The sequence below is a fragment of the Coregonus lavaretus genome (genome assembly GCF_964263955.1).
Source record: "Coregonus lavaretus genome assembly, chromosome: 26".
NCBI lineage: Eukaryota > Metazoa > Chordata > Actinopteri > Salmoniformes > Salmonidae > Coregonus > Coregonus lavaretus.
Genome location: NC_140013.1, coordinates 43,789,003 through 43,861,091, shown reverse-complemented (window position 1 = coordinate 43,861,091; position 72,089 = coordinate 43,789,003). Strand labels below are relative to the sequence as shown.

General features: G+C 45.9%; 1 protein-coding gene across 1 annotated transcript; it reads left to right on the top strand.

Moving 5' to 3' along the window:
* Window positions 1–21,338: 21,338 nt before the first annotated feature.
* On the top strand, window positions 21,339–61,916 carry LOC311102053 (centrosomal protein of 126 kDa-like; the record flags this gene model as incomplete). The annotated part of the gene is made up of 12 exons (XM_084143271.1): window positions 21,339–21,370; window positions 21,894–22,007; window positions 25,211–25,356; window positions 38,516–38,615; window positions 40,885–41,254; window positions 46,309–48,595; window positions 51,528–51,665; window positions 53,900–54,009; window positions 56,607–56,664; window positions 61,229–61,501; window positions 61,627–61,691; window positions 61,830–61,916. 12 exons carry the CDS (start codon window positions 21,339–21,341, stop codon window positions 61,914–61,916), a joined length of 3,780 nt encoding a protein of 1,259 aa, XP_083999397.1.
* Between the last annotated feature and the right edge of the window lie 10,173 nt (window positions 61,917–72,089).

Here is a 72,089-nt window from a genome sequence, read left to right as displayed (position 1 = left end):
ATTGACTGGTCTGATTGGTCTGCTTCTCTCATCTCAAACCCCGGCCTGGTCTGATTGGCCTGCTTCTCTCATCTCAAACCCCGGCCTGGTCTGATTGGCCTGCTTCTCTCATCTCAAACCCCGGCCTGGTCTGATTGGCCTGCTTCTCTCATCTCAAACCCCGGCCTGGTCTGATTGGCCTGCTTCTCTCATCTCAAACCCCGGCCTGGTCTGATTGGCCTGCTTCTCTCATCTCAAACCCCGGCCTGGTCTGATTGGTCTGCTTCTCTCATCTCAAACCCCGGCCTGGTCTGATTGGTCTGCTTCTCTCATCTCAAACCCCGGCCTGGTCTGATTGGCCTGCTTCTCTCATCTCAAACCCCGGCCTGGTCTGATTGGTCTGCTTCTCTCATCTCAAACCCCGGCCTGGTCTGATTGGTCTGATTCTGCGTCTCGCGATGTTGCGCCTCTGGGTTTAGAAACTCTGTGCCTAAACTATACAGCTACATATACTGTAGGTAAAGCATAACCATGCATTAAATAATAGACACAGACAAATTACGTGGTGTAGCCTATAAATGGCAAAATTGTATCACAAATAGTGTAAAACATTGGCTCCGATGCATTGTATTGAATAACTGTTTCAACTGTTAATTTGTATCTGCCATAATTTCTTCAAATAAATTAATTTGAAGTGATCATATTGATCCATATTCAAGTTAGCTACAGTTCCCTCCAATGAATTTTTTTGAAAGTTGAAGCTGATTTACTGGATTTTTACACAATTTGAAAGCTCTAAAATGCTATTTGGAGAACAGCAAAAACAAGCCAAAATGACTCCAGCCATTATCCCTTTGGCTGCTGTAGCTTCATTCACCTCAGTCGATAAGGGCCGTACATAACATTCTAGAGCAAACACATGCCGTGTCAAACTCATTCCATGGAGGGCCGAGTGTCTGCGGGTTTTCGCTCCACCATTGTACTTGATTGATGAATTAAGGTCACTAATTAGTAAGAAACTCCCCTCACCTGGTTGTCTAGGTCTTAATTGAAAGGAAAAAACCAAAAACGTGCGTACACTCGGCCCTCCGTGGAATAAGTTTGACACCCTGGCCTATAGCAAAAAACTGCTACACACTAGCTCAGCACCGGGATTAAAAACTCTATTATTGTTTTTTAGGCGGTAGATCAGCTTTAATATTGCAGATAGATTGTGCCTTCCATCAATGTTATTGTCTGCATCATTTCCAGTTCCCCATATATTTTTTTGTAAACTTTTGTGAACCATCGCAGCACAGTTGAAAAATATATGGCAAATAGAAATCAAAACTGGATGATGTTCAGAGATACAGTGCATTCGGAAAGTATTCAGACCCCTTGACTTTTTCCACATTTTGTTACGTTACAGCCTTATTCTAAGATGGAGTAAACAAATAAATCCCTTCATCAATCTACACACAACACCCCATAATGACAAAGCAAAAACAGGTTTTTAGACATTTTTGAAAATGTAGGCCCTTCTCCCCTGATTGCTCAGTTTGGCCGGGCGGCCAGCTCTAGGAAGAGTCTTGGTGGTTCCAAACTTCTTCCATTTAAGAATGATGGAGGCCACTCTGTTCTTGGGGACCTTCAATGCTGCAGAAATGTTTTGGTACCCTTCCCCAGATCTGTGCCTCGACACAATCCTGTCTCGGAGCTCTACGGACAATCGCTTCGACCTCATGGCTTGGTTTTTGCTCTGACATGCACTGTGGGACCTTTTATAGACAGTTGTGTACCTTTCCAAATCATGTACAATCAATTGAATTTACCACAGGTGGACTCTAATCAAGTTGTAGAAACATCACAAGGATGATCAATGGAAACAGGACGCACCTGAGCTCAATTTCGAATCTCATAGCAAAGAGTCTGAATACTTATGTAAATAAGGTATTTCTGTTTTTATTTTGAATACATTTGCTAAATGTTCTAAAAACCTGTTTTTGCTTTGTCATTATGGGGTGTTGTGTGTAGATTGATGAGGATTTTTAGGATAAGGCTGTAACGTAAAACAAAATGTGAAAAAAGGGAAGGGGTCTGAATACTTTCCGAATGCACTGTAGATGGGAGGGGTTGAGTGGAGGTGAAGGATGGGACTAAAAACAAAGAAAATATAACTATTGTAAAATATACTTTGTCCGTAACATGTATATAGTATGGACAGTGGCTTGCGAAAGTATTCACCCCCCTTGGCATTTTTCCTATTTTGTAGCCTTACAACACAGAATTAACATTGATTTTTGGGGGGTTTGTATCATTTGATTTACACAACATGCCTACCACTTTGAAGATGCAAAATATTTTTTGGGTGAAACAAACAAGAAATAAGACCAAAAAAAACAGAAAACTTGAGCGTGCATAACTATTCTCCCCCCCAAAGTCAATACTTTGTAGAGCCACCTTTTGCAGCAATTACAGCTGCAAGTCTATTGGGGTGTGTTTATATAAGCTTGGCACATCTAGCCACTGGGATTTTTGCCCATCCTTCAAGGCAAAACTGCTCCAGCGCCTTCAAGTTAGATGGGTTCCGCTGGTGTACAGCAATCTTTAAGTCATACCACAGATTCTCAATTGGATTGAGGTCTGGGCATTGACTAGGCCATTCCAAGACATTTAAATGTTTCCCCTTAAACCATTCAAGTGTTGCTTTAGCAGTATGCTTAGGGTCATTGTCCTGCTGGAAGGTGAACCTCAAATCTCTGGAAGACTGAAACAGGTTTCCCTCAAGAATTTCCCTGTATTTAGTGCCATCCATCATTCCTTCAATTCTGACCAGTTTTTTCTTTAAGCAATGGCTTTTTTTCTAGCCACTCTTCCATAAAGCCCAGCTCTGTGGATTGTATGGCTTAAAGTGGTCCTATGGACAGAAACTCCAATCTCCGCTGTGGAGCTTTGCAGCTCCTTCAGGGTTATCTTTGGTCTCTTTGTTGCCTCTGATTAATGTGCTTCTTGCCTGGTCCGTGAGTTTTGGTGGGCGGCCCTCTCTTGGCAGGTTTGTTGTGGCGCCATATTCTTTCCATTCCTTAATAATGGATTTAATGGTGCTCCGTGGGATGTTCAAAGTTTTGGATATTTTTTTTATAACCATCACTGATCTGTACTTCTCCACAACTTCATCCCTGACCTGTTTGGAGAGCTCCTTGGTCTTCATGGTGCCGCTTGCTTGGTGGTGCCCCTTGCTTGGTGGTGTTGCAGACTCTGGGGCCTTTCAGAACAGGTGTATATATACTAAGATCATGTGACACTTACATTGCACACAGGTGGACTTTATTTAACTAATTATGTGACTTCTGAAGGTAATTGGTTGCACCAGATCTTATTTAGGGGCTTCATAGCAAAGGGGGTGAATACATATGCACGCACCACATTTCCGTTATTTATGTTTTAGAATTTTATGAAACAAGTTATTTTTTTAATTTCACTTCACCAATTTGGACTATTTTGTGTGTGTCCTGTGGTGTACAGCAGGTCAGCCACCAGGGGGAGACTCGTCGAGTCCTGGTAACAGATGGAGAATTCATCACGAAGCGGTGGCTCCATCTGCTGGACGTGCCAGGTCTCGGCGGGCTCCCCGGACAGGACTAACTGGGGCTGATTGGGAGCTGGGGAGTAATTAAGGGCGGATTGCTCACCAGCTGTGCAAGGCCCATAAAGCTGCCAGAAGGGCAGAGGACTGGGGGAACTAAGGTAACTGCCGTGTAGTTGGAGACAGTATCCTGGAGAGGGTCTCATGGGGGAGACCTTAACCTTTTCTTTTGATTATTTTATTAATAAACACCCTTGAAACCGAGCTAATCATACACTGTCCGTGTCTTATCTGTGTAAACGTCTTGACCCAAACCCCCTGATCTGCCACAGTCCATTACATGAAATCCAAATAAAAATCCATTTAAATTACAGGTTGTAATGCAACAAAATAGGAAAAACGCCAAGGGGGCTGAATACTTTTGCAAGGCACTGTATAAGCCGGAAGTAGAAGTCAAAGTGTTGTTGTTCATTTCTTTCGGGATATGAATACCGAGTATGTCCACATCACCATCAGACCATTTTATTGGTAAACTACACAGTAACGTAAAAGTTGTGATCCAATACGTATTATAGTACACCAGTGTAAGGCGTGCAGCTCCCATTTTGGGCTGGGCATCCCAGCTCAGGCCCAGGCGGTCGTTTGAGACCTGGGAGGATCCCAGGTCAAGGGATCAAAATTCTTTGCCGGCCGGAGCGGGGCTTGAACCAGCATTCTACCTGTTGACCCATCAAGCCATATGACTAGTGGAGGGTGCCGAGGGGAGCTACGATTCCCAGAATCCATCCATCCACCACGTGCGTACGCATGTCCCCGCCCAGGGACCAATTGGTCCCAGCTGGGGACTAATTATCGGCCCGCCAGCTGGGCTCATTAGCCCCGACTTAGTAGGACCACTGTATTTTATCCACCTGGCAGGACTACGGGATGGAAGCACCTGACTACTTAGCTATAGGGCACTAGGGACATCTGAGTGTCTGGTGAGTGAGGAGCTATTGACTAACAACTAATGGCAGGAAACTGACAAGTAAAGGCTGACTAAAGGTCCTACTAATGGTCCAACAGGTCTCCAGCAACTGACCATCACAGGCTGGTGTTACCAGCAGGGGCTCTGTAGTAGGGGAAGACTTGTCAGGGACTGACACAATCTGAGACTCAAAGGAGGGAGCGCTCTGTGCTCCGTTGGCAGGGGCCGGCTTGTCCCATGGAGCAGGGTCGGCTTGTCCCATAGAGCAGGGTTGCCTTGTCCCCTAGAGCAGGGTCGGCTTGTCCCCTAGAGCAGGGTCGGCTTGTCCCCTAGAGCAGGGTCGGCTTGTCCCCTAGAGCAGGGTCGCCTTGTCCCCTAGAGCAGGGTCGGCTTGTCCCCTAGAGCAGGGTCGGCTTGTCCCCTAGAGCAGGGTCGCCTTGTCCCGTAGAGCAGGGTTGGCTTGTCCACTAGAGCAGGGATGCCTTGTCCCATGGAGCAGGGTCGGCTTGTCCCCTAGAGCAGGGTTGCCTTGTCCCATGGAGCAGGGTCGGCTTGTCCACTAGAGCAGGGTCGGCTTGTCCCCTAGAGCAGGGTCGGCTTGTCCCCTAGAGCAGGGTCGGCTTGTCCACTAGAGCAGGGATGCCTTGTCCCCTAGAGCAGGGTTAGCTTGTCCCCTAGAGCAGGGTTGCCTTGTCCCATGGAGCAGGGTTGGCTTGTCCACTAGAGCAGGGATGCCTTGTCACATGGAGCAGGGTATTTCTTAATTCCATTCTTTAACTTTTAGGTTTGTGTGTGTTGTTGTGAATTGTTAGATATTAATTGTTAGATATTACTGCACTGTTGGAGCTAGGAACACAAGCATTTTGCTACACCCGCAATAACATCTGCTAAATATGTGTATGTGACCAATAAAATGTGATTTGATAACATCAAAGATCAAAGGATATTTACAAACAAGTAGGCTGTATAAGTGCCATTTCTTAATACAAATGTACATTTGAGTCATTTGGCAGACGCTCTTATCCAGAGCAATTAGGGTTAAGTGCCTTGCTCAAGGGCACATCTGAAGTTAAGTTTTTCCGTGTCTATGTCGTGTGTTTCATGATGAAATAACATACATTTATAGCTGACTATATGTGTCTTGCGAGGGATGGCTTTAGTTCATTTGGAACCACATACAAAACATTTACCTGTGTAGGCTCTTTACTTCCTGTTTACAACCTGGTGGTACGGCTTACTGCTGTCTGTGTGCACTTAGTACGATATGAAGCTATTGGATGGGCAGACAGGGGATCTGAAGCTGTTGGATGGGCAGACAGTGGATCTGAAGCTGTTGGATGGGCAGACAGTGGATCTGAAGCTGTTGGATGGGCAGACAGTGGATCTGAAGCTGTTGGATGGGCAGACAGTGGATCTGAAGCTATTGGATGGGCAGACGGTGGATCTGAAGCTGTTGGATGGGCAGACAGTGGATCTGAAGCTGTTAAAGGGGCTGACGGTGGATCTGGAGTTGTTAAAGGGGAAGACGGTGGATCTGGAGTTGTTAAAGGGGCAGACGGTGGATCTGAAGCTATTGGATGGGCAGACGGTGGATCTGGAGTTGTTAAAGGGGCTGACGGTGGATCTGGAGTTGTTAAAGGGGCTGACGGTGGATCTGGAGTTGTTAAAGGGGCAGACGGTGGATCTGGAGTTGTTAAAGGGGCTGACGGTGGATCTGGAGTTGTTAAAGGGGCTGACGGTGGATCTGGAGTTGTTAAAGGGGCTGACGGTGGATCTGGAGTTGTTAAAGGGGCTGACGGTGGATCTGGAGTTGTTAAAGGGGCTGACGGTGGATCTGGAGTTGTTGGAGGGGCTGACGGTGGATCTGGAGTTGTTGGAGGGGCTGACGGTGGATCTGGAGTTGTTGGAGGGGCTGACGGTGGATCTGGAGTTGTTGGAGGGGCTGACGGTGGATCTGGAGTTGTTGGAGGGGCAGACGGTGGATCTGGAGTTGTTGGAGGGGCAGACGGTGGATCTGGAGTTGTTGGAGGGGCAGACGGTGGATCTGGAGTTGTTGGAGGGGCAGACGGTGGATCTGGAGTTGTTGGAGGGGCTGACGGTGGATCTGGAGTTGTTGGAGGGGCAGACGGTGGATCTGGAGTTGTTGGAGGGGCAGACGGTGGATCTGGAGTTGTTAAAGGGGCAGACGGTGGATCTGGAGTTGTTAAAGGGGCAGACGGTGGATCTGATGAGCTACTGACGTCCACTTGGCTATAGTAAGCAGCCTGGCAAGGCTTAACGACTTATCAGGGGGTAGCTTCATGGCTAACGTCACTAGCTGAAAGGATAAACAACGTGCTCCACTCCACCTTAAACAACGTGCTCCACTCCACCTTAAACAACGTGCTCCACTCCACCTTATACAACGTGCTCCACTCCACCTTATATCAACTTAAATCGGGCGCTGGGTCCTTGTTTGGGGTATGAGCCCTTCTTCAGCGTGCAAGGCAATGGCAATCAATGTTACAACGACAATACTTCACAGGTTAATGTTGAGCCCCTCAGGTGGGCATAATTATACATTCTCAGTCAGTATTGGCAGGTGGGCATAATTATACATTCTCAGTCAGTATTGGCAGGTGGGCATAATTATACATTCTCAGTCAGTATTGGCAGGTGGGCATAATTATACATTCTCAGCCAGTATTGGCAGGTGGGCATAATTATACATTCTCAGCCAGTATTGGCCCAATCAAGAGATCCCAGCAGAGGGCGCTGTGGGGGAATCATTACATTTTACATTTACATTTACGTCATTTAGCAGACGCTCTTATCCAGAGCGACATACAAATTGGTGCATTCACCTTATAGACAGTGGGATAACCAGGAGGACACAATGGAGTTGTCAACCGTGATGGCGAGATCATGGAACAGGCAGTCCTTCCCTGGGAGGAAGAGCAGCTCCGTCTTGCCGAGATTCAGCTTGAGGTGGTGATCCGTCATCCACACTGATATGTCTGCCAGATATGCAGAGATGCGATTCGCCACCTGGTTATCAGAAGGGGGAAAGGAGAAGATTAGTTGTGTATCGTCAGCGTAGCAATGATAGGAGGCCATGTGAGGATATGACAGAGCCAAGTGACTTGGTGTATAGCGAGAATAGGAGAGGGCCTAGAACTGAGTCCTGGGGACACCAGTGGTGAGAGCACATGGTGCGGAGACAGATTCTCGCCACGCCACTTGGTAGGAGCGACCGGTCAGGTAGGACGCAATCCAAGAGTGAGCCGCGCCGGAGATGCCCAACTCGGAGAGGGTGGAGAGGAGGATCTGATGGTTCACAGTATCAAAGGCAGCAGACAGGTCTAGAAGGACAAGAGCAGAGGAGAGAGAGTTAGCTTTAGCAGTGCGGAGAGCCTCCGTGACACAGAGAAGAGCAGTATCAGTTGAATGACCAGTCTTGAAACCTGACTGGTTTGGATCAAGAAGGTCATTCTGAGAGAGATAGCAAGAGAGTTGGCTAAAGACGGCACGCTCAAGAGTTTTGGAGAGAAAAGAAAGAAGGGATACCTGTCTGTAGTTGTTGACATCAGAGGGATCGAGTGTTGGTTTTTTGAGAAGGGGATCAACTCTCGCTCTCTTGAAGACGGAAGGGACATAGCCAGCGGTCAAGGATGAGTTGATGAGCGAGGTGAGGTAAGGGAGAAGGTCACCGGAGATGGTCTGGAGAAGAGAGGAGGGGATAGGGTCAAGCGGGCAGGTTGTTGGGCGGCCGGCCGTCACAAGTCGCAAGATTTCATCTGGAGAGAGAGGGGAGAAATAAGTCAAAGCATAGGGTAGGGCAGCGTGAGCAGGACCAGCAGTGTCATTTGACTTAACAAACGAGGATCGGATGTCGTCAACCTTCTTTTCAAAATGGTTGACGAAGTCATCCACAGAGAGGGAGGAGGGGGGAGGGGGAGGAGGATTCAGCAGGGAGGAGAAGGTGGCAAAGAGCTTCCTAGGGTTAGAGGCAGATGCTTGGAATTTAGAGGGATAGAAAGTGGCTTTAGCAGCAGAAACAGATGAAGAAAATGTAGAGAGGAGGGAGTGAAAAGATGCCAGGTCCGCAGGGAGTCTAGTTTCCTCCATTTCCGCTCGGCTGCCCGGAGCCCTGTTCTGTGAGCTCGCAATGAGTCGTCAAGCCACAGAGCAGGAGGGGAGGACCGAGCCGGCCGGGAGGATAGGGGACATAGAGAGTCAAAGGATGCAGAAAGGGAGGAGAGGAGAGTTGAGGAGGCAGAATCAGGAGATTGGAGGGAGAAGGCTTGAGCAGAGGGAAGAGATGATAGGATGGAAGAGGAGAGAGTAGCGGGAGAGAGAGAGAGCGAAGGTTGCGACGGCGCATTACCATCTGAGTAGGGGCAGAGTGAGTAGTGTTGGAGGAGAGCGAGAGAGAAAAGGATACAAAGTAGTGGTCAGAGACTTTGAGGGGAGTTTTAGTGAGATTAGTAGAAGAACAGCATCTAGTAAAGATGAGGTCAAGCGTATTGCCTGCCTTGTGAGTAGGGGGGGACGGTGAGAGGGTGAGGTCAAAAGAGGAGAGGAGTGGAAAGAAGGAGGCAGAGAGAAATTAGTCAAAGGTAGATGTAGGGAGGTTGAAGTCACCCAGAACTGTGAGGGGTGAGCCATCCTCAGGAAAGGAATTTATCAAGGCGTCAAGCTCATCGATGAACTCTCCAAGGGAACCTGGAGGGCGATAAATGACAAGGATGTTAAGCTTGAATGGGCTAGTGACTCTGACAGCATGGAATTCAAATGAGGAGATAGACAGATGGGTCAGGGGAAAAAGAGAGAATGTCCACTTGGGAGAGATGAGGATTCCTGTGCCACTACCCCGCTGACCAGATGCTCTCGGGTATGCGAGAACACATGGTCAGACGAGGAGAGAGCAGTAGGAGTAGCAGTGTTTTCAGTGGTAATCCATGTTTCCGTCAGCGCCAAGAAGTCGAGGGACTGGAGGGTAGCATAGGCTGAGATGAACTCTGCCTTGTTGGCCGCAGAACGGCAGTTCCAGAGGCTGCCGGAGACCTGGAACTCCACGTGGGTCGTGCGTGCAGGGACCACCAGGTTAGAGAGAGAGCAGCCACGTGGTGTGAGGCATTTGTATAGCCTGTGCGGAGAGGAGAGAACAGGGATAGACAGAGGCATAGTTGACAGGCTACAGAAAATGGCTACAATAATGCAAAGGAGATCAGAATGAAATGAAGTAAACATCTGGGAAAGCGAGAGAGCGGGGCCTCCCTCACTTACGTTTCACTGAAACACCCAAATATAACTCTCCCAACTTCCACCTCAGAAACTATAGTTGTTGTAAACTACAGCGGTTCAATGTTTTCTAGGAATAGACTAATTTAGTTTATTCAGCTAGCTAACTTGGTACAGTGAAAACCGTCCAGGGCACCTAGTCATATGACGCCACAGCCAACTAGCATGCCGGCCTCCAACAACACGGTTTAGCACCAATACTCGGCCACAACAAACCACAAGTGTGTCAACACGCCAAGCAGATCATTCGTGTCCGTGTCTAACGTTGTGGGTTAGTCCCGACAGCTTGAGCGAGTCCGTCGTCAACTTATTCAGCCAGTTAGTTACTGTAGCTAGAATAGTTAGCACACTAGCTAGCCATTGCTTTCTGCCAACAAAGAAACCCGTCCTCCCACAGCACGAACACACAGAGAGAGCCAAGCTAACGTTAACTAGTCACCCATGTCCCGAATTCCCTTGAACAACTCTGGCTACCAGTATGTAAAAACAAAACACAAATGTAGGTTATAACTTACCCCTAGCAGCTACTGTTAGCTAGCCAAGTGCAAAGCTAGCCACTGAATCGATTCGGCCAGTTTGCGTCTGTTCGCTAGGTCGTTCCAGCTATTGTTTAGTAGCTATCCAGGTAGCAACTAGCTAGCTACATTTCGAGCACAGTAGCTACTTACTACCTAACGTTAACGCTTCAGACAATGAGGTTAGAAAAACGGCTGAATGGTAGGCATTATTGTATGTAATTATTGTAGGCAGCTAGCTGGCATAATTACAGGTACTCTCAGGCGTGAAACAACTATCCACAGTTGCTAATAGTTACCAGTAGCTACCCGCCAGCTAGTCCAGGTAGTGGGTTAGCTAGCTTCGTGCTTCACCGGGCTCAGCCGAATACAATACTCACCTACAATAATTACATACAACAACCCACGATAACTTCCTACAATACCTAACTACAATCTACAATCTAAATACATAGTTTAAGCTTTACTCGACAAAGCTTAAACTATGTATATAAGCCATATAAGCCAAGCTTACCTCCCGCCAGAGAGAGACACAACCTCACCCGACGACGACGACGTCGTATGTATGACAATCAAATAAAGGTAGACACACAATACAGTACATTATGATGTCATTCCCTAAATGTTTGGCCTATTTACTGCAAAAAACAACAATAAAAATACCATTCCTCATTAAGGCCTGCAGGTGCATGATTGACCAAGCGGTTTTAGTTCAGGATTACGGCTGTTACCTGGCAACAGGTGATTTTACATCATGATTATGGCTGTTGAAATGCCTGGCAACAGGTGATTTTACATCATGATTACGGCTGTTGAAATGCCTGGCAACAGGTGATTTTACATCATTGATTACGGCTGTTACCTGGCAACAGGTGATTTTACATCATTGATTACGGCTGTTGAAATGCCTGGCAACAGGTGATTTTACATCATGATTACGGCTGTTGAAATGCCTGGCAACAGGTGATTTTACATCATGATTATGGCTGTTGAAATGCCTGTCTTGGCTATAACCCATATTACATAGAGCACCACTTCCTCCTGTCTTGGCTATAACCCATATTACATAGAGCATCACTTCCTCCTGTCTTGGCTATAACCCATATTACATAGAGCACCACTTCCTCCTGTCTTGGCTATAACCCATATTACATAGAGCACCACTTCCTCCTGTCTTGGCTATAACCCATATTACATAGAGCACCACTTCCTCCTGTCTTGGCTATAACCCATATTACATAGAGCATCACTTCCTCCTGTCTTGGCTATAACCCATATTACATAGAGCACCACTTCCTCCTGTCTTGGCTATAACCCATATTACATAGAGCACCACTTCCTCCTGTCTTGGCTATAACCCATATTACATAGAGCACCACTTCCTCCTGTCTTGGCTATAACCCATATTACATAGAGCATCACTTCCTCCTGTCTTGGCTATAACCCATATTACATAGAGCACCACTTCCTCCTGTCTTGGCTATAACCCATATTACATAGAGCATCACTTCCTCCTGTCTTGGCTATAACCCATATTACATAGAGCATCACTTCCTCCTGTCTTGTCTATAACCCATACAGGAAAACTGGTGTTATTGTTCGGAGAATATAAGCTAACTAGTAATTCTGTACTCCAAACACATCAACAATATAATATCTGGATGAAGTTTGATAATACTTAGTAAATAATAAGGAACATGCAGTAGAATTACATTATAATTACACGATAATTACATAATTACACGAAAATTACATGATCATTTCATGATAATTACATATGTATATATTGCAAGTGCTGGTTAATCAATTATTTATTTTTTTGGGGGGGCGGGGGGTCGAGGTGAGGAGGAGGATTATTTAAGATACTCTTTGAAGAGGTAGGGTTTCAGATGTTTTGGGAAGACTGGCAGGGACTCTGCTGTCCTAGCTTCAGGGGGAAGCTGGTTCCACCATTGGGGTGCCAGGACAGAGAAGAGCTTCAGGGGGAAGCTGGTTCCACCATTGGGGTGCCAGGACAGAGAAGAGCTTGGACACCTACAGAACAGAAGCAGATTAACAGCCAAAAGCATTTCCAACGCCTTCGCCTTGGTTGTATCGTATATAGTTATTAAAAAATATATATATATGAAAAAATCTAGCAGATCTTAATTTATTTCCACAATTGACTAATAAGCCAAAAGCATTTCCAACGCCTTCGCCTTGGTTGTATCGTATATAGTTATTAAAAAATATATATATATGAAAAAATCTAGCAGATCTTAATTTATTTCCACAATTGACTAATAATATGAGTAATAATGTAGGCATTCCGTACGAAGGTTTGTATAACCAGGACTGGCAATTATTGGGATTCATCCTATACTGTCCCTAACATCATTACCCCATAGCAACAGATGTGGGATGCATACATGCATTCTCCACACCCCTCCCCCACAAACACATCTACCCCTCTCTCCCCTTCCACCTCTAGACTGACCTACACCCCCCCCCCCCCACACACACACACTCCCTCCCTCCCTCCCTCCCTCATTCACTCACTCACTCACTCACTCAACCACAAGCTCAGATGTTCAACAGTTGTTCCATCCCTGAGCACAACTCAAGAGAAGACTTGATGTGTGAATACTGGATACAGTTGTAGCTGTTTGAGAAGGCATGCCAAATTGAGCCGGAATGGGGAGATTTGATTAACCAAGCTGTTGTTAACAAAGAGACACACAACCCCGCCCTTGAGTTTACAAGACGCTGCTGTTCTGTCCTGCCGATGCATAGAAAAACCAGCTAGATTTATATTAACCATGTTCTCATTTAAGCCATGACCCCGCGAAGCATAGGATATCACAGTTCTTCAGGTCCCGTTGATAGAATAGTCTGGAACGGAGCTCATCCTGTTTGTTCTCCAGTGATTGTACATTCACCAGTAGAAGAAGAGGAGAGGGTTGGTTTACTCTCCTCTGTAGTTTCATCAGGCTGCCCCCACGTTGGCCTCTATATCTCTGTAGTTTCATCAGGCTGCCCCCACATTGACCTCTATATCTCTGTAGTTTCATCAGGCTGCCCCCACGTTGGCCTCTATATCTCTGTAGTTTCATCAGGCTGCCCCCACATTGACCTCTATATCTCTTTAGTTTCATCAGGCTGCCCCAACGTTGGCCTCTATATCTCTGTAGTTTCATCAGGCTGCCCCCACGTTGGCCTCTATATCTCTGTAGTTTCATCAGGCTGCCCCCACATTGACCTCTATATCTCTGTAGTTTCATCAGGCTGCCCCCACGTTGGCCGCTATATCTCTGTAGTTTCATCAGGCTGCCCCCACGTTGGCCTCTATATCTCTGTAGTTTCATCAGGCTGCCCCCACGTTGGCCTCTATATCTCTGTAGTTTCATCAGGCTGCCCCCACATTGACCTCTATATCTCTGTAGTTTCATCAGGCTGCCCCCACGTTGGCCGCTATATCTCTGTAGTTTCATCAGGCTGCCCCCACGTTGGCCTCTATATCTCTGTAGTTTCATCAGGCTGCCCCCACGTCAGCCACTATATCTCTGTAGTTTCATCAGGCTGCCCCCACGTTGGCCTCTATATCTCTGTAGTTTCATCAGGCTGCCCCCACGTTGGCCTCTATATCTCTGTAGTTTCATCAGGCTGCCCCCACGTTGGCCTCTATATCTCTGTAGTTTCATCAGGCTGCCCCCACGTTGGCCTCTATATCTCTGTAGTTTCATCAGGCTGCCCCCACGTTGGCCTCTATATCTCTGTAGTTTCATCAGGCTGCCCCCACGTTGACCTCTATATCTCTGTAGTTTCATCAGGCTGCCCCCACGTTGACCTCTATATCTCTGTAGTTTCATCAGGCTGCCCCCACTTCGGCCTCTATATCTCTGTAGTTTCATCAGGCTGCCCCCACGTTGGCCTCTATATCTCTGTAGTTTCATCAGGCTGCCCCCACGTTGACCTCTATATCTCTGTAGTTTCATCAGGCTGCCCCCACGTTGGCCTCTATATCTCTGTAGTTTCACCAGGCTGCCCCCACGTTGACCTCTATATCTCTGTAGTTTCATCAGGCTGCCCCCACGTTGACCTCTATATCTCTGTAGTTTCATCAGGCTGCCCCCACGTTGACCTCTATATCTCTGTAGTTTCACTAGGCTGCCCCCACGTTGGCCTCTATATCTCTGTAGTTTCATCAGGCTGCCCCCACTTCGGCCTCTATATCTCTGTAGTTTCATCAGGCTGCCCCCACGTTGACCTCTATATCTCTGTAGTTTCACCAGGCTGCCCCCACGTTGGCCTCTATATCTCTGTAGTTTCATCAGGCTGCCCCCACGTTGACCTCTATATCTCTGTAGTTTCATCAGGCTGCCCCCACGTTGACCTCTATATCTCTGTAGTTTCATCAGGCTGCCCCTACGTTGACCTCTATATCTCTGTAGTTTCATCAGGCTGCCCCCACGTTGACCTCTATATCTCTGTAGTTTCATCAGGCTGCCCCCACGTTGGCCTCTATATCTCTGTAGTTTCATCAGGCTGCCCCCACGTCAGCCTCTATATCTCTGTAGTTTCATCAGGCTGCCCCCACGTTGGCCTCTATATCTCTGTAGTTTCATCAGGCTGCCCCCACGTTGACCTCTATATCTCTGTAGTTTCATCAGGCTGCCCCCACGTTGACCTCTATATCTCTGTAGTTTCTTCAGGCTGCCCCCACGTTGACCTCTATATCTCTGTAGTTTCATCAGGCTGCCCCCACGTTGACCTCTATATCTCTGTAGTTTCATCAGGCTGCCCCCACGTTGACCTCTATATCTCTGTAGTTTCATCAGGCTGCCCCCACGTTGACCTCTATATCTCTGTAGTTTCATCAGGCTGCCCCTACGTTGACCTCTATATCTCTGTAGTTTCATCAGGCTGCCCCCACGTTGACCTCTATATCTCTGTAGTTTCATCAGGCTGCCCCCACGTTGACCTCTATATCTCTGTAGTTTCATCAGGCTGCCCCCACGTTGACCTCTATATCTCTGTAGTTTCATCAGGCTGCCCCCACGTTGGCCTCTATATCTCTGTAGTTTCATCAGGCTGCCCCCACGTTGGCCTCTATATCTCTGTAGTTTCATCAGGCTGCCCCCACGTTGGCCGCTATATCTCTGTAGTTTCATCAGGCTGCCCCCACGTTGACCTCTATATCTCTGTAGTTTCATCAGGCTGCCCCCACGTTGACCTCTATATCTCTGTAGTTTCATCAGGCTGCCCCCATGTTGGCCGCTATATCTCTGTAGTTTCATCAGGCTGCCCCCACGTTGACCTCTATATCTCTGTAGTTTCATCAGGCTGCCCCCACGTTGACCTCTATATCTCTGTAGTTTCATCAGGCTGCCCCCACGTTGACCTCTATATCTCTGTAGTTTCATCAGGCTGCCCCCACGTTGGCCTCTATATCTCTGTAGTTTCATCAGGCTGCCCCCACGTTGTCCTCTATATCTCTGTAGTTTCATCAGGCTGCCCCCACGTCAGCCTCTATATCTCTGTAGTTTCATCAGGCTGCCCCCACGTTGACCTCTATATCTCTGTAGTTTCACCAGGCTGCCCCCACGTTGGCCTCTATATCTCTGTAGTTTCATCAGGCTGCCCCCACGTTGACCTCTATATCTCTGTAGTTTCATCAGGCTGCCCCCAAGTTGACCTCTATATCTCTGTAGTTTCATCAGGCTGCCCCTACGTTGACCTCTATATCTCTGTAGTTTCATCAGGCTGCCCCCACGTTGACCTCTATATCTCTGTAGTTTCATCAGGCTGCCCCCACGTTGGCCTCTATATCTCTGTAGTTTCATCAGGCTGCCCCCACGTCAGCCTCTATATCTCTGTAGTTTCATCAGGCTGCCCCCACGTTGGCCTCTATATCTCTGTAGTTTCATCAGGCTGCCCCCACGTTGACCTCTATATCTCTGTAGTTTCATCAGGCTGCCCCCACGTTGACCTCTATATCTCTGTAGTTTCATCAGGCTGCCCCCACGTTGACCTCTATATCTATGTAGTTTCATCAGGCTGCCCCCACGTTGACCTCTATATCTCTGTAGTTTCATCAGGCTGCCCCCACGTTGACCTCTATATCTCTGTAGTTTCATCAGGCTGCCCCCACGTTGACCTCTATATCTCTGTAGTTTCATCAGGCTGCCCCCACGTTGACCTCTATATCTCTGTAGTTTCATCAGGCTGCCCCCACGTTGACCTCTATATCTCTGTAGTTTCATCAGGCTGCCCCCACGTTGACCTCTATATCTCTGTAGTTTCATCAGGCTGCCCCCACGTTGACCTCTATATCTCTGTAGTTTCATCAGGCTGCCCCCACGTTGGCCTCTATATCTCTGTAGTTTCATCAGGCTGCCCCCACGTTGGCCTCTATATCTCTGTAGTTTCATCAGGCTGCCCCCACGTTGGCCGCTATATCTCTGTAGTTTCATCAGGCTGCCCCCACGTTGACCTCTATATCTCTGTAGTTTCATCAGGCTGCCCCCACGTTGACCTCTATATCTCTGTAGTTTCATCAGGCTGCCCCCACGTTGACCTCTATATCTCTGTAGTTTCATCAGGCTGCCCCCACGTTGACCTCTATATCTCTGTAGTTTCATCAGGCTGCCCCCACGTTGGCCTCTATATCTCTGTAGTTTCATCAGGCTGCCCCCACGTTGGCCTCTATATCTCTGTAGTTTCATCAGGCTGCCCCCACGTTGGCCGCTATATCTCTGTAGTTTCATCAGGCTGCCCCCACGTTGACCTCTATATCTCTGTAGTTTCATCAGGCTGCCCCCACGTTGACCTCTATATCTCTGTAGTTTCATCAGGCTGCCCCCATGTTGGCCACTATATCTCTGTAGTTTCATCAGGCTGCCCCCACGTTGGCCTCTATATCTCTGTAGTTTCATCAGGCTGCCCCCACGTTGGCCTCTATATCTCTGTAGTTTCATCAGGCTGCCCCCACGTTGACCTCTATATCTCTGTAGTTTCATCAGGCTGCCCCCACGTTGACCTCTATATCTCTGTAGTTTCATCAGGCTGCCCCCACGTTGACCTCTATATCTCTGTAGTTTCATCAGGCTGCCCCCACGTTGGCCTCTATATCTCTGTAGTTTCATCAGGCTGCCCCCACGTTGGCCTCTATATCTCTGTAGTTTCATCAGGCTGCCCCCACGTTGGCCGCTATATCTCTGTAGTTTCATCAGGCTGCCCCCACGTTGACCTCTATATCTCTGTAGTTTCATCAGGCTGCCCCCACGTTGACCTCTATATCTCTGTAGTTTCATCAGGCTGCCCCCATGTTGGCCACTATATCTCTGTAGTTTCATCAGGCTGCCCCCACGTTGGCCTCTATATCTCTGTAGTTTCATCAGGCTGCCCCCACGTTGGCCTCTATATCTCTGTAGTTTCATCAGGCTGCCCCCACGTTGACCTCTATATCTCTGTAGTTTCATCAGGCTGCCCCTACGTTGACCTCTATATCTCTGTAGTTTCATCAGGCTGCCCCCACGTTGACCTCTATATCTCTGTAGTTTCATCAGGCTGCCCCCACGTTGGCCTCTATATCTCTGTAGTTTCATCAGGCTGCCCCCACGTCAGCCTCTATATCTCTGTAGTTTCATCAGGCTGCCCCCACGTTGGCCTCTATATCTCTGTAGTTTCATCAGGCTGCCCCCACGTTGACCTCTATATCTCTGTAGTTTCATCAGGCTGCCCCCACGTTGACCTCTATATCTCTGTAGTTTCATCAGGCTGCCCCCACGTTGACCTCTATATCTATGTAGTTTCATCAGGCTGCCCCCACGTTGACCTCTATATCTCTGTAGTTTCATCAGGCTGCCCCCACGTTGACCTCTATATCTCTGTAGTTTCATCAGGCTGCCCCCACGTTGACCTCTATATCTCTGTAGTTTCATCAGGCTGCCCCCACGTTGACCTCTATATCTCTGTAGTTTCATCAGGCTGCCCCCACGTTGACCTCTATATCTCTGTAGTTTCATCAGGCTGCCCCCACGTTGACCTCTATATCTCTGTAGTTTCATCAGGCTGCCCCCACGTTGACCTCTATATCTCTGTAGTTTCATCAGGCTGCCCCCACGTTGGCCTCTATATCTCTGTAGTTTCATCAGGCTGCCCCCACGTTGGCCTCTATATCTCTGTAGTTTCATCAGGCTGCCCCCACGTTGGCCGCTATATCTCTGTAGTTTCATCAGGCTGCCCCCACGTTGACCTCTATATCTCTGTAGTTTCATCAGGCTGCCCCCACGTTGACCTCTATATCTCTGTAGTTTCATCAGGCTGCCCCCACGTTGACCTCTATATCTCTGTAGTTTCATCAGGCTGCCCCCACGTTGACCTCTATATCTCTGTAGTTTCATCAGGCTGCCCCCACGTTGGCCTCTATATCTCTGTAGTTTCATCAGGCTGCCCCCACGTTGGCCTCTATATCTCTGTAGTTTCATCAGGCTGCCCCCACGTTGGCCGCTATATCTCTGTAGTTTCATCAGGCTGCCCCCACGTTGACCTCTATATCTCTGTAGTTTCATCAGGCTGCCCCCACGTTGACCTCTATATCTCTGTAGTTTCATCAGGCTGCCCCCATGTTGGCCACTATATCTCTGTAGTTTCATCAGGCTGCCCCCACGTTGGCCTCTATATCTCTGTAGTTTCATCAGGCTGCCCCCACGTTGGCCTCTATATCTCTGTAGTTTCATCAGGCTGCCCCCACGTTGACCTCTATATCTCTGTAGTTTCATCAGGCTGCCCCCACGTTGACCTCTATATCTCTGTAGTTTCATCAGGCTGCCCCCATGTCAGCCTCTATATCTAATAATGATATAATAATAATAATAATAACAACAATAATAATATAATAATATAATAATAATAATAATAATAATAATAATAATATAATAATAATAATAATAATAATAATAATAATAATATTCCATTTAGCAGACGCTTTTATCCAAAGCGACTTACAGTCATGCGTGCATAATTTTTTTTTGTGTGTATGGGTGGTCCCGGGGATCGAACCCACTACCCTTGGCGTTACAAGCGCCGTGCTCTACCAGCTGAGCTACGGAGGACCTGTTGAAGATGGAGTGACGCACAGCTCTCTGATGCCTGCCGTGTTTCGCTAACACCACCGGGACACTTAAACACCAGCTCCCTGCCCCACACACTTACTCACACACTCAGTGTCATGCATTTTTTTTTTTACTCTGCAGCCAGTGCACGTGGATATCAGAGTCTAGTTTTAACCTGATATTCCAATAAGCATGATTCAACCAATGTTGAACCCATATAATGGTTGATCCAACCTATGGACCTAATCAACTAAACTGCACATAAAAGATTTTATGCACATAATTGTCAAATGCACATACATCTCATCCATATTGCTATTGAAACCAGTTTGCTAATATTAAGGGTGGTTTTATTGTTATCCTACCATCAGCTAGAATGGCGCTGGCATGTATAGCAGCCGTTTTATGGGCTCATGACCAATTATGCTACTTTGTGTGTTTTTTTGCTCTGATCTTAAAGCTGCATTATGTCACTTTTTGGGTGACGACCAAATTCACATAGAAATATGTGTTATAGATCTGCCACTCATTCAAAGCAAGTCTAAGAAGCTGTAGATCTGTTCTATGTGTGCTATTTTTATGCTTTTCGTTCTTAAGTTTAGTTTTTTGTGTCTTTTACTTACGGTTTTGTAAACCAGCTTCAGACAGCTGTAAGGGGTTAAATACAATATTATTGGTTTAATTAAAATATATTTCACAGCGGTTTAGATGGTACAATGATTCTCCACACTATACATTGCTTGTTTTGTCACATAAACAGACATTTTACATTTTATAATAATAATAATATAATATAATAATATTTTTAATTAAATAGCAAACTATTCGAATTTTAGCAACCAGGAAATGGCGGAGCGATTTCTGCATATTGCACCTTTAACTGTTTTTGTACATAATGTTTCCGCCATCGTTTCCTATGACCGAAAAGAGCTTCTGGACATCAGAACAGCGATCACTAACCTCGATTTTTGATGAAGAATTATGGTTCAACGAGTCGGGACAAGGCCCTAATCCCCGACACCAGAAGAGGAAAAGCTGCGATATAGAGGTCAACGTGGGGGCAGCCTGATGAAACATTGACCTCTATATCTCTGTAGTTTCATCAGGCTGCCCCCACGTTGGCCGCTATATCTCTGTAGTTTCATCAGGCTGCCCCCACGTTGACCTCTATATCTCTGTAGTTTCATCAGGCTGCCCCCACGTTGGCCTCTATATCTCTGTAGTTTCATCAGGCTGCCCCCACGTTGGCCTCTATATCTCTGTAGTTTCATCAGGCTGCCTCCACGTTGACCTCTATATCTCTGTAAGGTCTGGCTAGACTACTGGAGTGGATATTATTTTTATATAATTTTTATTTTTTATTTTTTTATATCATTATTATTATTATTATTATTATATTATTATTATTATAACATTATTATTATTATTATTATTATTATTATTATTATTATTATTATTATTATTATTATTATTATTAAGTAGCCTGACTACAGTTGAACACTGTAAAAGAGGCGCCGCCTGCTGGCCAGCTCCTGTATGTGCGCAGAAACCCCAACCTTTTATATTCCTTTCCGTTGTCAAGGAAGCGCGTCCTCGGTTGCCAACGTGGCGTGGGCTGTTGTACACAGACTCAGACTCAGCTGTAGAAATACATTCAGCTACAAAAACGCTAACTTGCTTTATTGACTTGCTTAATTAAAAGCTCAGCTGTGGATCCTTGTTTCCTGGTGGGGGGATAACTGAAGAAGTTGCCATTCGGATTCGATATTGCATGCGGCGAAATGAACGGGAAAGCAGTGACTGGGACCTTAACGTTAAGATAGCTGGGTCACTGTTAGCTAGAATCTCTGTCTGTTTTTTGTCGGAGTCAAATCCTGAACTTGTCGGATGAAGACTGTGGGTGTTATTGGTAAGCTTGTCGGCAGCTTCCTAAAATGCAAGCTCTGAAGGACAACTTCTTCTACTCGTATACCTTGCACAACATTGGCGTTGCTAATATAGCCTAGCTTAGCTAACGTTAGATCAGTGGGAAACGTAACCTTAGGTAGTGTGTTTTGTAACCGTTACCTACAGCAAATAAGCTAGCTAGATGGCTAGTTTAGATCCTAATGGTTATATTTTTGGACAGACAGACTGCCAGGCAGACAGGTAGATTGATACTGTGTTCATGTTTTTTCTTTGTACACTAGCTAAATAGGCCTAATTGGGTTGGAATTAATTCACATGATTCTGACTATAAATATTCTACTTTGACATTTTTGTTCTGCAACTAGGCCTAGCCTACATAAAACATTGCGTTTAAGCTGAAGCTAGGCTTAACAGAAGAGGAGTTGGAATAGGTGCCGCTGTTGTTGCATGCCAAAAAGTAGGGCGGGTGCATTTTTTTGCATATGAAAGTAGGCATGTACATCTTAGTTCTATTGTATGAGTTGTACCTATAATGACACAATCAGCATAAACACCTTAACCGGGCCTGATGTCAGAACCAGCAGGATAGGAGCCGACGGGGTGTCTGAAGATGACCGACATGTCCTGGTGGAGGAGCAGAAGTCATGCAGGGCCCGGGCTCGCTGCTTCTCCCTGGAGACCAACCGAAGACGGAAGTAAGTTTCTATACCTACGTTTTTTTAAGCTTAAATCATAGCCTCTATGGTCATTGTCACGTGGCATGACAATGACCATATGAGTTGACAAGACAGCACAAACTGATCTGAGACCAGGCTATAACTTAACAACCGTAGGCCATATCTCAAAGCATAGTCTAACTAAAAGCCAACAAGGTAATGAGGTAGATGTCCCATGTTCTAAAGTGTCCCTTGGCTTGGACCACCTAATTAGCACCCTCCTTCTACTAGCGTATGCCTCCAGTCCATCTCTCTGTCCAAGTACAACTAATGTTTCTGCCCTATTTAGTGCACTACTAATGGATCTATATAATGGTGTAAATGTTGTTCTTTTTGGGTAAAGCTAACTAGAGGAGGACAGATCCAGTTATTCAACAATGTGCTGTCGTCGTTGTCAGCAGGATTTTATCCTGTCTTGAAATAGACCTCCTGGTAATGAGCCAACTGCAGGTCAGGGCTGGTCTGGCTAGACTACTGGAGTGGTGACGCTGTAAGGTCTGGCTAGACTACTGGAGTGGTGACGCTGTAAGGTCTGGCTAGACTACTGGAGTGGTGACGCTGTAAGGTCTGGCTAGACTACTGGAGTGGTGACGCTGTAAGGTCTGGCTAGACTACTGGAGTGGTGACGCTGTAAGGTCTGTATAGACTACTGGAGTGGTGACGCTGTAAGGTCTGGCTAGAGTGGTGACGCTGTAAGGTCTGGCTAGACTACTGGAGTGGTGACGCTGTAAGGTCTGGCTAGACTACTGGAGTGGTGACGCTGTAAGGTCTGGCTAGACTACTGGAGTGGTGACGCTGTAAGGTCTGGCTAGACTACTGGAGTGGTGACGCTGTAAGGTCTGGCTAGACTACTGGAGTGGTGACGCTGTAAGGTCTGTATAGACTACTGGAGTGGTGACGCTGTAAGGTCTGGCTAGAGTGGTGACGCTGTAAGGTCTGGCTAGACTACTGGAGTGGTGACGCTGTAAGGTCTGGCTTAGACTACTGGAGTGGTGACGCTGTAAGGTCTGGCTAGACTACTGGAGTGGTGACGCTGTAAGGTCTGGCTTAGACTACTGGAGTGGTGACGCTGTAAGGTCTGGCTAGACTACTGGAGTGGTGACGCTGTAAGGTCTGGCTAGACTACTGGAGTGGTGACGCTGTAAGGTCTGGCTAGACTACTGGAGTGGTGACACTGTAAGGTCTGGCTAGACTACTGGGGTGGTGACACTGTAAGGTCTGGCTAGACTACTGGAGTGGTGACGCTGTAAGGTCTGGCTAGACTACTGGAGTGGTGACGCTGTAAGGTCTGGCTAGAGTGGTGACGCTGTAAGGTCTGGCTAGACTACTGGAGTGGTGACGCTGTAAGGTCTGGCTAGACTACTGGAGTGGTGACGCTGTAAGGTCTGGCTAGACTACTGGAGTGGTGACGCTGTAAGGTCTGGCTAGACTACTGGAGTGGTGACGCTGTAAGGTCTGGCTAGACTACTGGAGTGGTGACGCTGTAAGGTCTGGCTAGACTACTGGAGTGGTGACACTGTAAGGTCTGGCTAGACTACTGGAGTGGTGACGCTGTAAGGTCTGGCTAGAGTGGTGACGCTGTAAGGTCTGGCTAGACTACTGGAGTGGTGACGCTGTAAGGTCTGGCTAGACTACTGGAGTGGTGACGCTGTAAGGTCTGGCTAGACTACTGGAGTGGTGACGCTGTAAGGTCTGGCTAGACTACTGGAGTGGTGACGCTGTAAGGTCTGGCTAGACTACTGGAGTGGTGACACTGTAAGGTCTGGCTAGACTACTGGAGTGGTGACGCTGTAAGGTCTGGCTAGACTACTGGAGTGGTGACGCTGTAAGGTCTGTATAGACTACTGGGGTGGTGACGCTGTAAGGTCTGGCTAGACTACTGGAGTGGTGACGCTGTAAGGTCTGTATAGACTACTGGAGTGGTGACACTGTAAGGTCTGTATAGACTACTGGAGTGGTGACGCTGTAAGGTCTGTATAGACTACTGGGGTGGTGACGCTGTAAGGTCTGGCTAGACTACTGGAGTGGTGACGCTGTAAGGTCTGGCTAGACTACTGGAGTGGTGACGCTGTAAGGTCTGTATAGACTACTGGAGTGGTGACGCTGTAAGGTCTGGCTAGACTACTGGAGTGGTGACGCTGTAAGGTCTGGCTAGACTACTGGAGTGGTGACGCTGGGAGTGTCAACCACAGGGCCAGAGGGGAGGTACAGTGACAACATGACAACACACATGCACACCGTACAAATCCCTGACTTCTACCCTTCCAGGCTAAATGTGGAGAGCTCCAGAAACCACTGACAGGACAGGAGGAGGATTGAGTCAGCGTCAGGGTTTCTAAGGACAACACTACCTGATGAGGTGTTATAGAGTCACTCCGCGTGCGTGTGTGCGTGTGCGTGTGTGTGTGTGTGAGAGAGAGATTAATGAACATTAACCTACTTCATTCGTTCTTTGACTTCTATAGAAGGAACATTTACAGACTAGCCAAGCGAAGTCTTCCTGGGAGAAATCATCATATTGTTTTTTTTTGTTGCCATAAACCAAGGTGCCCATGTGACCACTTTTGTTGTGATCCTGTGTGGCTCAGTCGGTAGAGCATGGCGCTCGCAACGCCAAAGGTTGTGGGTTCGATTCTCGCTGGGGCCACCCACACATATGCATCCACACATGACTGTCAGTCGCTTTAGATAAAAGTGTCTGTTGTGAGAAGCCTGATATGTTCTTCTCCTTTTCCATCTCTAAACCAACCAGTTGTCACAGGAGTGGTTCCTTTAACTATTTAATGACTGCTGAGAATGGACCTTAAAGGAATGGACTCAGTTTCCTGTGGGGCTTAAAAAGATCACTATAATCAATCTTGATGGAACTGGGACCAGGTTAAATCCTATTTGCTAATGCTAGTCAGAGGAGTTGGCTAAAGTACAGATCTGGGACCAGTCTATATATTCTCGTTATGACTATGATAATAAGAGAAGGGTTGATTAAACAGATCTGGGACCAGTCTGTAATGGATTCTCTGTGTTCCCCATGCAGGGTTCTGGAGGAGAGGAGTTGGTTAAACAGATCTGGGACCAGTCTGTAATGTATTCTCTGTGTTCTCCATGCAGGGTTCTGGAGGAGAGGAGTTGGTTAAACAGATCTGGGACCAGTCTGTAATGGATTCTCTGTGTTCTCCATGCAGGGTTCTGGAGGAGAGGAGGAAGCAGTGGGACGTCCAGGAACAGAGGCTGAGGGACAACATCCTACAACAACGTAAACAGAGAGTCCAGGATGCTACCGAACGCTTCCAGAGGGCACACCTGCCCCCCTCACAGAGACGCAGACAATGTCAGTCTCACAACCCACAGCTGTTTTTCACACAGAAAAACACAATTACTGGTCTCCACTTTAATCTTTGTGGTTTGTAACTGTAGTGCATACTTGAGAAAATATCTGAATAGAATAAGTCACACGCTACAGTGCATTCGGAAAGTATTCAGACCCCTTGACTTTTTCCACATTTTGTTACGTTACAGCCTTATTCTAAAATGGATTAAATAAAATGTTTTCCTCATCAATACCCCTGATGACAAAGCGAAAACAGGTTTTAAAAATGTTTGCTTATGTATTAAAAATTAAAAACAGAAATACCTTATTTACATAAGTATTCAGACCCTTTGCTATGAGACTCGAAATTGAGCTCAGGTGCATCCTGTTTCCATTGATCATCCTTGAGATGTTTCTAGAACTTGATTGGAGTCCACCTGTAGTAAATTCAATTGATTGGACATGATTTGGAAAGGCACACACCTGTCTATATACGGTCCCACAGTTGACAGTGCATGTCAGAGCAAAAACCAAGCTATGAGGTTGAAGGAATTGTCCGTAGAGCTCAGAGACAGGATTGTGTCGAGGCACTGATCTGGGGAAGGATACCAAAATATGTCTGCAGCATTGAAGGTCCCCAAGAACACAGTGGCTTCCATCATTCTTAAATGGAAGAAGTTTGGAACCACCAAGACTCTTCCTAGAGCTGGCCACCCGGCCAAACTGAGCAATCGGGGGAGAAGGGCCTTGGTCAGGGAGGTGTTGGTTAACCTGGCACCATCCCTACGGTGAAGCATGGTGGTGGCAGCATCATGCTGTGGGGATGTTTTTCAGCGGCAGGGACTGGGAGACTAGTCAGGATCGAGGGAAAGATGAACGGAGCAAAGTACAGAGAGATCCTTGATGACCTGCTCCAGAGCGCTCAGGACCTCAGGCTGGGGCAAAGGTTCACCTTCCATCAGGACAACGACCCTAAGCATACAGCCAAGACAACGCAGAAGTGGCTTCGGGACAAGTCTCAGAATGTCCTTGAGTGGCCCAGCCAGAGCCGGACTTGAACCAGATCGAACATCTCTGGAGAGACATGAAAATAGCTGTGCAGCGATGCTCCCCATCCAACCTGACAGAGCTTGAGAGGATCTGTAGAGAAGAATGCGAGAAATCCCCATACCCAAGAAGACTCAAGGCTGTAATCGCTGCCAAAGGTGCTTCAACAAAGTACTGAGGAAAGGGTCTGAATACTTATGTAAATGTGATATTTCAGTTTTTAATTTTGTATACATTTGAGAACATTTCTAAAAACCTGTTTTTGCTTTGTCAAATCAAATCAAATTTTATTTGCCACATGCGCCGAATACAGCAGGTGTAGACATTACAATGAAATGCTTACTTACAAGCCCTTAACAAACAATGCATATATATTTTTAAAGTGTTAAGTAAAAAAAGAGAAAAGCAGATAACTAAAGAGCAGCAGTAAAATAAAGTAACAGTAGGGAGGCTATATACAGGGGGGTACTGGTACAGAGGCTATATACAGGCTATATACAGGGGGGTACTGGTACAGAGTCAATGGGAAATAACAGTAGGGAGGCTATATATACAGGGGGTACCAGTACAGAGTCAATGGGAAATAACAGTAGGGAGGCTATATACAGGGGGTACCGGTACAGAGTCAATGGGAAATAACAGTAGGGAGGCTATATACAGGGGGGTACCAGTACAGAGTCAATGGGAAATAACAGTAGGGAGGCTATATACAGGGGGGTACTGGTACAGAGTCAATGGGAAATAACAGTAGGGAGGCTATATATACAGGGGGTACCAGTACAGAGTCAATGGGAAATAACAGTAGGGAGGCTATATACAGGGGGTACCGGTACAGAGTCAATGGGAAATAACAGTAGGGAGGCTATATACAGGGGGGTACCAGTACAGAGTCAATGGGAAATAACAGTAGGGAGGCTATATACAGGGGGTACCAGTACAGAGTCAATGGGAAATAACAGTAGGGAGGCTATATACAGGGGGTACCAGTACAGAGTCAATGGGAAATAACAGTAGGGAGGCTATATACAGGGGGTACCAGTACAGAGTCAATGGGAAATAACAGTAGGGAGGCTATATACAGGGGGTACCGGTACAGAGTCAATGGGATATAACAGTAGGGAGGCTATATACAGGGGGTACCGGTACAGAGTCAATGGGAAATAACAGTAGGGAGGCTATATACAGGGGGGTACTGGTACAGAGTCAATGGGAAATAACAGTAGGGAGGCTATATACAGGGGGTACCAGTACAGAGTCAATGGGAAATAACAGTAGGGAGGCTATATACAGGGGGGTACCAGTACAGAGTCAATGGGAAATAACAGTAGGGAGGCTATATACAGGGGGTACCGGTACAGAGTCAATGGGAAATAACAGTAGGGAGGCTATATACAGGGGGTACTGGTACAGAGTCAATGGGAAATAACAGTAGGGAGGCTATATATACAGGGGGTACCAGTACAGAGTCAATGGGAAATAACAGTAGGGAGGCTATATACAGGGGGTACCGGTACAGAATCAATGGGAAATAACAGTAGGGAGGCTATATACAGGGGGGTACCAGTACAGAGTCAATGGGAAATAACAGTAGGGAGGCTATATACAGGGGGTACCAGTACAGAGTCAATGGGAAATAACAGTAGGGAGGCTATATACAGGGGGTACCAGTACAGAGTCAATGGGAAATAACAGTAGGGAGGCTATATACAGGGGGTACCAGTACAGAGTCAATGGGAAATAACAGTAGGGAGGCTATATACAGGGGGTACCAGTACAGAGTCAATGGAAAATAACAGTAGGGAGGCTATATACAGGGGGGTACCAGTACAGAGTCAATGGGAAATAACAGTAGGGAGGCTATATACAGAGGGTACCAGTACAGAGTCAATGGGAAATAACAGTAGGGAGGCTATATACAGGGGGGTACCAGTACAGAGTCAATGGGAAATAACAGTAGGGAGGCTATATACAGGGGGTACCGGTACAGAGTCAATGGGAAATAACAGTAGGGAGGCTATATACAGGGGGGTACTGGTACAGAGGCTATATACAGGCTATATACAGGGGGGTACTGGTACAGAGTCAATGGGAAATAACAGTAGGGAGGCTATATATACAGGGGGTACCAGTACAGAGTCAATGGGAAATAACAGTAGGGAGGCTGTATACAGGGGGTACCGGTACAGAGTCAATGGGAAATAACAGTAGGGAGGCTATATACAGGGGGGTACCAGTACAGAGTCAATGGGAAATAACAGTAGGGAGGCTATATACAGGGGGTACCAGTACAGAGTCAATGGGAAATAACAGTAGGGAGGCTATATACAGGGGGTACCAGTACAGAGTCAATGGGAAATAACAGTAGGGAGGCTATATACAGGGGGTACCAGTACAGAGTCAATGGGAAATAACAGTAGGGAGGCTATATACAGGGGGTACCAGTACAGAGTCAATGGGAAATAACAGTAGGGAGGCTATATACAGGGGGTACCGGTACAGAGTCAATGGGAAATAACAGTAGGGAGGCTATATACAGGGGGGTACTGGTACAGAGGCTATATACAGGCTATATACAGGGGGGTACTGGTACAGAGTCAATGGGAAATAACAGTAGGGAGGCTATATATACAGGGGGTACCAGTACAGAGTCAATGGGAAATAACAGTAGGGAGGCTGTATACAGGGGGTACCGGTACAGAGTCAATGGGAAATAACAGTAGGGAGGCTATATACAGGGGGGTACCAGTACAGAGTCAATGGGAAATAACAGTAGGGAGGCTATATACAGGGGGTACCAGTACAGAGTCAATGGGAAATAACAGTAGGGAGGCTATATACAGGGGGTACCAGTACAGAGTCAATGGGAAATAACAGTAGGGAGGCTATATACAGGGGGTACCAGTACAGAGTCAATGGGAAATAACAGTAGGGAGGCTATATACAGGGGGTACCAGTACAGAGTCAATGGAAAATAACAGTAGGGAGGCTATATACAGGGGGGTACCAGTACAGAGTCAATGGGAAATAACAGTAGGGAGGCTATATACAGGGGGTACCAGTACAGAGTCAATGGGAAATAACAGTAGGGAGGCTATATACAGGGGGGTACCAGTACAGAGTCAATGGGAAATAACAGTAGGGAGGCTGGTAGAGCACGGCGCTTGTAACGCCAAGGTAGTGGGTTCGATCCCCGGGACCACCCATACACAAAAAAAAATGTATGCACGCATGACTGTAAGTCGCTTTGGATAAAAGCGTCTGCTAAATGGCATATTATTATTATGTTTTATATACAGGGGGTACCGGTACAGAGTCAATGGGAAATAACAGTAGGGAGGCTATATACAAGGGGGTACCGGTACAGAGTCAATGGGAAATAACAGTAGGGAGGCTATATACAGGGGGTACCGGTACAGAGTCAATGGGAAATAACAGTAGGGAGGCTATATACAGGGGGTACCGGTACAGAGTCAATGGGAAATAACAGTAGGGAGGCTATATACAAGGGGGTACTGGTACAGAGTCAATGGGAAATAACAGTAGGGAGGCTATATACAGGGGGTACCGGGACAGAGTCAATGGGAAATAACAGTAGGGAGGCTATATACAGGGGGGTACCGGTACAGAGTCAATGGGAAATAACAGTAGGGAAGCTATATACAGGGGGTACCGGGACAGAGTCAATATACAGGCTATATACAGGGGGGTACCGGTACAGAGTCAATGGGAAATAACAGTAGGGAGGCTATATACAGGGGGTACCGGTACAGAGTCAATGGGAAATAACAGTAGGGAGGCTATATACAGGGGGGTACCGGGACAGAGTCAATGGGAAATAACAGTAGGGAGGCTATATACAGGGGGTACCGGTACAGAGTCAATGGGAAATTACAGTAGGGAGGCTATATACAGGGGGTACCGGGACAGAGTCAATGGGAAATAACAGTAGGGAGGCTATATACAGGGGGGTACCGGTACAGAGTCAATGGGAAATAACAGTAGGGAAGCTATATACAGGGGGTACCGGGACAGAGTCAATATACAGGCTATATACAGGGGGGTACCGGTGCAGAGTCAATGGGAAATAACAGTAGGGAGGCTATATACAGGGGGTACCGGTACAGAGTCAATGGGAAATAACAGTAGGGAGGCTATATACAGGGGGTACCGGTACAGAGTCAATGGGAAATAACAGTAGGGAGGCTATACACAAGGGGGTACCGGTACAGAGTCAATGGGAAATAACAGTAGGGAGGCTATATACAGGGGGGTACCGGGACAGAGTCAATGGGAAATAACAGTAGGGAGGCTATATACAGGGGGTACCGGGACAGAGTCAATGGGAAATAACAGTAGGGAGGCTATACACAAGGGGGTACCGGTACAGAGTCAATGGGAAATAACAGTAGGGAGGCTATATACACAGGGGGGTACCGGTACAGAGTCAATGGGAAATAACAGTAGGGAGGCTATATACAGGGGGGTACCGGGACAGAGTCAATGGGAAATAACAGTAGGGAGGCTATATACAGGGGGTACCGGTACAGAGTCAATGGGAAATAACAGTAGGGAGGCTATATACAGGGGGTACCAGTACAGAGTCAATGGGAAATAACAGTAGGGAGGCTATATTCAGGGGGTACCGGTACAGAGTCAATGGGAAATAACAGTAGGGAGGCTATATACACAGGGGGGTACCGGGACAGAGTCAATGGGAAATAACAGTAGGGAGGCTATATACAGGGGGTACCGGTACAGAGTCAATGGGAAATAACAGTAGGGAGGCTATATACAGCGGGGTACCGGTACAGAGTCAATGGGAAATAACAGTAGGGAGGCTATATACAGGGGGGTACCGGGACAGAGTCAATGGGAAATAACAGTAGGGAGGCTATATACAGGGGGGTACCGGGACAGAGTCAATGGGAAATAACAGTAGGGAGGCTATATACAGGGGGTACCGGGACAGAGTCAATGGGAAATAACAGTAGGGAGGCTATACACAAGGGGGTACCGGTACAGAGTCAATGGGAAATAACAGTAGGGAGGCTATATACACAGGGGGGTACCGGTACAGAGTCAATGGGAAATAACAGTAGGGAGGCTATATACAGGGGGGTACCGGGACAGAGTCAATGGGAAATAACAGTAGGGAGGCTATATACAGGGGGGTACCGGTACAGAGTCAATGGGAAATAACAGTAGGGAGGCTATATACAGGGGGGTACCGGGACAGAGTCAATGGGAAATAACAGTAGGGAGGCTATATACAGGGGGGTACCGGGACAGAGTCAATGGGAAATAACAGTAGGGAGGCTATATACAGGGGGTACCGGGACAGAGTCAATGGGAAATAACAGTAGGGAGGCTATACACAAGGGGGTACCGGTACAGAGTCAATGGGAAATAACAGTAGGGAGGCTATATACACAGGGGGGTACCAGTACAGAGTCAATGGGAAATAACAGTAGGGAGGCTATATACAGGGGGGTACCGGGACAGAGTCAATGGGAAATAACAGTAGGGAGGCTATATACAGGGGGTACCGGTACAGAGTCAATGGGAAATAACAGTAGGGAGGCTATATACAGGGGGGTACCGGTACAGAGTCAATGGGAAATAACAGTAGGGAGGCTATATACAGGGGGTACCGGTACAGAGTCAATGGGAAATAACAGTAGGGAGGCTATATACAGGGGGTACCGGTACAGAGTCAATGGGAAATAACAGTAGGGAGGCTATATACAGGGGGTACCGGTACAGAGTCAATGGGAAATAACAGTAGGGAGGCTATATACAGGGGGTACCGGTACAGAGTCAATGGGAAATAACAGTAGGGAGGCTATATACAGGGGGGTACCGGTGCAGAGTCAATGGGAAATAACAGTAGGGAGGCTATATACAGGGGGGTACCGGTACAGAGTCAATGGGAAATAACAGTAGGGAGGCTATATACAGGGGGGTACCGGGACAGAGTCAATGGGAAATAACAGTAGGGAGGCTATATACAGGGGGTACCGGTACAGAGTCAATGGGAAATAACAGTAGGGAGGCTATACACAGGGGGGTACCGGTACAGAGTAAATGGGAAATAACAGTAGGGAGGCTATATACAGGGGGTACCGGGACAGAGTCAATGGGAAATAACAGTAGGGAGGCTATATACAGGGGGGTACTGGTACAGAGTCAATGGGAAATAACAGTAGGGAGGCTATATACAGGGGGTACCGGGACAGAGTCAATGGGAAATAACAGTAGGGAAGCTATATACAGGGGGGTACCGGTACAGAGTAAATGTGTAATAACAGTAGGGAGGCTATATACAGGGGGTACCGGGACAGAGTCAATGGGAAATAACAGTAGGGAGGCTATATACAGGGGGGTACCGGTACCGAGTCAATGGGAAATAACAGTAGGAAGGCTATATACAGGGGGGTACCAGGACAGAGTCAATGGGAAATAACAGTAGGGAGGCTATATACAGGGGGTACCGGGACAGAGTCAATGGGAAATAACAGTAGGGAGGCTATATACAGGGGGTACCGGTACAGAGGCTATAGGAAATAACAGTAGGGAGGCTATATACAGGGGGGTACCGGGACAGAGTCAATGGGAAATAACAGTAGGGAGGCTATACACAGGGGGGTACCGGTACAGAGTCAATGGGAAATAACAGTAGGGAGGCTATATACACAGGGGGGTACCGGTACAGAGTCAATGGGAAATAACAGTAGGGAGGCTATATACAGGGGGTACCAGTACAGAGTCAATGGGAAATAACAGTAGGGAGGCTATATACAGGGGGTACCGGTACAGAGTCAATGGGAAATAACAGTAGGGAGGCTATATACAGGGGGTACCAGTGCAGAGTCAATGGGAAATAACAGTAGGGAGGCTATATACAGGGGGGTACCGGTGCAGAGTCAATGGGAAATAACAGTAGGGAGGCTATATACAGGGGGGTACCGGGACAGAGTCAATGGGAAATAACAGTAGGGAGGCTATATACAGGGGGTACCGGTACAGAGTCAATGGGAAATAACAGTAGGGAGGCTATATACAGGGGGTACCGGGACAGAGTCAATGGGAAATAACAGTAGGGAGGCTATATACAGGGGGTACCGGTACAGAGTCAATGGGAAATAACAGTAGGGAGGCTATATACAGGGGGTACCGGTACAGAGTCAATGGGAAATAACAGTAGGGAGGCTATATACAGGGGGTACCGGTATAGAGTCAATGGGAAATAACAGTGGGGAGGCTATATACAGGGGGTACCAGTACAGAGTCAATGGGAAATAACAGTAGGGAGGCTATACACAGGGGGGTACCGGTACAGAGTCAATGGGAAATAACAGTAGGGAGGCTATATACACAGGGGGGTACCGGTACAGAGTCAATGGGAAATAACAGTAGGGAGGCTATATACAGTGGGTACCGGTACAGAGTCAATGGGAAATAACAGTAGGGAGGCTATATACAGGGGGTACCAGTGCAGAGTCAATGGGAAATAACAGTAGGGAGGCTATATACAGGGGGGTACCGGTGCAGAGTCAATGGGAAATAACAGTAGGGAGGCTATATACAGGGGGGTACCGGGACAGAGTCAATGGGAAATAACAGTAGGGAGGCTATATACAGGGGGTACCGGTACAGAGTCAATGGGAAATAACAGTAGGGAGGCTATATACAGGGGGTACCGGGACAGAGTCAATGGGAAATAACAGTAGGGAGGCTATATACAGGGGGTACCGGTACAGAGTCAATGGGAAATAACAGTAGGGAGGCTATATACAGGGGGTACCGGTACAGAGTCAATGGGAAATAACAGTAGGGAGGCTATATACAGGGGGTACCGGTATAGAGTCAATGGGAAATAACAGTAGGGAGGCTATATACACAGGGGGGTACCGGGACAGAGTCAATGGGAAATAACAGTAGGGAGGCTATATACAGGAGGTACCGGGACAGAGTCAATGGGAAATAACAGTAGGGAGGCTATATACAGGGGGGTACCGGGACAGAGTCAATGGGAAATAACAGTAGGGAGGCTATATACAGGGGGTACCGGGACAGAGTCAATGGGAAATAACAGTAGGGAGGCTATATACAGGGGGGTACCGGTACAGAGTCAATGGGAAATAACAGTAGGGAGGCTATATACAGGGGGTACCGGGACAGAGTCAATGGGAAATAACAGTAGGGAGGCTATATACAGGGGGGTACCGGTACAGAGTCAATGGGAAATAACAGTAGGGAGGCTATATACAGGGGGTACCGGGACAGAGTCAATGGGAAATAACAGTAGGGAGGCTATATACAGGGGGGTACCGGGACAGAGTCAATGGGAAATAACAGTAGGGAGGCTATATACAGGGGGGTACCGGTACAGAGTCAATGGGAAATAACAGTAGGGAGGCTATATACAGGGGGGTACCGGTGCAGAGTCAATGTGAAATAACAGTAGGGAGGCTATATACAGGGGGTACCGGGACAGAGTCAATGTGAAATAACAGTAGGGAGGCTATATACAGGGGGGTACTGGTACAGAGTCAATGGGAAATAACAGTAGGGAGGCTATATACAGGGGGTACCGGTACAGAGTCAATGGGAAATAACAGTAGGGAGGCTATATACAGGGGGTACCGGTACAGAGTCAATGTGAAATAACAGTAGGGAGGCTATATACAGGGGGGTACCGGTGCAGAGTCAATGGGAAATAACAGTAGGGAGGGTATATACAGGGGGGTACCGGTGCAGAGTCAATGTGCGGGGGGCACCGGCTAGTTGAGGTAGTTGAGGTAATATGTACATGTGGGTAGAGTTAAAGTGACTATGCATAGAAAATAAACAGAGTAGCAGCAGAGTAATAGAGGGGGGTGGGGGGGCAGTGCAAATAGTCCGGGTAGCCATGATTAGCTGTTCAGGAGTCTTATGGTTAAGGGGGTAGAAGCTGTTGAGAAGTATTTTGGACCTAGACTTGGCGCTCCGGTACCGCTTGCCGTGCGGTAGCAGAGAGAACAGTCTATGACTAGGGTGGCTGGAGTCTTTGACAATTTTGAGGGCCTTTCTATGACACCGCCTGGTATAGAGGTCCTGGCTGGCAGGAAGCTTGGCCCCAGTGATGTACTGGGCCGTATGCACTACCGTCTGTAGTGCCTTGCGGTCTGAGGCCGAGCAGTTGCCATACCAGGCTGTGATGCAACCAGTCAGGATGCTCTCGATGGTGCAGCTGTATAACTTTTTGAAGATCTGAGGACCCATGCCAAATCTTTTCAGTCTCCTGAGGGGGAATAGGCTTTGTCGTGCCCTCTTCACGACTGACTTGGTGTGTTTGGACAATGATAGTTTGTTGGTGATGTGGACACTACAGTCCTCTTTTTTCCACAATCATCTCCTTTGTCTTGATCACGTTGAGGAGAGGTTGTTGTCCTGGCACCACACGGCCAGGTCTCTGACCTCCTCCCTATAGGCTGTCTCATCGTTGTCGGTGATCAGGCCTACCACTGTTGTGTCGTCAGCAAACTTAATGATGGTGTTGGAGTCGTGCCTGGCCATGCAGTCATGGGTGAACAGGGAGTACAGGAGGGACTGAGCACGTACCCCTGAGGAGCCCCCGTGTTGAGGATCAGCGTGGCAGATGTGTTGTTACCTACCCTTACCACCTGTGGGCGGCCCGTCAGGAAGTCCAGGATCCAGTTGTAGAGGGAGGTGTTTAGTCCCAGGATGCTTAGCTTAGTGATGAGCTTTGAGGGCACTATGGTGTTGAACGCTGAGCTGTAGTCAATGAATAGCATTTTCACGTAGGTGTTCCTCTTGTCCAGGTGGGAAAGGGCAGTGTGGAGTGCAATAGAGATTGCATAATCTGTGGATCTGTTGGGGCGGTATGCAAATTGACGTGGGTCTAGGCCTAGGGTTTCTGGGATAATGGTGTTGATGTGAGCCATGACCAGCCTTTCATGACCAGCACTTCATAATAATAATAATATGCCATTTAGCAGACGCTTTTATCCAAAGCGACATAAAGTCATGTGTGCATACATTTTTACGTATGGGTGGTCCCGGAGATCGAACCCACTACCCTGGCGTTACAAGCGCCGTGCTCTACCAGCTGAGCTACAGAGGACCACATGGCTACAGACGTGAGTGCTATGGGTCGGTAGTCATTTAGGCAGGTTATCTTAGTGTCCTTGTGCACAGGGACTTTGGTGGTCTGCTTGAAACATGTTGGTATTATAGACTCAGTCAGGCACATGTTGAAAATGTCAGTGAAGACACTTGCCAGTTGGTCAGCACATGCTCGGAGTACACGTCCTGGTAATCCGTCTGGCCCTGCGGCCTTGTGAATGTTGACCTGCTTAAAAGTCTTACTCACATCGGCTACGGAGAGCGTGATCACATAGTCATCCGGAACAGCTGGGGCTCTCATGCATGCTTCAGTGTTGCTTGCCTCGAAGCGAGCATAGAAGTGATTTAGCTCGTCTGGTAGGCTCAAGTCACTGGGAAGCTTGCGGCTGTGCTTCCCTTTGTAGTCTGTAATAGTTTTCAAGCCCTGCCACATCCGACGAGTGTCAGAGCCGGTGTAGTACGATTCAATCTTAGTCCGGTATTGACTCTTTGCCTGTTTGATGGTTCGTCAGAGGGCATAGCGGGATTTCTTATAAGTGTCCGGGTTAGAGTCCCGCTCCTTGAAAGCGGCAGCTCTACCCTTTAGCTCAGTGCGGATGTTGCCTGTAATCCATGGCTCCTGGTTGGGGTATGTACGCACAGTCACTGTGGGGACGACATCATCGATGCACTTATTGATGAAGCCAGTGACTGATGTGGTGTACTTCTCAATGCCATCGGAAGAATCCCGGAACATGTTCCATTCTGTGCTAGCAAAACAGTCCTGTAGCTTAGCATCTGCGTCATCTGACCACTTTTTTATTAACCGAGTCACTGGTGCTTCCTGCTTTAGTTTTAGCTTATAAGCAGGAATCAGGAGGATAGAGTTATGGTCAGATTTGCCAAATGGAGGGCGAGGGAGAGCTTTGTATGCGTCTCTGTGTGTGGAGTAAAGGTGGTCTAGAGTTTTTTTTTCCTCTGGTTGCACATTTAACATGCTGGTAGAAATTAGGTAGAACGGATTTAAGTTTCCCTGCATTAAAGTCTCCGGCCACTAGGAGCGCTGCCTCTGGATGAGCATTTTCCTGTTTACCTATGGCCTTATACAGCTCGGTGAGTGCGGTCTTAATGCCAGCATTGGTTTGTGGTGGTAAATAGACAGCTACGAAAAATATAGATGAAAACTCTCTTGGTAAATAGTGTGGTCTACAGCTTATCATGAGATACTCTACCTCAGGCGAGCAAAACCTTGAGACTTCCCTAGTATTAGATTTTGTGCACCAGCTGTTGTTTACAAATATACACAGAGCGCCACCCCTTGTCTTACCGTGTAAAGGCCGTCAGCCGTTCTATCCTGCCGATGTAGCGTATATCCCGTCAGCTGTATGTTGTCCATGTCGTCGTTCAGCCACGACTCGGTGAAACATAAGATATTACAGTTTTTAATGTCCTGTTGGTAGGATAACCGTGATCTTAGGTCGTCCATTTTGTTTTCCAATGATTGAAGATTGGCTAATAGGATTGATGGAAGAGGCAGCTTACTCGCTCGCCGTCGGATCCTTACAAGGCACCCCGACCTACGTCCACAATATCTCTGTCTCTTTCTCCTGCGAATGACGGGGATTTGGGCCTTGTCGGGTGTCTGTAGGATATCCTTCGCGTCCGGTTCGTTGAAGAAAACATATTTGTCCAATACGAGGTGAGTAATCGCTGTCCTGATATCCAGAAGCTCTTTTTGGTCATAAGAGGCGGTGGCAGAAACATTATGTACAGAATAAATTACAAATAACGCGGAAAAACACGCACAATAGTACAATTGGTTAGAGGGCTGTAAAACGGCAGACATCTGCTCCGGCGCCATTCATCATTGTGGGGTGTTGTTGATGATTTATTTTAGTTTGAATCCGTTTTAGAATAAGGCTGTAACAAAATGTGGAAAAGGTCAAGGGGTCTGAATACTTTCCGAATGCACTGTAATTATACCAACAAGTTACTTTAACAGACATTTATCTTGGTTGTATTGCAGCTTTCAGGACGAGCACCCTTAATATCGAGGAGGCGCTGAATCACATACAAGGCACCTTGACCTTGAGTTCCTATACCAGACAATCTTCCACACCCAACAGGTCAGAATGGCTGCTATAATAGCATTCATACACTGTTTACAACTACTATGTGTACTAGTAGTGTACTTGAAACCCCACCTCTTTAAGGAATACCTGGGATAGGATAAAGTAATCCTTCTACCCCCCCTTACCCCACCCCCCCCCCCCAAAAAAATGTAAAAAAATACATATTGTAAAGTGGTTGTCCCACTGGCTATAAGGTGAATGCACCAATTTCTAAGTCGCTCTGGATAAGAGCGTCTGCTAAATGACGTAAATGTAAATGTAAATGTAGTAAGAAATGAATATTCCAGCATATATAAACATGTATAACCATTACCCTATGAACACATAAACGATTATAAAGGCTTTATAAACATTTAATGGCTTATTTATTAACGTTATTACACCAACTGCATGTCACCATCTGCATATTTCTCCAGGCTTTTTATATGTGGGGAAAAAAAGTATTTAGTCAGCCACCAATTGTGCAAGTTCTCCCACTTAAAAAGATGAGAGAGGCCTGTAATTTTCATCATAGGTACACGTCAACTATGACAGACAAAATTAGAAATAAAAATCCAGAAAATCACATTGTAGGATTTTTAATGAATTTATTTGCAAATTATGGTGGAAAATAAGTATTTGGTCAATAACAAAAGTTTCTCAATTGTGATATACCCTTTGTTGGCAATGACACAGGTCAAACGTTTTCTGTAAGTCTTCACAAGGTTTTCACACACTGTTGCTGGTATTTTGGCCCATTCCTCCATGCAGATCTCCTCTAGAGCAGTGAAGTTTTGGGACTGTCGCTGGGCAACACAGACTTTCAACTCCCTCCAAAGATTTTCTATGGGGTTGAGATCTGGAGACTGGCTAGGCCACTCCAGGACCTTGAAATGCTTCTTACGAAGCCACTCCTTCGTTGCCCGGGCGGTGTGTTTGGGATCATTGTCATGCTGAAAGACCCAGCCACGTTTCATCTTCAATGCCCTTGCTGATGGAAGGAGGTTTTCACTCAAAATCTCACGATACATGGCCCCATTCATTCTTTCCTTTACACGGATCAGTCGTCCTGGTCCCTTTGCAGAAAAACAGCCCCAAAGCATGATGTTTCCACCCCCATGCTTCACAGTAGGTATGGTGTTCTTTGGATGCAACTCAGCATTCTTTGTCCTCCAAACACAACGAGTTGAGTTTTTACCAAAAAGTTATATTTTGGTTTCATCTGACCATATGACATTCTCCCAATCCTCTTCTGGATCATCCAAATGCACTCTAGCAAACTTCAGACGGGCCTGGACATGTACTGGCTTAAGCAGGGGGACACGCCTGGCACTGCAGGATTTGAGTCCCTGGCGGCGTAGTGTGTTACTGATGGTAGGCTTTGTTACTTTGGTCCCAGCTCTCTGCAGGTCATTCACTAGATCCCCCCGTGTGGTTCTGGGATTTTTGCTCACCGTTCTTGTGATCATTTTGACCCCACGGGGTGAGATCTTGCGTGGAGCCCCAGATCGAGGGAGATTATCAGTGGTCTTGTATGTCTTCCATTTCCTAATAATTGCTCCCACAGTTGATTTCTTCAAACCAAGCTGCTTACCTATTGCAGATTCAGTCTTCCCAGCCTGGTGCAGGTCTACAATTTTGTTTCTGGTGTACTTTGACAGCTCTTTGGTCTTGGCCATAGTGGAGTTTGGAGTGTGACTGTTTGAGGTTGTGGACAGGTGTCTTTTATACTGATAACAAGTTCAAACGGGTGCCATTAATACAGGTAACAAGTGGAGGACAGAGGAGCCTCTTAAAGAAGAAGTTACAGGTCTGTGAGAGCCAGAAATCTTGCTTGTTTGTAGGTGACCAAATACTTATTTTCCACCATAATTTGCAAATAAATTCATTAAAAATCCTACAATGTGATTTTCTGGAATTTTTTTCTCATTCTGTCTGTCATAGTTGACGTGTACCTATGATGAAAATTACAGGCCTCTCTCATCTTTATAAGTGGGAGAACTTGCACAATTGGTGGCTGACTAAAAACTTTTTTCCCCCTGTATGTGTGATCTTCTAGCCTGAGTCCCTGTCTGTTTGTGCTATAATACCACAGACTCCTTGTCACTCATTGTCATGTTATGGCTTGACAATGGCAGCAATGGAGTTGGCAAGAGCACAAACTGATCTGGAATAAGCTTAACAACACTATAGTTTACAGACATTTATATGAATTAACGTTATTATACCAACTACATATCTCCATCAGCATGTTTCTCTGGTCAATCCTCTGGTTTAAAAACAGGAGCTGCACTTCATCCCCTAAGCCTCCCCCGACACCCAGCCCGTCGCTCCACCAGAGGACCCTTTCTGCCGTGGAGGCCTACAGCAAACTGATGCAGGACAGGACCCTCAGCAGCTTTAAGAACAGGCTACTTTTCCCCAACCAGCTGCAGGACGCACAGCTGAGGGACAGGGACCAGCTGCAGGACACACAGCTGAGGGACAGGGACAGGGACAGGGACCAGCTGCAGGACACACAGCTGAGGGACAGGGACAGGGAGAGGGACGAGCTGCAGGACACACAGCTGAGGGACAGGGAGATGGACAGGGTCTTCCTCAACCTGCTGCAGGACACACAGCTGAGGGACAGGGAGACCTGTAGCAGTCCACAGGTAGGCTTTGTCGGTCATCTAGGCCAGTGGTTTTCAAGCCTCTCCTCGGGAACCCCTCAGCTCTTCCATGTATTTATTATATTCCAAAGCTAGCACGCCTGATTCAGCTTGTCAACTGATCATCAAGCCCTTGACTAGTGAGTCCGGTGTGGTAGTTCAGGGCTACAACAACATGGTGAAACGTCTGGGGGTCTCAGACGAGAGGGCTGAGAACCACTAATCTAGGCCACACAGAGAGTCTGGTTCTGATGTGACGCATGGTGAAAATCTCATATCTGTTGTTTACCATCCTTATCTCAAATGTTGGACTACAGTGGCTTCGGGAAAGTATTCAGAACCCTTGACTTTTTCCACATTGACTTTTTCCACATTTTGTTACGTTACAGCCTTATTCCAAAATTGATTAAATCGTTTTTTTCCTCATCAATCTACACACAATACCCCATAATGACAAAGGAAAAACAGTGTTGTAGAAATGTTTGCTAATTTATTAAAAATAGAAAAATTAAAATATGACATTTACATAAGTATTCAGACCCTTTACTCAGTACTTTGTTGAAGCACCTTTGGCAGCGATTACAGCCTCGAGTCTTCTCGGGTATGACGCTACAAGCTTGGCACACCTGTATTTGGGGAGTTTTTTCCATTCTTCTCTGCAGATCCTCTCAAGCTCTGTCAGGTTGGATGGGGAGCGTTGCTGCACAGCTATTTTCAGGTCTCTCCAGAGATGTTAGATCGGATTCAATTCCGGGCTCTGGCTGGGCCACACAAGGACATTCAGAGACTTGTCCCGAAGCCACTCCTGCGTTGTCTTGGCTTTGTGCCCCAGTCGGAGGTCCTGAGCGCTCTGGAGCAGGTTTTCATCAAGGATCTCTCTGTATTTTGCTCCTTTCATCTTTCCCTCGACCCTGACTAGTCTCCCAGTCCCTGCCGCTGAAAAACATCCCCACAGCATGATGCTGCCACCACCATGCTTCACCATAGGGATGGTGCCAAGTTTCCTCCAGACGTGACGCTCGGCATTCAGGCCAAAACCGAATCTTGTTTCTCATGGTCTGAGAGTCCTTTAGGTGCCTTTTGGCAAACTCCAAGCGGGCTGTTATGTGCCTTTTACTGAGGAGTGGCTTCCGTCTGGCCACTACCATAAAGGCCTAATTGGTGGAGTGCTACAGAGATGATTGTCCTTCTGGAAGGTTCTCCCATCTCCACAGAGGAACTCTGGAGCTCTGTCAGAGTGACCATCGGGTTCTTGGTCAACTCCCTGGACAAGGCCCTACTCCCCCGATTGCTCAGTTTGGCCGGGCGGCCAGCTCTAGGAAGAGTCTTGGTGGTTCCAAACTTCTTCCATTTAAGAATGATGGAAGCCACTGTGTTCTTGGGGACCTTCAATGCTGCAGAATTTTTTTGGTACCTTTCACCAGATCTGTGCCTCGACACAATCCTGTCTCGGAGCGCTACGGACAATTCCTTCGACCTCATGGCTTTGTTTTTTGCTCTGACATGCACTGTCAACTGTGGGACCTTTTATAGACAGGTGTGTGCCTTTCCAAATCATGTCCAATCAATTGAATTTACCACATATGGACTCCAATCAAGTTGTAGAAACATCTCTGATCAATGGAAACAGGATGCACCTGAGCTCAATTTTGAGTCTCATAGCAAAGGGTGTGAATACTTATGTAAATAAGATATTTCAGTTTTTATTTTTAATACATTTGCAAAAATTTATAAAAACCTGTTTTCGCTTTGTCGTTATGGGGTATTGTGTGTAGATTGAAGAGAATTTAGAATAAGGCTGTAACGTAACTAAATGTGGAAAAATTCAAGGGGTCTGAGTACTTTCCGAATGCACTGTATATCTGGAGAAGCACATACGTTCGTATTAATGAACATTTAAATCATGCAAACTACCCATATGTATTCTAAAGCTTACAGTACATATCTCCATTACATTTGTAGCCTATATCAATGAGTTGTTTCAATTAAAAAAGCTAACCGCTACGTCTCTTCTCTCTGGCTGTGGATGTGTTGCTGTGGAGGTGAAAAAGGTCCTGTAGTGTAACGTTATCCCTGTAGTGTAACGTTAGCCCTTTAGTGTAACGTTAGCCCTGTAGTGTAACGTTAGCCCTGTAGTGTAACGTTAGCCCTGTAGTGTAACGTTAGCCCTTTAGTGTAACGTTAGCCCTGTAGTGTAACGTTAGCCCTGTAGTGTAACGTTAGCCTTTTAGTGCAACGTTAGCCCTGTAATGTAACGTTAGCCCTTTAGTGTAATGTTAGCCCTTTAGTGTAACGTTAGCCCTGTAGTGTAACGTTAGCCCTTTAGCGTAACGTTAGCCCTGTAGTGTAACGTTAGCCCTGTAGTGTAACGTTAGCCCTTTAGCGTAACGTTAGCCCTGTAGTGTAACGTTATCCCTGTAGTGTAACGTTAGCCCTTTAGTGTAACGTTAGCCCTTTAGTGTAACGTTAGCCCTTTAGCGTAACGTTAGCCCTGTAGTGTAACGTTATCCCTGTAGTGTAACGTTAGCCCTTTAGTGCAACGTTAGCCCTTTAGTGTAACGTTAGCCCTGTAGTGTAACGTTAGCCCTGTAGTGTAACGTTAGCCCTTTAGTGTAACGTTAGCCCTGTAGTGTAACGTTAGCCCTTTAGCGTAACGTTAGCCCTGTAGTGTAACGTTAGCCCTGTAGTGTAACGTTAGCCCTTTAGCGTAACGTTAGCCCTGTAGTGTAACGTTATCCCTGTAGTGTAACGTTAGCCCTTTAGTGTAACGTTAGCCCTGTAGTGTAACGTTAGCCCTGTAGTGTAACGTTAGCCCTGTAGTGTAATGTTAGCCCTTTAGCGTAACGTTAGCCCTTTAGTGTAACGTTAGCCCTGTAGTGTAACGTTAGCCCTTTAGTGTAACGTTAGCCCTGTAGTGTAACGTTAGCCCTTTAGTGTAACGTTAGCCCTGTAGTGTAACGTTAGCCCTTTAGCGTAACGTTAGCCCTGTAGTGTAACGTTAGCCCTGTAGTGTAACGTTAGCCCTTTAGCGTAACGTTAGCCCTTTAGCGTAACGTTAGCCCTGTAGTGTAACGTTAGCCCTTTAGCGTAACGTTAGCCCTGTAGTGTAACGTTAGCCCTTTAGCGTAACGTTAGCCCTGTAGTGTAACGTTAGCCCTTTAGCGTAACGTTAGCCCTTTAGCGTAACGTTAGCCCTTTAGCGTAACGTTAGCCCTGTAGCGTAACGTTATCCCTTTAGCGTAACGTTAGCCCTGTAGCGTAACGTTAGCCCTTTAGCGTAACGTTAGCCCTGTAGCTGCTACTGCCTGGACCTGCTTCAGCATCACAAGACTGAGCAAACAGACAGAGGCCCTTTTTAGATGGCAGACTGTCCCCTCTGAGCACTCACACACACACACACACACACACACACACACACACACACACACACACACTCACTCACTCACTCACTCACTCACTCACTCACTCACTCACTCACTCACTCACTCACTCACTCACTCACTCACTCACTCACTCACTCACTCACACACACACACACACACACTCTCACACACACACACACACACACACACACACACACACACACACACACACACACACACACACACTCTCTCACACACACACACACACTCACACACACACACACACACACACACACACACATGAATGTTACCGATGTCTGTGCGTGGGTCCAGGGGCACTAGATACTTGAGATGCACTACATGACCAAAAGTATGTGGACACCTGCTTGTCAAACATCTCCTTCCAAAATCATGGGCATTAGTATCCACTCTTCTGGGAAGGCTTTCCACTAGATGTTGGAACATTGCTTCGGGGGACTTTCTTCCATTCAGCCACAAGAGCATTAGTGAGGTCAGGCACTGATGTTGGGCGATTAGGCCTGGCTCGCAGTCGGTGTTCCCAATTCATCCCAAAGGTGTTCGATGGGGTTGAGGTCAGGGCTCTGTGCAGGCCAGTCCAGTTCTTCCATACCGATCTTGACAAACCATTTCTGTATGGACCTCGCTTTGTGCACGGGGGCATTGTCATGCTGAAATAGGAAAGGACCTTCCCCAAACTGTTGCCACAAAGTAAAAAAAAAAAAAAAATAGTATTTATTTTTTTGGGAAGTTGGAAGCACAGAATTGTCTAGAATGTCATTGTATGCTGTAGCGTTAAGATTTCCCGTCACTGGAACTAAGGGGCCTAGCCCGAACCATGAAAAACAGCCCCATACCATTATTCCTCCTCCACCAAACTTTACAGTTGGCACTATGCATTGGGGCAGGTAGCGTTCTCCTTCCTTCTGCCAAACCCAGATTCGTCCGTCGGACTGCCAGATGGTGAAGCGTGATTCATCACTCCAGAGAAAGCGTTTCCACTGCTCCAGAGTCCAATGGCGGTGAGCTTTACACCTCTCCAGCCGACACTTGGCATTGCACATGGTGATCTTAGGCTTGTGTGCGGCTGCTCAGCCATGGAAACCCATTTCATGAAGCTCCCGACTAACAGTTATTGTGCTGACGTTGCTTCCAGAGGCAGTTTGGAACTCGGTAGTGAGTGTTGCAACCGAGGACAGACGATTTTTAGGTGCTAAAAGTCACTGAGCTCTTCAGTAAGGCCATTCAACTGCCAATGTTTATCTATGGAGATTGCATGGCTGCGTGCTCGATTTTATACACCTGTCAGCAACGGGTGTGACTGAAATAGCCAAATCCACTAATTTGAAGTGGTGTCCACATACTTTCGTATATATGGTGTAGCTATGCACATTATTAATGATATCCTACCATCATGACATTCATCACTTGTTGAATTAATGCATCTCTTCTATTCCTGTTGAATTAATGCATCTCTTCTATTCCTGTTGAATTAATGCATCTCTTCTCTTGTTGAATTAATGCATCTCAGAGGAACACATTGAAAATAAGTGTTTTTATGCTTACATCAGTCATCCTCTGGGGTTCTTGATACTTTTAAATAGTTTTTATCTGTACGAATAGTTTTACCCAAATATCAATGAATCAACCAATAAAACTATCTCTTCTGTATTACAGCATCATAATGTGAACGAAGTCACTCAGTCAGAGAGCCTGTCCAGTCTGGATAGCTTGGAGATGGAGGACACAACACAGAGAGTCCAGAAACACCCCAATGGTCCATCCACTGACTTGTCCTTTTGTCCACCAACAAAGAGTTTCCTAAGTGGTAACCTTCTACTCCAACAGGGCAAAGCTGATGCTAGCCCTCAACCCCCCAGACCAAGGCAGACAGAGGAGTCTGTAGAAGACTGTAACAGTAGGCTGCACCAGCTCTCACAGGCCACTGGGTGGCAGAGTTGTACAGCCCATTCATCATCTCAGAGTAGCACTGTAACCCAGCCCCAGTCCCCACTCCTCAGTGTCAGTCACCACAGCCTGCTAACTCTGAGTGGGATTATAGATACGTCCTCAATACGTCCATATAACGGTGACCCTGACGAAAGGGAAAGTCATCAGAGGGGGGACCACAGAGTCTCAGCGGTCGCAGCGTGCTCCGAGGCTTCTACCCCAGACAAAACGCTGCCGGAGTTCACCTCTTGTCTGACCCCAGAGGGAAAGTTAGAATTTAGGCAGCAGGTGAGAAATCAGGAGGACAAGTATTCCAAACATCCGTCGGCGAACCAGGTCCTTCTGCCTGGGAAAACCTGCAGCCACAAAGACCTTCTGTGTGAAGCCCCCTCCTCAAACCCTGATCATATCCTCAGTTATAACACTAAGAGTAGCTCAGGGGCCCGAGAGGACTCCGCCACCGTTCAGCCAACAGGGAGCACACACCACCAGTCACACAGGAACAAACCCAGTGGAGAAGATGCCACGAACAACCTCAACAAAGGGTCCAACTCTGAGCCCAAAGCCGGGAGGTCTAAGAACACAGACCCACTCAGTCAGACATTGGGTCATTGTAATATCAGGTCTGACTTCCCTAAAGGCCTGAAGAGCCTGCAGGTGGAAGGAGCACCAACACACCGCACAGACACGCCTCCACCTCCTCCACCTGCAGCTGCTGTCAGCACAGCCACAGATCATCCTAAAGGCACTGTTGTCAGATTTATAAAGGGAATTCTTAAAAAGCAATCAAAATACGGAGTGTCGGGAGGAAACGCTAGCTCTAGTATGTACAACACCGGGCGTTTAATATTCACCAAGCAATTCACCATGTCCATCAGAGATAGTGTGGAACTGACCAGAACGAAAGTCAAGGACGCAGAGGGCAACAAGACGGTCAACAAGAAGATACGCTGGTTTGACGAGGTCAATCTGGAAGGAGAGGAGGAGATGAACAGAAATCTGATGGAACAGAATCCTATAACAAACAACAAGTGTGTTTCTGGGTGTCCACTACCTCCACATAAACAGCAGTCAGCATCATCAGACCACCAACAGGGTCAGGACCAGACAGTGGCCACCACCACCCCCCCTCTAGCCTCCACCGGCTATCACTTTACCAAGCAGGCCTGGGCAGATGTCAGGGTCCAGGAGAGCAGGCTGCAGGGGCACCAGGAGGCCATGGAGGTCAGGGTCCAGCGAGGGAGCAGCGGGAGGACCGGGTGCCCCAGGGTCCCCAGGAGAGTGAGATCTGCCAGGGCAGGGATGGATCCTGTTTCGTCCCGCTCCAGGAAAGGCACGGTCATCAGACCCCAGTCTGCTACCGAGGCCAGCAGCCACGTGGCCCGGGTGACCCACGGGAAGGTCATGGTGCCTCGCCCCCCTCCCCGCACTGAAACCATTGAGCCTAACACACACAAAGGAGAGGCTGCAGAGCCTTACAACATGGATCACTCTGACACCGCCAAGACTCCTTACAACATGGATCAGTCTAATGATACCACCAAGACTCCTTACAACATGGATCACTCTGACACCACCAAGACTCCTTACAACATGGATCACGCTGGCACCACCAAGACTCCTTACAACATGGATCACTCTAATGACACCACCAAGACTCCTTACAACATGGATCACTCTAATGACACCACCAAGACTCCTTACAACATGGATAAGTCTAACTCTGCTGCTACTAAAGCAGGTCTTCCTGTAGAGCAGGCTTTGTGTAATAAGGACACCCTGGACAGCTTCGCCCCGTCCCAGACCTGTGCGCATGTCATTAGGGCAGATAGCGGTGTTGTTTCCAACCCATCCAAGGCCATCCCCATGTCAGGCCAGCAGGACGCCCAGGGAGGGGCTGCCAGACGGGGGCTGCTGTACAATGAGAAAGGCCTCTGTCTGGACCGTACTCCCACAGACGAGGAGATCTCCCAGCTCTGGCATGGAGTCCGTAGTGCCTTAGCCACCAAGGACGGTAATGTACTATACTGTAGATTGATCAGAATGTCCGGTCCTCACATCTCTAATACATGTGTTGTTGTCACCAGTTGAGAAGGACGTATCGTGGAAATGACCACCTGAAGTCAATATTAAATGAATCATTCTTTATTATCAGCAAGCTGGTGAGGTTCCAACCAACCCAATGCACCATAGTACACGTCGGTCAGGAGCTCCGCCGGGGCAGTCCCGTTAGTTCTCTTATATACTGCTTACACAGACAAGTTAGATTTTCATGATTTAGCTTATTCATTATTCATATTTAATTCATCATTAACGTTTGGTTCATGCATGTGACCGACCAATACCTCACGAGGCTTCTTCTCTCCAAGCTGAGACCTTGAAACTGAGATACCCCTTTTGGTTCCCGAGCAATGTTCTGGGCGTACTGCCAAATTGCTTATACTGATAGTGAGGATTTCTCCCAGGCATGATCAATCAGTCACTTGCATGAACCCAGTCGAATTGGTTATTAGAAAAGCACGAACATAAAATGTTCCTTCACAGACATTAATGTTCATGTCATTCAAATTAGATTAACTTTATCACAGTGAGCTTGTTGTGTAGTTTGAGCTTTGAAGTTTTACGGCATAGTTAGTAGGGATGTGCATCTCTCCTTTCATGAACAATTCGATACGCATCTAGATACAGGGCTCTGATATGATACAGGAACAATACATTTTAGTTTGAAACGATTCGGTTTGATTAGGGGAACGAGTTGATTCGATACGATTCGATGCAATATTTTTTTTTGCATGAACACATTCATTTTCCATTTTAAATTCATATCTGCTACTGATGGGAGCTCAGGAGCTGAGCCTCTCTGAGATGAATTTGTCTGAAATGACTTCTGAGTGGCCCTCTGTGTGTGTGTGTCAGTGTCAATGGTGTGTGTGTAGGCACCTGAGCTGAGCCATAGGGCAGACTGAGCATGTACCACCCCACTATCAGATTAGGGGTGGAGGCAATTTCTGCTTTTTGTCACCCCCACTTTTTATCTGAAATCACCATCACCCACTGATTAACTGGTCATTTTATCTGAAATCACCATCACCCACTGATTAACTGGTCATTTTATCTGAAATCACCATCACCCACTGATGAACTGGTCATTTTTGCAGATTAAACATATTTTGAGCTAGTACTATGTCAATATTTATCTTTAGAAATTAGCATGGCATTTAAGACTATTAATATAATGCAGCTTTGAATTTTACCCCCGTCTCCGAAGAGAATGGTTTAGACTGGTTGGTAGATTATGGAGCATTTTACCCCCGTCTCCGAAGAGAATGGTTTAGACTGGTTGGTAGATTATGGAGCGCTTCTCCTGACCAATGAATGAATGAATGGACCTTTATATAATTACCCTGTCCGTGTAATGGCCCAATACACTGAGTGTTTAAAGTACAACGACCAAAACTATTCCTTATGGTGAACCTGAACAATCCAAATACAAATGGTATAATGGAAAATCCCAATCGGCAGTTGGGTGTGAACTGCATCCACTCTGTTAGGCTACAAACACAATTTTCTACAGCTTATTTGGTAACAATGACCCAGCAAATTACATTGGTTGTCACTCAACTAATAAAGCCTATGATTTGACATTGCGAAAGCCATTTTATAAGCATCTGAATGCAAATGTGCGAATAGCCTATTAGAACAGCAGACTGGTCCAAACAGAACATATCATACTAATTTGAGTGTCACAGATTTACTTTTACTATGTTACGTCTAGTCTGAGACCAGTCTGGAAGGAGAGGAAACATCAATTCAATCACAACAGATTTGTATTTATTAAGGATCCCCATTAGTTCCTGTCAAGGCAGCAGCTACTCTTCCTGGGGTTTATTATGGATCCCCATTAGTTCCTGCCAAGGCAGCAGCTACTCTTCCTGGGGTTTATTATGGATCCCCATTAGTTCCTGCCAAGGCAGCAGCTACTCTTCCTGGGGTTTATTATGGATCCCCATTAGTTCCTGCCAAGGCAGCAGCTACTCTTCCTGGGGTTTATTATGGATCCCAATTAGTTCCTGCCAAGGCAGCAGCTACTCTTCCTGGGGTTTATTATGGATCCCCATTAGTTCCTGCCAAGGCAGCAGCTACTCTTCCTGGGGTTTATTATGGATCCCCATTAGTTCCTGCCAAGACAGCAGCTACTCTTCCTGGGGTTTATTATGGATCCCCATTAGTTCCTGCCAAGGCAGCAGCTACTCTTCCTGGGGTTTATTATGGATCCCCATTAGTTCCTGCCAAGGCAGCAGCTACTCTTCCTGGGGTTTATTATGGATCCCCATTAGTTCCTGCCAAGGCAGCAGCTACTCTTCCTTGGGTTTATTATGTATCGCTGAATCATTCCATCCCTAACAGTTGGTTATTTTATATTGTATGTACTTTATGACTGATGTCATCCACCTGCTATTGGAAATATATTTCAAACTGCTAATGTTTTACATAGAAAGTACTGAGGACCCAGTGACCTAAAGCCTCCCCACCTTGTGCTGCAGGCTAGTTCAACAGAAACCCTTTGACGGGACTGTACTTTCTTTGTGTGCCTGCCAGTTTGTAACTTCGTTTGAGATTCTTTAGGTATAAACATTTTTCTTAGGAAAGCTACTTCTTAAGTTGAATCGATACGCTGTGTTTTCATTGCCCCCCCCCCCCCCCCCCCCCCCCCCGTACCACTCACCACCACCACACGGGATTACAACGCCGGTGAAATGGATCTATATAATGGGGGAAATGTCGTTCTTTTTGGGCCACATCATGTTTTTGTATTGAGAGGAACTTCAGGTTTTTCATAACAGAATCTGGAGCAGGGAAACTAGTAACCTCTGGAAATGAGGACTGTTGAAATGAATGACTGTTTTGTCTTTCTTTTGGGGGGGGGGTGTATGTAATCGACTTAGGTGACCGTAAAACTGTCCCGCCTCAAGCCCGTGCCAACCTATCTCGCGTTACTATCAACGGGGACAGCCTGATCAACGGAGTCAAAGCCGTCACTACGATGGGAGGCTTCTTCCTCTCCCCGCCCAATGGTAAGAAGGTCAAAGAAGATTTAGCTTAGGTTGCGTCTCAAATGGCACCCTATTCCCTACATTGTGCACTAGCTTTGACCAGGACCAATAGGGCCCTATATATAGTGCATTCGGAAAGTATTCAGACCCCCTTCCCTGTATTTTGGGAGAAATTGGGGGAGAAGGGCCTTGGTCAGGGAGGTGACCAAGAACCCGATGGTCACTCTGACAGAGCTCCAAAGTTCCTCTGTGGAGATGGGAGAACCTTCCAGAAGGACAACCATCTCTGCAGCACGCCACCATTTTTTTTACATTTTACATTTTAGTCATTTAGCAGACGCTCTTATCCAGAGCGACTTACATGAGCAATTAGGGTTAAGTGCCTTGCTTAAGGGCACATCGACAGATTTTTCACCTAGTCGGCTCGGGGATTAGAACCAGAGACCTTTCGGTTACTGGCACAGCGCTCTTACCCACTAAGCTACCTGCCGCCCCAATCAGGCCTTTATGTTAGAGTGGCCAGACGGAAGCCACTCCTCAGTAAAAGGCACATGACAGCCCGCTTGGAGTTTGCCAAAAGGCACCTAAAGGACTCTCAGACCATGAGAAACAAGATCCTCTGGTCTGATGAAACCAAGATTGAACTCTTTGGCCTGAATGCCAAGCGTCACGTCTGGAGGAAACCTGGCACCATCCCTAGGGTAAAGCATGGTGGTGGCAGCATCATGCTGTGGGGATGTTTTTCAGCGGCAGGGACTGGGAGACTAGTCAGGATCGAGGCAAAGATGAACGGAGCAAAGTATAGAGAAATTGTTGATGAAAACCTGCTCCAGAGCACTCAGGACCTCAGACTGGGGTGAAGGTTCACCTTCCAACAGGACAATGACCCTAAGCACACAGCCAGGACAACACAGGGGTGGCTTCGGGACAAGTCTCTGAATATCCTTGTGTGGCCCAGCCAGAGCCTGGACTTGAACCCGATCGAACATCTCTGGAGAGACCTGAAAATAGCTGTGCAGCGACGCTCCCCATCCAACCTGACAGAGCTTGAGAGGATCTGCAGAGAAGAATGGGAAAAACTACCCAAATACAGGTGTGCCAAGCTTGTAGCGTCATACCCAAGAAGACTCGAGGCTGTAGTCGCTGCCAAAGGTGCTTCAACAAAGTACTGATTAAAGTGTCTGAATACTTATGTAAATTTGATATTTCCGTTTTTTTATGTTTTATACATTTCAAAACATTTCTAAAAACCTGTTTTCGCTTTGTCATTATGGGATATTGTGGTAGATTGATGAGGGGGGAAAAAACGATTAAATCCATTTTAGAATAAGGCTGCAATGTAACAAAATGTGTAAAATGTCAAAGGGTCTGAATACTTTCCGAATGCACTGTACAGGGTCAGGGATGGGTAACTCCAGTCCTCAGGGGCCGGAGTGGTGTCACACCTTTCCCCATCCCTAGCAAACACAGCTGATTAAACTAATTGCATTCTAAAATGAAGATCATGATTAGTTGATTATTGGAGTCAGGTGTGTTAGCTGGGGCTGGGGTAAAATTGTGACACCAATCAGGCTGAGGACTGGAGTTGCCCCTGATATAGGGAATAGGGTGGCATGCAGACTCAACACCTCGCAATATTATTTGTCTGTGAAAGAACGCCATTTAGATGTAATCTTCTAAACGTTCCATAAAAGGGAAATCATTTTTTGGGCGGCATATCTTTTTAATAACGTAATGTCAGAGAGTAGACCATACATTAGGGAGAACCTTCTGTTGTCATACTAATTAAGGGGGTGCTGTACGTTTGTGTAATGTAATGCTGTACGAGTGTGTAATATCCCAACTCCCCCTGAGACGCCCGCAGGGAGTGGGGCCATGGCCAGGGTCACCATTGTCCAGCACCCCTGGAGCATTTGGGGTTAAGTGCCTTGCTCAAGGGCACAGCGAAAGATCTTTCAACGTGTCGGCTCTGTGATTCGAACCAGCAACCTTTCAGTTTCTGGCCCAACGCTCTAACCTCGAGGGCTACCTGCCGTCCCGTAGATCTTCCCTATGATTCTGAAGAAATGTGAATGACTTGACCTGTAGTTACCCAACATTGCACACATTTGACACTGATACCTGAAATTCTATTGTATTTATTTTTGCCTCTATGACAATGCAATTTTCTTAAAATAAACATCATTATGGAACATCTGATTATACCTCATTTGTAGTAAATGCACATGTATTTAGCATTATTCTATATATATTATTGTGATCAGGCAGGAGCGTGGTGAGGAGACAGCCCCATGAGAGCAGTGGTGGTGGGGCCAGGAGGAGAGGAACACCTGGCTCAGGGAACAGAAGGCTGCCTCTACCCTCCCAGTCTCAGGTACGTGAATACAGGCACATTGCAGCTGGAGTGCGAATAATCGCTGATCTACAAATCACCATCCCAACCCAAATAACTACTCATTATGTGACCAAGATTGCTCAAACTGATCCCCTCAAACACTCAGGCTGGTTGCTACCCTCCTAATCTCAGTCGCAGGTAGGCTACATGCTAGTTGTATTATGACAGTTCAGGTAGGCTACATGCTAGTTGTATATGACAGTTCAGGTAGGCTACATGCTAGTTGTATTATGACAGTTCAGGTAGGCTACATGCTAGTTGTATATGACAGTTCAGGTAGGCTACATGCTAGTTGTATATGACAGTTCAGGTAGGCTACATGCTAGTTGTATATGACAGTTCAGGTAGGCTACATGCTAGTTGTATATGACAGTTGAGGTAGGCTACATGCTAGTTGTATATGACAGTTCAGGTAGGCTACATGCTAGTTGTATATGACAGTTCAGGTAGGCTACATGCTAGTTGTATATGACAGTTCAGGTAGGCTACATGCTAGTTGTATATGACAGTTCAGGTAGGCTACATGCTAGTTGTATATGACAGTTGAGGTAGGCTACATGCTAGTTGTATATGACAGTTCAGGTAGGCTACATGCTAGTTGTATATGACAGTTGAGGTAGGCTACATGCTAGTTGTATATGACAGTTCAGATAGGCTACATGCTAGTTGTATATGACAGTTCAGGTAGGCTACATGCTAGTTGTATATGACAGTTCAGGTAGGCTACATGCTAGTTGTATATGACAGTTGAGGTAGGCTACATGCTAGTTGTATATGACAGTTCAGGTAGGCTACATGCTAGTTGTATATGACAGTTCAGGTAGGCTACATGCTAGTTGTATATGACAGTTGAGGTAGGCTACATGCTAGTTGTATATGACAGTTCAGGTAGGCTACATGCTAGTTGTATATGACAGTTCAGGTAGGCTACATGCTAGTTGTATATGACAGTTCAGGTAGGCTACATGCTAGTTGTATATGACAGTTCAGGTAGGCTACATGCTAGTTGTATATGACAGTTCAGGTAGGCTACATGCTAGTTGTATATGACAGTTCAGGTAGGCTACATGCTAGTTGTATATGACAGTTCAGGTAGGCTACATGCTAGTTGTATATGACAGTTCAGGTAGGCTACATGCTAGTTGTATATGACAGTTCAGGTAGCTACATGCTAGTTGTATATGACAGTTCAGGTAGGCTACATGCTAGTTGTATATGACAGTTCAGGTAGGCTACATGCTAGTTGTATATGACAGTTCAGGTAGGCTACATGCTAGTTGTATATGATAGTTCAGGTAGGCTACATGCTAGTTGTATATGACAGTTCAGGTAGGCTACATGCTAGTTGTATATGACAGTTCAGGTAGGCTACATGCTAGTTGTATATGACAGTTCAGGTAGGCTACATGCTAGTTGTATATGACAGTTGAGGTAGGCTACATGCTAGTTGTATATGACAGTTCAGGTAGGCTACATGCTAGTTGTATATGACAGTTCAGGTAGGCTACATGCTAGTTGTATATGACAGTTGAGGTAGGCTACATGCTAGTTGTATATGACAGTTCAGGTAGGCTACATGCTAGTTGTATATGACAGTTCAGGTAGGCTACATGCTAGTTGTATATGACAGTTCAGGTAGCTACATGCTAGTTGTATATGACAGTTCAGGTAGGCTACATGCTAGTTGTATATGACAGTTCAGGTAGGCTACATGCTAGTTGTATATGACAGTTCAGGTAGGCTACATGCTAGTTGTATATGATAGTTCAGGTAGGCTACATGCTAGTTGTATATGACAGTTCAGGTAGGCTACATGCTAGTTGTATATGACAGTTCAGGTAGGCTACATGCTAGTTGTATATGACAGTTCAGGTAGGCTACATGCTAGTTGTATATGACAGTTGAGGTAGGCTACATGCTAGTTGTATATGACAGTTCAGGTAGCTACATGCTAGTTGTATATGACAGTTGAGGTAGGCTACATGCTAGTTGTATATGACAGTTCAGGTAGCTACATGCTAGTTGTATATGACAGTTCAGGTAGCTACATGCTAGTTGTATATGACAGTTCAGGTAGCTACATGCTAGTTGTATATGACAGTTGAGGTAGGCTACATGCTAGTTGTATATGACAGTTCAGTGGGCAGGGCATTATGGGGTAGCTAAGATCCTACTGTGAACACAGGGTGTTTTAGAACCTGTTGCGTTTGTTTCGCAATTCATCTGAGTCCCGTCAATATGTCAATTGACTGGGAAGGCAGGGACTGTGAATGGGGGTCTGTATTGTCAGTTAGGCCTGTGTTTCTTGATAGACCAGAGTGACTGGTGTAGTGTGTGTTCTGCTGTATAGAAAAACCGGAGGTGAGTCATGTTTCTTAGTTACGACACTTAGTAGTTAATCCATTAGGTAGTGTATACAGTAGCCTATAAAACCGCTTGCAAGTGTCGTAAATGTGTCATTACAATGTTTCTCTTGTATGCATAGAATGAAATAGAATACAATCCCTTCATTATGCAGACAGAATCTGATGTAAGTGCAGATTGTCTTCATGTCTTGTTTGTTTTGTTTTCCACAGGCCACGGTGCTGATAACAGCATCACACAGCAAACATGACCTGGCACATCAACACCACGGTATAGGAGAATTTCTGGTTTTGTCTGTATGAGTAGTGTGAATCTATAGGTAATGTCTGTATGAGTAGTGTGAATCTATAGGTAATGTCTGTATGAGTAGTGTGAATCTATAGGTAATGTCTGTATGAGTAGTGTGAATCTATAGGTAATGTCTGTATGAGTAGTGTGTATCTATAGGTCATGTCTGTATGAGTAGTGTGTATCTATAGGTAATGTCTGTATGAGTAGTGTGAATCTATAGGTCATGTCTGTATGAGTAGTGTGTATCTATAGGTAATGTCTGTATGAGTAGTGTGTATCTATAGGTAATGTCTGTATGAGTAGTGTGAATATATAGGTCATGTCTGTATGAGTAGTGTGTATCTATAGGTAATGTCTGTATGAGTAGTGTGTATCTATAGGTCATGTCTGTATGAGTAGTGTGTATCTATAGGTAATGTCTGTATGAGTAGTGTGTATCTATAGGTAATGTCTGTATGAGTAGTGTGTATCTATAGGTAATGTCTGTATGAGTAGTGTGAATCTATAGGTCATGTCTGTATGAGTAGTGTGTATCTATAGGTAATGTCTGTATGAGTAGTGTGTATCTATAGGTAATGTCTGTATGAGTAGTGTGTATCTATAGGTAATGTCTGTATGAGTAGTGTGTATCTATAGGTAATGTATGTATGAGTAGTGTGTATCTATAGGTAATGTCTGTATGAGTAGTGTGTATCTATAGGTAATGTCTGTATGAGTAGTGTGTATCTATAGGTAATGTCTGTATGAGTAGTGTGTATCTATAGGTAATGTCTGTATGAGTAGTGTGTATCTATAGGTAATGTCTGTATGAGTAGTGTGTATCTATAGGTAATGTCTGTATGAGTAGTGTGAATCTATAGGTAATGTCTGTATGAGTAGTGTGTATCTATAGGTAATGTCTGTATGAGTAGTGTGTATCTATAGGTAATGTCTGTATGAGTAGTGTGTATCTATAGGTAATGTCTGTATGAGTAGTGTGTATCTATAGGTCATGTCTGTATGAGTAGTGTGTATCTATAGGTCATGTCTGTATGAGTAGTGTGAATCTATAGGTAATGTCTGTATGAGTAGTGTGTATCTATAGGTAATGTCTGTATGAGTAGTGTGTATCTATAGGTAATGTCTGTATGAGTAGTGTGTATCTATAGGTCATGTCTGTATGAGTAGTGTGTATCTATAGGTAATGTCTGTATGAGTAGTGTGTATCTATAGGTAATGTCTGTATGAGTAGTGTGTATCTATAGGTAATGTCTGTATGAGTAGTGTGTATCTATAGGTAATGGCTGTATGAGTAGTGTGTATCTATAGGTAATGTCTGTATGAGTAGTGTGTATCTATAGGTAATGTCTGTATGAGTAGTGTGTATCTATAGGTAATGTCTGTATGAGTAGTGTGTATCTATAGGTAATGTCTGTATGAGTAGTGTGTATCTATAGGTAATGTCTGTATGAGTAGTGTGTATCTAGAGGTAATGTCTGTATGAGTAGTGTGAATCTATAGGTCATGTCTGTATGAGTAGTGTGTATCTATAGGTAATGTCTGTATGAGTAGTGTGTATCTAGAGGTAATGTCTGTATGAGTAGTGTGTATCTATAGGTAATGTCTGTATGAGTAGTGTGTATCTATAGGTAATGTCTGTATGAGTAGTGTGTATCTAGAGGTAATGTCTGTATGAGTAGTGTGAATCTATAGGTAATGTCTGTATGAGTAGTGTGTATCTATAGGTAATGTCTGTATGAGTAGTGTGTATCTATAGGTAACCCGTGTGTTAATTCTTACTGTATACCTGCAGACATTGATATCAGTGCTAAATGTGCTCCTTTCTTCAGACTAACATCAGTGCTAAATGTGCTCCTTGGTTCAGAGAATCAGTGCTGACTGTGCTCCTTGGTTCAGAGAATCAGTGCTGATTGTGCTCCTTGGTTCAGAGAATCAGTGCTGACTGTGCTCCTTGGTTCAGAGAATCAGTGCTGACTGTGCTCCTTGGTTCAGAGCATCAGTGCTGACTGTGTTGTATGTGTAGACTGTGATGTTGACTGTGATGTACACTCACCGGACAGTTTATTAGGTACACCCCCATATTACCGGTTCACTCCCCTTTACCTCCAGAACAGCCTGAATTCTTAGGGGGATGGATTATACCTGTCGAAAACGTTCCACTGGGATGTTGGTCCATGCTGACACAATGGCATCATGCAGTTTCTGTACACCACCGCCACCAGCCTGTACCGTTGACACCAGGCAGAATGTGTCCATGGACTGCAATAGTGTATAACTGATTCCCGTGTAGCTCAGTTGGTAGAGCGTGGCGCTTGCAACGCCAGGGTTGTGGGTTCGTTTCCCACGGGGGGCCAGTATGAAAATGTATGCACTCACTAACTGTAATTCGCTCTGGATAAGAGCGTCTGCTAAATGACTAAAATGTAATGGCCCAAGGCAACTGCCCTGAGGGACACCGCACTGTACATAACTGATGTTAGAGAAGCTTCCATTGAAGAACACTCTCTGGGTTCTATTGGATAAATAACTCTCCAACCAGGTGATGTAAGCTGTAAGTTGATTTTTTTCAATAACAATTTATGATCAATAACATCAAAGGCTGCACTGAACTCTACCAATACAGCTCCAACTGTCATCTTATTATCCATTTATTTAAACCAATCATCAGTCGTCTGAGTCAGTGCAGTACAAGTTGGGTGCCCTTGTCTATATGAAGGCTGAAAGTCAGTAGTTAACTTGTTCTCTGAAAAATATCATTGTATACACCACCCTCTCCATCAGTTTACTAAGAGCAGGCAGCAAACTGATTGGGCGGCTGTTAGAGCCAGCAAAGGGTGCTTTACTATTTTTAGGCAGTGGAATTACGTTAGCTTCCTTCCAAGCTTGTGGACACACACACTCCATTAGGCTTTGGTTAAAGATATAGCAAATAGGGGTGGCAATACAGTCTGCTACCATTCTCAATAGTTTCCCATCAAGGTTGTCTGTACCTGGTGGCTTATCATTATTGATGGATAACAATCGGTTTTCCACCTCTCCTACACTAACTTGACCAAATTCAAAACAGCAATCCTTCTCTTTCATTATTAGATATTTTATACAAAAATATGATGGTTCACTGTTCAATGTTGTCATTTCACTTCTCAGTTTGTCCACTTTACTAGTGAAATAGTCATTGAAATGATTGGCAATATCGAAAGGTTTTGTTATAAATGATTTAAGGTACTCCTATTTGTAAGTCGCTCTGGATAAGAGCGTCTGCTAAATGACGTAAATGTAAATGTAAATGTACTCCAAATTATTTTCCAATTGTCTTTTATGTGATTCATCATTATTTGGTAATATAATTTCTTGTTCTTTTTGTGAACATTTTTGTGAACATTTCTCAATTTACAGTATGTCAACCAATCAGCTGAGCAGCCTAACTTGTTTGTCACCTCTTTTGCATAATTTATTTGAATGATACATTTTTTGAATCTTCCTCTTGAGAGGACAGCTAGTTGCTAATCAGTCAATGTTCAGGTCACCCAGAAAATACATTTACATTTACATTTTAGTCATTTAGCAGACGCTCTTATCCAGAGCGACTTACAGTTAGTGAATACATATTTTTTTTTTTATACTGGCCCCCCGTGGGAATCGAACCCACAACCCTGGCGTTGCAAACGCCATGCTCTATCAACTGAGCTACATCCCTGCCGGCCATTCCCTCCCCTACCCTGGACGACGCTGGGCCAATTGTGCGCCGCCCATGAGTCTCCCGGTCGCGGCCGGCGGCGACAGAGCCTGGATTCGAACCAGGATCTCTAGTGGCACAGTTAGCACTGCGATGCAGTGCCTTAGACCACTGCGCCACTCAGGAGACCATCTGTTAACATCACTTACATTAGCAAGCATTGCACACATATTATCCCAATACTGACTGTTACCGCTTGGTGGTCTATAGCAGCACCCCAAAAGAAGAGGCTTTAGATGAGGCAGGTGAACTTGCAACCACAACACTCCCAACAGCATTAGACATGAGATCCTCTCTAAGCTTTACAGGAATATGGCTCTAAACATCTACAGCAACACCTCCCCCATTGGCATTCCTGTCTTTTCTGTAGATGTTATATCCCTGTATTGCTACTGCTGTATAATCAAATGAATGATCTAAGTGAGTTTCAGACATGGATAGTATATGAATGTTATCCGATGTTGGCAAGTTATTGATTTCATGAACCTTATTTCTAAGGCTACACATATTAAAATGGGCTATTCTTAGCCCTTTCCTTGGTAGCTTATCGGCGATAGACATCACGTGGAGACAAAATACGTGTGTGTGTGTGTGTGTGTTGACTGTACTGACTGTGATTACTATGTTGACTGTAATGTCTATGTTGACTGTATTTACTGTGTTGTCTGTGTTGACAGTGTTGTCTGTGCTGACTGCTGACTGTGTTGACAGTGTGGACTGTGTTGACAGTGTGGACTGTAATGTCTGTGCTGACTGCGTTGTCTATGCTGACTGTGTTAACTGTATTGACTGTGCTTTTTGGTTCAGAGTATGCAGAAGCAGAGGCCCACAGTGAAGGCGTGATGGCCGACAGTGATATAGTGGCTGCCAAGGAGACGGCGCAAACACAGAGGCTCGAGCCAGGTGGAGGCCACAACCAACACCAGGGCCAATGGATCACTACCAGCCAGGGCCAGGGGTACCAACAGCAGGCCGCATGGGAGGGGCAGCACCAGGTCCAGGTCTCCACCATCACCACCATCTCCCTGGAGGAGCAGAAAGTGCTGCTGTCCCTGGATCGACTCAACCATCGGCTGCAATGTGAGTACAACCCTGCAATGACCAGGCTGATATTGCCAGTGTCTAGGGACCCTAAATAGAGCTCAAGAGTTTTTCAGTGGTCACATCTCCACCCCCTACTCACTCTCTGACATTATACATTGCAGATGTGCAAGCGTTTGTTGGAGGCAACCCTGCTGCTAAAGCTTTCTTACATGGTGAAGCGCCCTTTGTGAGTATCTCAGTGGTTTCTGAAAGAATAACGTTTTTACCATACTCGATTGATTGAATAAATTTGTACATGATCGTTGATTTGAGTGTTGTTGAACATGACTATTTCCTGTCATGACCGTTTCCTGACTCCTCCCAGACAGAGGAAGGGACGGCTGCTGCCCCACACCGCAAGCACCGCCCAGTTTCCACCAGCAACCGCTCTAGAACCCAGAGAAGATTCTGACACAACGGTCCAACAACGTTCCAATATGGCCGCCTGATTGTCACGTTGTCTGCTTGTGCATTACTCTAACCTTATACACTGCTGTATAACACATCACTTTACAATAACACTCCCCGGGTTTCAGCACCACCACTAACTGTCTCTGCTGGGATGAAGACTTCCAAAACCAGGGCTGTGAATAATTATATTATCAAATTACAGTACTTATATTGACTTATTGACACATTATAGCTTCTGTCTTATATACAGTCAGGCTTTGCTATTTGGTTTGGCCTTTCATTGATAGAGATTATTTTTGTATGAAATAAATATATTTATTTTCTGAAAATTGTGCAGTGTATATAATGTATTATACACAATGATACCAATACGATTGTATACAGATGTGTGGCAGTGTGTAAGCTAATCTTGATCATGATGAATAAAATCACCCTGTCCTCAAGTTTGTTTTGTTTCTGAAGGTGATGTAGATGCTGTTTGGTGGGAATTGTAGATTGTCCTCTAGGGGTCACAAGTTAACTCTGTGAAAAGGATGTTCATAAGATGTGAAACCGTTCATATGATGCAATGTCAAAGGTGTATTCAATTCAATTCAACTTTATCACAGGTGTGTTAACTGTTGTTGGATGGCAGCTGAGTGAGATTAAATGTGTAACTTGTGAAGCAGACTCACTCCACTGACCCAACAAGGTCAACAAGGGGTCCAACAGTAACAACAGCTCCTATTGGTCACTGACCCAACAAGGTCAACAAGCGGTTCAACAGTAACAACAGCTCCTATTGGTCACTGACCCAACAAGGTCAACAAGCGGTTCAACAGTAACAACAGCTCCTATTGGTCACTGACCCAACAAGGTCAACAAGCGGTTCAACAGTAACAACAGCTCCTATTGGTCACTGACCCAACAAGGTCAACAAGCGGTTCAACAGTAACAACAGCTCCTATTGGTCACTGACCCAACAAGGTCAACAAGCGGTTCAACAGTAACAACAGCTCCTATTGGTCTTTGGTCAATAGAAAAAGCGCTCAACTCTGTTACTATAAAATGTAAATGCTGTTTCTAAACTATTACGACTACTGTAACATGTTTAAACAATTTCAACCAATGGTTTATTACCGTTTTATTAATGATATCTAAACACATTTTAACTTGTAACGAACTGTCTATAAACTTCTTAATGTAAAGAATTATCAAACACTCTGTATTAAGGGGAATGGCAATCAGTGATTTAAGTGTGCCTCCCTGTGTCTCCAGTCAGATTGCTGTGAACACTTCTCCCTGTGTCTCCAGTCAGATTGCTGTGAACACTTCTCCCTGTGTCTCCAGTCAGATTGCTGTGAACACTTCTCCCTGTGTCTCCAGTCAGCTTGCAGTGAACACTTCTCCCTGTGTCTCCAGTCAGCTTGCAGTGAACACTTCTCCCTGTGTCTCCAGTCAGATTGCTGTGAACACTTCTCCCTGTGTCTCCAGTCAGATTGCTGTGAACACTTCTCCCTGTGTCTCCAGTCAGATTGCTGTGAACACTTCTCCCTGTGTCTCCAGTCAGATTGCTGTGAACACTTCTCCCTGTGTCTCCAGTCAGATTGCTGTGAACACTTCTCCCTGTGTCTCCAGTCAGATTGCTGTGAACACTTCTCCCTGTGTCTCCAGTCAGATTGCTGTGAACACTTCTCCCTGTGTCTCCAGTCAGATTGCTGTGAACACTTCTCCCTGTGTCTCCAGTCAGATTGCTGTGAACACTTCTCCCTGTGTCTCCAGTCAGATTGCTGTGAACACTTCTCCCTGTGTCTCCAGTCAGCTTGCTGTGACTTGTCTGAGGAGGAGACAGAAGCAGCACGCATCAGGCAAGAATTTCTCTCTTTCAGATGTGACGAAACGTTTTTGTGCTGCACACCCACCAAACAGGTTTCTAGAACTTTGAGGGCAGGGCTACTACATGTTTTTCTCCCTTAAAATCTTCTCAGAGAGGCCTGATTTAAGATGCTCAAGTATTATATATTTAACAAATGTAAGTAAATCACCTAATGCATCTTTTTTGTTTGATATTAGTTGGGTTTGTTTAGTTTGTTTTGCAGTCCTCTACATGGACTGTACAGCATTTTCACCCTTTGACCTCCTCATGACAGGCTTTTTGAGGTACTAATATGTCAGGTGGTCGTGTCCGTTGTGGTGGAGTAGAGTCCGATCAATGTATTCTCAAACCAATCAGCTGCTGCACATCAAAGCAGTGAACAGATCAGAGAAAGTTCTGGTCCACTGGGGTTACTGGAGGAAGGGGATAGTAGTCCTGTATACATGTCAGTTCTGAGTGTGGACCTTCCTCGTTATCCTACACACACAGACACACACAACATACACACAGACACACCTCTCACACACACAACATACACACAGACACACCTCCCACACACACAACATACACACAGACACACCTCCCACACCTCCCACACACACAACATACACACAGACACACCTCCCACACACACAACATACACACAGACACACCTCCCACACACACAACATACACACAGACACACCTCCCACACACACAACATACACACAGACACACCTCCCACACACACAACATACACACAGACACACCTCCCACACACACAACATACACACAGACACACCTCCCACACACACAACATACACAGTGTCCAGACAGAATAGCCGTCAGGTGTAGCCACTTGTAGAGTCCTTTCCATAGTTACATCTGACACACTATGTCCTTCGGGCTGACAACTCCTGGCCTTGACTGAGTTGACCTGACATCACCTGGCCTTGACTGAGTTGACCTGACACCACCTGGCCTTGACTGAGTTGACCTGACACCACCTGGCCTTGACTGAGTTGACCTGACACCACCTGGCCTTGACTGAGTTGATTGAATCCTGAATGGCAGCATATTCCCTACATTGTGCACTACGGAGGGAATAGGGTGCCATTTGGAACCATTCATTGCCTAACCACACTCTCTAGGAACAGGAAGTGCTGCAGATCCAGTTTCTGGTGTCCTGCCTGCAGCTATGGAACCCTGACCTGTTCACCGGGCGTGTTACCTTGTCCCAGACCGGCTGTTCTCTCTCTCTCTCTCTCTCTCTCTCTCTCTCTCTCTCTCTCTCTCTCTCTCTCGCTCTCTCTCTCTCTCTCTCTCTCTCTCTCTCTCTCTCTCTCTCTCTCTCTCTCTCTCTCTCTCTCTCTCTCTCTCTCTCTCTCTCTCTCTCTCTCTCTCTCTCTCTCTCTCTCTCTCTCTCTCCCCACCCACACACACCTGCTGTCTTGACCTCTGAATGCTCAACTATGAAAAGCCAAGTGACATTTACTCTTGATGTACTGACCTGTTGCAACCTCTACAACCACTGGGATTATTATTTGACCCTGCTGGTCATCTATGAACGTTTGAACATCTTGGAGAAAAATCTGGCCTTAATGGCCATGTACTGTTATAATCTCCACCCGGCACAGCCAGAAGAGGACTGGCCACCCCTCAGAGCCTGGTTCCTCTCTAGGTTTCTTCCTAGGTTCCTGCCTTTCTAGGGAGTTTTTCCTAGCCACCGTGCTTCTACATCTGCATTGCTGCTGTTTGGGGTTTTAGGCTGGGTTTCTGTATAAGCACTTTGTGACATCTGCTGATGTAAAAAGGGCTTTATAAGTAAATGTGATTGATTGGTCCCCGATCTGTTTCTGTTTGCTGTGACAATGGCCATAGGAGTTGGCAAGACAGTACAAACAGATCTGGGACCAGGCTAACAGACAGTACAAACAGATCTGGGACCAGGCTAACAGACAGTACAAACAGATCTGGGACCAGGCTAACAGACAGTACAAACAGATCTGGGACTAGGCTAACAGACAGTACAAACAGATCTGGGACCAGGCTAACAGACAGTACAAACAGATCTGGGACCAGGCTAACAGACAGTACAAACAGATCTGGGACCAGGCTAACAGACAGTACAAACAGATCTGGGACCAGGCTAACAGACAGTACAAACAGATCTGGGACCAGGCTAACAGACAGTACAAACAGATCTGGGACCAGGCTAACAGACAGTACAAACAGATCTGGGACCAGGCTAGGACTTTGAGGTTTGAATGCAACACGTTCGCTATTACTATTATGAATGAATCATGTAACAACAATGTAGTAGTATTTAAAGTGTTACTGCACAGGTATAAGAGCCAATATCATCAGTTGATAACTTAAAGAAGTTCATTTTAATTGAACATTTTTTGGGGGGGGGGGAATGATACAACAAGATTGGATCCATAGAGGATAGCACTTAAAAAACGTGGTGCACACACACGGATAGGGTAAAAACCCATGGCTTATCATAACAAAACCCATGGCTACTGTAACAAAACCCATGGCTTACTGTAACAAAACCCATGGCTTACTGTAACAAAACCCATGGCTACTGTAACAAAACCCATGGCTACTGTAACAAAACCCATGGTTACTGTAACAAAACCCATGGCTTACTGTAACAAAACCCATGGTTACTGTAACAAAACCCATGGCTTACTGTAACAAAACCCATGGCTTACTGTAACAAAACCCATGGTTACTGTAACAAAACCCATGGCTTATCGTAACAAAACCCATGGCTTATCGTAACAAAACCCATGGTTACTGTAACAAAACCCATGGTTACTGTAACAAAACCCATGGCTTATCGTAACAAAACCCATGGCTTATCGTAACAAAACCCATGGTTACTGTAACAAAACCCATGGCTTATCGTAACAAAACCCATGGCTTACTGTAACAAAACCCATGGCTTACTGTAACAAAACCCATGGCTTACTGTAACAAAACCCATGGTTACTGTAACACAACCCATGGTTACTGTAACAAAACCCATGGCTACTGTAACAAAACCCATGGTTACTGTAACAAAACCCATGGTTACTGTAACAAAACCCATGGCTTACTGTAACAAAACCCATGGTTACTGTAACAAAACCCATGGCTTATCGTAACAAAACCCATGGCTTATCGTAACAAAACCCATGGTTACTGTAACAAAACCCATGGCTTATCGTAACAAAACCCATGGCTTATCGTAACAAAACCCATGGTTACTGTAACAAAACCCATGGCTTATCGTAACAAAACCCATGGCTTACTGTAACAAAACCCATGGTTACTGTAACAAAACCCATGGCTACTGTAACAAAACCCATGGCTTACTGTAACAAAACCCATGGCTACTGTAACAAAACCCATGGCTGATTCTGGTTGGTTGAGCTGTAGAAACTGTGATGCAACAGGTACTTCACCAACCTTCTTCTTCTTCTTGTTGAATTGACTCCCAGAAACCAAACTCTGACGGACAAGAAAGGTCATGCTAAAATATACCATGTAATGTGAGCCTTCTAGAGCGGTGCAAGTCAGAGCTTGTGTGATGTGTTCTTCCTTTCATTCCCACACGCTTTGTTATGTCACGCCTCATTATGTAGCGAGTTCAGTGCCCACAAAAAAATACAAAAAAAATAACACATTAACATTTTATAGCTTTACATTTTTGTGGATGCTCTTATCCAGAGGAACTTAGTGAGTGCATACATTTTCATACTAGTCCCCTGTGGGAATCGAACCTACAACCCTGGCGTTGCAAGCGCCATGCTCTACCAACTGAGCATTTTTTTTTAGGTTAGGGTTAAGTTAACTCTAAACCTAACCCTAATCCTGCTTTTGTTAAAACAAGAGAAGGAGAGCAATTTATTATTAAATGGGGGTGGGGTGTGTGTGTGTGTTCATTGTTTACATGACCTACTTACTGTAGGGGGCACACAGACTCTCCCATGGTAAACTCTCCCATGGTAAACTCTCCCATGGTAAACTACCCCATGGTAAACTCTCCCATGGTAAACTCCCCCATGGTAAACTACCCCATGGTAAACTACCCCATGGTAAACTACCCCATGGTAAACTACCCCATGGTAAACTCTCCCATGGTAAACTACCCCATGGTAAACTACCCCATGGTAAACTACCCCATGGTAAACTACCCCATGGTAAACTCTCCCATGGTAAACTCTCCCATGGTAAACTACCCCATGGTAAACTACCCCATGGTAAACTCCCCCATGGTAAACTACCCCATGGTAAACTCTCCCATGGTAAACTACCCCATGGTAAACTACCCCATGGTAAACTACCCCATGGTAAACTCCCCCATGGTAAACTACCCCATGGTAAACTACCCCATGGTAAACTACCCCATGGTAAACTCTCCCATGGTAAACTCTCCCATGGTAAACTACCCCATGGTAAACTCTCCCATGGTAAACTCCCCCATGGTAAACTACCCCATGGTAAACTACCCCATGGTAAACTACCCCATGGTAAACTCTCCCATGGTAAACTCTCCCATGGTAAACTACCCCATGGTAAACTACCCCATGGTAAACTACCCCATGGTAAACTACCCCATGGTAAACTACCCCATGGTAAACTCCCCCATGGTAAACTACCCCATGGTAAACTCTCCCATGGTAAACTACCCCATGGTAAACTACCCCATGGTAAACTACCCCATGGTAAACTCCCCCATGGTAAACTACCCCATGGTAAACTACCCCATGGTAAACTACCCCATGGTAAACTACCCCATGGTAAACTCTCCCATGGTAAACTCTCCCATGGTAAACTACCCCATGGTAAACTCTCCCATGGTAAACTCCCCCATGGTAAACTACCCCATGGTAAACTACCCCATGGTAAACTACCCCATGGTAAACTCCCCCATGGTAAACTACCCCATGGTAAACTCTCCCATGGTAAACTCCCCCATGGTAAACTACCCCATGGTAAACTACCCCATGGTAAACTACCCCATGGTAAACTCTCCCATGGTAAACTCTCCCATGGTAAACTCTCCCATGGTAAACTACCCCATGGTAAACTACCCCATGGTAAACTCTCCCATGGTAAACTCTCCCATGGTAAACTCTCCCATGGTAAACTACCCCATGGTAAACTACCCCATGGTAAACTCTCCCATGGTAAACTCTCCCATGGTAAACTCCCCCATGGTAAACTACCCCATGGTAAACTACCCCATGGTAAACTACCCCATGGTAAACTCTCCCATGGTAAACTCCCCCATGGTAAACTACCCCATGGTAAACTACCCCATGGTAAACTCTCCCATGGTAAACTCTCCCATGGTAAACTACCCCATGGTAAACTACCCCATGGTAAACTCCCCCATGGTAAACTCTCCCATGGTAAACTCTCCCATGGTAAACTACCCCATGGTAAACTACCCCATGGTAAACTACCCCATGGTAAACTACCCCATGGTAAACTCTCCCATGGTAAACTCCCCCATGGTAAACTACCCCATGGTAAACTACCCCATGGTAAACTACCCCATGGTAAACTCCCCCATGCTAAACTACCCCATGGTAAACTCTCCCATGGTAAACTACCCCATGGTAAATACCCCATGGTAAACTCTCCCATGGTAAACTCTCCCATGGTAAACTACCCCATGGTAAACTCTCCCATGGTAAACTACCCCATGGTAAACTACCCCATGGTAAACTACCCCATGGTAAACTACCCCATGGTAAACTACCCCATGGTAAACTCTCCCATGGTAAACTACCCCATGGTAAACTACCCCATGGTAAACTACCCCATGGTAAACTCCCCCATGGTAAACTACCCCATGAGAAACTACCCCATGGTAAACTCTCCCATGGTAAACTACCCCATGGTAAATACCCCATGGTAAATACCCCATGGTAAACTACCCCATGGTAAACTACCCCATGGTAAACTCTCCCATGGTAAATACCCCATGGTAAACTCCCCCGTGGTAAACTACCCCATGGTAAACTACCCCATGGTAAACTACCCCATGGTAAACTACCCCATGGTAAATACCCCATGGTAAATACCCCATGGTAAACTCCCCCATGGTAAACTACCCCATGAGAAACTACCCCATGGTAAACTACCCCATGGTAAACTCTCCCATGGTAAACTACCCCATGGTAAACTCTCCCATGGTAAACTCTCCCATGGTAAACTACCCCATGGTAAACTCTCCCATGGTAAACTACCCCATGGTAAACTCTCCCATGGTAAACTACCCCATGGTAAACTCTCCCATGGTAAACTACCCCATGGTAAACTACCCCATGGTAAACTACCCCATGGTAAACTCCCCCATGGTAAACTACCCCATGGTAAACTCCCCCATGGTAAACTACCCCATGGTAAACTACCCCATGGTAAACTACCCCATGGTAAACTCTCCCATGGTAAACTACCCCATGGTAAACTACCCCATGGTAAACTACCCCATGAGAAACTACCCCATGGTAAACTCTCCCATGGTAAATACCCCATGGTAAACTCCCCCATGGTAAACTACCCCATGGTAAACTACCCCATGGTAAACTCCCCCATGGTAAACTACCCCATGGTAAACTACCCCATGGTAAACTACCCCATGGTAAAATACCCCATGGTAAACTCCCCCATGGTAAACTACCCCATGAGAAACTACCCCATGGTAAACTCTCCCATGGTAAACTACCCCATGGTAAATACCCCATGGTAAATACCCCATGGTAAACTCCCCCATGGTAAACTCCCCCATGGTAAACTACCCCATGGTAAACTACCCCATGGTAAACTACCCCATGGTAAACTCCCCCATGGTAAACTCCCCCATGGTAAACTACCCCATGGTAAACTCTCCCATGGTAAACTACCCCATGGTAAACTACCCCATGGTAAACTACCCCATGGTAAACTCCCCCATGGTAAACTACCCCATGGTAAACTACCCCATGGTAAACTCCCCCATGGTAAACTACCCCATGGTAAACTCTCCCATGGTAAACTACCCCATGGTAAACTACCCCATGGTAAACTACCCCATGGTAAACTCCCCCATGGTAAACTACCCCATGGTAAACTCTCCCATGGTAAACTACCCCATGGTAAACTCCCCCATGGTAAACTACCCCATGGTAAACTCTCCCATGGTAAACTACCCCATGGTAAACTACCCCATGGTAAACTACCCCATGGTAAACTACCCCATGAGAAACCATATAGTAGATCATGCAATACAACACAATACCTTTTCTTACATTTGTACAGCTTCAACAAAACATTTAGTTTATTTAACCATTATAATGTTATGTAATTTTACATTTTAAATTCATTAAATTAAAAATTAAACACATCTGAACAATTTCTTACAACTCCAATACACTAAAATAATATACGCTGCCATCCTCCATGTGTTCAATAGCAAGTCACACCAGTCCAGATGGATACAGAGCAGACAGACAGTTGAGATAAGTCACACCAGTCCAGATGGATATAGAGCAGACAGACAGTTGAGATAAGTCACACCAGTCCAGATGGATATAGAGCAGACAGACAGTTGAGATAAGTCACACCAGTCCAGATGGATATAGAGCAGACAGACAGTTGAGATAAGTCACACCAGTCCAGATGGATATAGACAGTTGTGCCTATGTGCCCTGGTCAAAGATAGTGCACTGAATAGGGAATAAGGTGCCATTTGTGATGCAGACATGGTGTTGACCAAAGAGCCCCCATACCGCTAGGTGGGTGGTCCCTAGCCCTCCAGGCAGTCAGGCTGAGGCTGCAGGACAACTGAGGAGAAGTCTTGATGTTTGTCCCACAAGACAAACTACTGCCTATTTAGTGCACTACTTTGTATAAGTATGTTATATTGAATAGGGTGCCATTTGGGACCCAGCCTAGAAGTCTTCAACATGGGAGGCCATCTTTACACTAATGGGTCTGAATGCATTAGCATGATCTGAAAACCAAGGCTTCCACCGACAAAATGGAAATGCCTTGACTGGGGGGCATGCAGTGTTTTATTCTGATGTAGTCAAGCGGATAAGTGTCCGATCATCATTGATATGCTGAACAAATAATGTGATTTATTAGAGAGTCATCAACAGTCTATATATGAAGAGTCAACAATCTATATATGAAGAGTCAACAATCTATATATGAAGAGTCAACAATCTATATATGAAGAGTCAACAGTCTATATATGAAGAGTCAACAATCTATATATGAAGAGTCAACAATCTATATATGAAGAGTCAACAATCTATATATGAAGAGTCAACAGTCTATATATGAAGAGTCAAC